Raw genomic sequence first — 72,089 nt, forward strand, 5'->3', positions numbered from 1 at the left:
TTCGTTCTTTCGTTGAGCCTATAATTGGCAGTCGGTAGTCTCAGTGTATTTTCAAAAGCCTTCTTTTTGTTTGTAAGATATTGGTATAAGTATGTTATACACTTTAACTCAATTCTTTTCTCGATTCCAATGAACGATTTGCTAATGCGAAGAAGGGAAGAAGATTTAAAATTCGATCTGAAATATGTTCTTTTTAGCGCCCAGTTCAACTGTTTCTCCAGAGATAGCATCAAAGTAGCATTAATTTGTTGTAAAAAAATTGCTGAATAATCTAAATGTGATAAAACAAGACAATGAAGCAAGGCAACTAATGATAATGTCGGCAGTTGTTGTCCAATTGTATCAATAGTTTTAATCCCTTGGGCCATTTTTTGGAGAATTGTTTTGATTTGAGCATGAAAAGATAAACTTGAATCAAGAATTATGCCTAAATATTTGCATTCTGATTTTTTGGCTACATAATGCCCACTAATTACTAGTTTATCAGTATCCACATTTTTGCTATCATTTTTTTGACAAAATGTTATAAATTCCGATTTAGATGCATTCAGATTCAATTGGTTCTCTGCAAAAAATTCCGTTAGATTATTGAGTGATTTTTGCAATCGATTCAAAGCATCCTTAGAAATTATAGAAGAGGAAAAAACCATACAGTCGTCAGCATATTGAACTAAAGTACAACCCTCATATAATCGCTCTTGTATGTCATTAACATAAATATTGAACAACAACGGACCAAGTACCGTTCCTTGTGGGACACCTCGTTTTATTTCAATCCAGTCTGAAAAAATTCCATTGACGTTTACTCTTTGAATACGTTTGTTTAGGAAGCTAGCAATTAAAGCATTTGCTCCATTTGAAAAACCGAGAGAAAGCATTTTTTCAATTAAAACTTCATGCGAAATAGAATCAAAAGCCTTGGACAGATCTAATAAAGCTGCATGTACGATTTTTTTTGAATCTATTTGATTTCGAATACTTTCTGTCACATAAACAAGAGCATCTTGTGTTGAAATGTTTTTGCGAAATCCGAATTGAAATGGTGTCATTATTTGAAATTTGTCAAGATGTTCTGTTATTTGGGCATGTAAAATTTTTTCAAAAATTTTAGAAAAAGCACAAGTTATTGATATTGGCCGATAATTTTTTGCATCCATTGGGTCATCTTTTTTGAACAAAGGGGTTACGTTTGCTTTTTTCAGTTCGATCGGGAAAATGTTCTCATCTAAGCAAGTATTTATGACAAAAGTTAAATGTGGAACTATAACTGATTGACCGTCAATGATTGCCCAAGCAGGTACGGTACAAGGTCCAAGAGGTTTTCCAACATTGATTTTTCGAACTATATCAAAGCATTGCTTCACTGTAATGTGTTGAAAATGAAAAGATGCAGATTCAGAGGCAGATTTGTTGTAATTCGGAGGCTTTTTAGCGCCGAAAAATTCGCCTAAGTTTGAAAAAATATAATTTAAATGATTGGCAATTTTTTTGTCTTGGGTTATCATTTCACTGAAGGAATTTCGTAGAACTGTAATTCGATGGTTGCCAGAACATGTACCTCTAACTTGGTTAATATATTTCCATTTTTGTTGGATAGTGCTGAGAAGTGAAAAACAATTTTTTGAATGATCGAATTGTTTACTTCTAATCAATTTGCTCATTTGATTACGTAAAAACTGGTACTTTGACCAATTATCGCTTGTGCTTTGACTGCGATATGATCTGAGTGAATTCTGTTTCTTAGTCAACAATTGCTGACATTCTGAATCGAACCATTCCGTTTTCAACACGTTTTTTGGTTTAAAATTACGAACAAACTTTTTTTCGATAGGAGCATGTTGCTGTAGAGCACAAGAAATTAAATAAATCATCGTCGAGAACATGTTTTGTGCGTCTGTACATTGATATAAGAGATACCAAGGAAGAGCGGAGAGTGAATTGCAAAATTCATTTTTCTGATAATTTTTCTTATTGAAAGTCGTAATTATCCTCGGTAAAATTTTGCCGCATTTTATATCCGTCAAAATAAATGAAGCAAAATGGTCGGTTTTATAAGGTGTATCAAAACAAAACTCAATGCCGTTTGTTTCATAGTCACTGATTATGTAGTCGATATGAGTTTTTGTTGAGGAACTAATTCTGGTCTCATCGTTTGGACAAAAAACCTTCAATCCATATGGAATAATTATAGAATCTAAATTTTCTTTTTCTTTGCTATCCAGATAATTTATGTTATAATCACCCAAAAGCGTAATTTTATTAGAAACTGAAAAAGCATTATCTATGTTAAGCGTTAATTGTTCCAAAAAATCAATAAAGTTTGATCTGCTTGGGTTATAACACAAATTAACTAACATTTTTTCTTTACTCGAAATGTTAAATGTAGATTTGCACTCAACCCACACTGACTCATATTTTTCTTTATCAAATAAATTTAGATCAGGCCTCAATTTCGGAGCCAATTTGACTGGTATATATAACAAAACGCCACCGCCTTTCTTTTTTACCGCTGATTGCCTATCATATCTGAACATCGCATGCGTTCTAGGTTGGAAATTCCATAAATTGTCACTATCTTCTTTTTTAAGCCACGTTTCGGAAATTCCTATAATTGTGTTTTCGCCCATATCATCAAGAAATTTTTTCAATTGCATCCGTTTTCTAATAATACTTTGAAAATTCAAATGAACAAATTTAAGATTTGCACAATTTTTTGAGCAGATACCGTAGACTGTTTCAATGGTTTCGATAGGACCAGGGTTTTTTTCAACATCCCCACTTTGGGTCAGTAACAACGCGAAAAGGAAAAGATGAGTCAGTGTTAGCTCTCCGCTCATTTATCCCACATTTCGTTGATAATATCTTTTGCTGGCAGCTTAGATAGCCCCAGTAAACAATAGTTTTTTCTTTAGTTTCCATCTGAGCCTTGGAAATTAGAAAAATTGCACAAAACAACCAGAATTTAATATTCAGCATAATAGGTTAAATAAATTAAATAATCGCCAAAGTTTGCACCAAGAAAAAATGCGAAACTAGTATTTCCTAAAAAATTTTGCACCGTTTTGGAAAAATTGTAACATTTCTGCCGTTTTTGGATCTAAATTTGATGATTGTTGGGTTTGCTTCATTCTGGGGCGGGTTGTAATCTCACATGTGTTTGCATTAATATCAGAACCCCTAAAAGAATCTCTAAAACTTTGCACCAAAATTTCAACACCCCCATCAGAAGGATGCAAACCATCCGAGCTAAGAGCATCTGTATTTTGACTAAAAATTTTGTTTATGTCTAAAATATCCAATTTTACTTCGCCCAAGTCTTTTACATTCCGTACTAAATGCGTCATAATTGGCTTGCGTCATTTAGCATTTATGTAGACTCATAATTGGCGTGCGTATCTTCAGAAATTTTGTAGACTCAAAGTTTTATCATTCAGTTTTTCCCTGTTATCGAACATATTTTTGCTTGAGTATGCAAAGTGCAACTTCGCCTGTGTTTATTTTTGTCTTCTTTTTAAGTTGAGTATATTTCTGTTTTAAAAAGAAGGCAAACTCCACTATCGCTCACAGAAATTCAAAAAGTCTCGAAAAACGCGATCGACTTCGTTTCAAAAATGCAATTTCATTTTCAGATTTTCCAGCGAAATAAACAATTTACCTAATGATCTCAAACTGGGTCTGTTTTATCGAAAAAGGGGCAAATCAAAAATTGTTCTAAAAATTCTAGGAGTTTTAAGAGCATCTACTTTTTTGAATATTCGAAAAATGATATTCGAAAAGTAATGTTTTTATTCTGTTTAAATGCGTTCATTGTCTCTTTTCCAACTGTCTGTTGGCTATGTTCATATTATAGCTTTCAAGTAAAGCATGAATATACTAAAACGCATAACACCTCACTGTGTCGGAAGGGGGTTTAGTTTCGTTTTAAAGCTTATCACTTTAATTAGCGATCCAACATCTTATCCTGAATTGTTCCATTTGAATCGACATAAACGTTTTTTTTTTACTTGGGCTTTACTCATTGTGGCCGTTATGAGCAAAATGTGCAAGCTTATCATGCTTTCGATGAGCGACCGAGTGGTTAAAGCCGTGGAGCGTGGGTTTGATTTCCCCTTCAGTACCGGTCGGAGCTGCAATCAGTGGCTAGCTGATGGGCAGCCATGCCTTCTGCTAACGAACGGGTCGGAGGCTTCTGAGTGTCACCTGTCTCCTCAAGTTAGGAACACCGTCGCCGAAAATTTGGCAACCTCCCCTCCGGGGCAAATAAAAAACATGGTTCATTTAAGACAGCGTTGTCTAATCGAACTAAATTTTGCCTGTTTACCCTTGCGATGAGCACGGGTATTGCAACCGGGTTCTAGACTTTTTCCCCCGTTAACATTTTTATCCACAGAATTCGCACATGTATTACTGCAGACGTAAATTTACTATGTGCATGTTAAGTGTGGGCCTTGTATGTCTGCTATGAGTTCCTGCAAAAGTTTTTGTATGTCAAAAGTTTTGGTATTTTTTTGGCACTTGCGTGTCGGCTATAATTCCGTCGGCTCATTTTCCGAATGATTTTTTTAAAATTACTTTTTGTTGGTTTTTTATAAGATTGGTAGAAGGCTCGCAAAATGATTTGGACAAATTGAAATCACTTTCCCAGAAAATAAATTAAAAATGATCGATTTTTTTTTGAATTTTTTTTGTGTTTGTTTTTAGTTTGAACAATAACTTTGGTTTTACACTTTAATGCCTTTGTTTCTTCAATCAGCTGTTTTTAACGTATTTTTTGGTGTAGGTATTTGAGTTTATGTGCTTTGGCAATTTTTTGTTCAATTTTCTGTTAAGTTTTTCAACAACAATTCGAAATGTGCTATCTTTGTTTTTTTTAACCCATATTGTTTTGAAATAAGCTGTTTCAATTGAAAAACGAGAATCAAGCAAGTCTGAATTGCCGTCAAATCAGAATTAATTAAATTCAAAATTAATGATAATCTATTATCTATTATGTATTTAAACGCGGGCTTCACTATCTCGCCATGGTTAAGCTTTTTCAACGTATTATTTTTGCATGTTTAAGCTATATCGTATATTGCAATGGTTAAGATTTTTTTTCGGTTTTCCAGTTTAAATTCAAAGTTTATTTTACCAAGTTTAAAATTTGCCATCCGATATTGGGATGCTGTCAGGGCTTACCCAGGTGTTGCGATTTTGGCCTCCATATATGAGTTACCAAATCTTTTTAGATTACGAGATACGGCAATTTTCGAGATTTTTGAAAAGTTTCCAAAAAAATCTATTATGTATTTAAACGCGGGCTTCACTTTCTCGCCATGGTTAAGCTTTTTCAACGTATTATTTTTGCATGTTTAAGCTATATCGTATATAGCAATGGTTAAGATTTTTTTTCGGTTTTCCAGTTTAAATTCAAAGTTTATTTTACCAAGTTTAAAATTTGCCATCCGATATTGGGATGCTGTCAGGGCTTACCCAGGTGTTGCGATTTTGGCCTCCATATATGAGTTACCAAATCTTTTTAGATTACGAGATACGGCAATTTTCGAGATTTTTGAAAAGTTTCCAAAAAAATCTATTATGTATTTAAACGCGGGCTTCACTTTCTCGCCATGGTTAAGCTTTTTCAACGTATTATTTTTGCATGTTTAAGCTATATCGTATATTGCAATGGTTAAGATTTTTTTTCGGTTTTCCAGTTTAAATTCAAAGTTTATTTTACCAAGTTTAAAATTTGCCATCCGATATTGGGATGCTGTCAGGGCTTACCCAGGTGTTGCGATTTTGGCCTCCATATATGAGTTACCAAATCTTTTTAGATTACGAGATACGGCAATTTTCGAGATTTTTGAAAAGTTTCCAAAAAAATTAACTTGAAAAAACTTCACAAACTATGAAATTCTCAACCCTGTAGTTGGTGCTGTCAGGGTACTCTCAGGGGTTGCGAATCTTGACTCTGAAACTCACTTCTCAAATCCTTGTAGTTTTCGAGATATGACGTTTTTTTATGATTTTTCGAAAATTTTTTGAAGTGTTCAACCCTGTTTTTGGAAACTGTGAGGGTACTCTCAGGGCTCGCGACTCTTGCGTCTGAATATGACTGCTCAAATCTTTGTAGTTTTGGAGATATGACGGTTTTCAAGATTTTTCTAAGTTTTACCAAGAACTTAGATGTAGAAAAATTCACAAAATTTGAAGTTCTCATCTCTACAGTGAGACTCTGTCACGGTACTACCAGGAGTTGAGATTTCCTCCAATTGTGACTGCTCAAATCCTTGTACTTATCGAGATATGACGTTTTTTGTGAGTTTTTCAAAAAATTTTCAGAACACTTGAAATTTAGTTTTTTTTTCCAAAATTTGATATTCCCATTTCTGTAATGGGGGCTGTCAGAGTACTCTCAGGGGTTGCGAATCGTGCACCCAAATATGAGTGCTCAATTTTTTGTAGTTTTCGGGATATGGCAATTTCCGTGGATTTTTCAAAAATAAAATTAGAAAACTTCAATTTGAATTTTCTCAAAGTTTGAAGTTCCCCCGACCCTGGGTTTTGTCAGAGTACACTCAAAGGATGCAAATTTGATTTCCAATGGATGCCGTTTTTATGAGTTGTCATAAATTCGAAGCACCGGAGGTGCGTTACCTGCTAGTTTAAATTAAAATTGATAGTCGAGTTCATCGTTTTTCGAAGCCATTCTGAGCTGCTGTCTGCTGATTTTTGTTCCTCCAGTTTCGCGTAGTTTCATTGTTTTAGGACTGTAAAAACTGAAACCAAGCAAGCTTGAAGTGCTATCAAAACAGAAAGTATTAGAATCACAAGTTTCAATAAATTTGTTCAGAATTGCCAGACGAATTTATCGTTTCTTTTTTCGTTCGCTAGTTAAGAAAATTTTTCAATTTTTTTTCTCACGTTTAGATCATTTCGATCTATTTTCGGGTTGCGTTTTTCTATAGAAAGTTCAATGAAATATCTTTTAGTCAAATATATTTAGTCAAAATTTCTGATTGATTTTTCGATAAACCATTTTTTCTGTCAATTTGTTCTTACCTGATTGGTTTTTTTAATTGAAAATTGGCGTTTTTAGTTTCCTAGCTTTTCAAAAGCAATTGATTTTTCGTAAACAGTGTCTCGTTCAATTTCCTATTTTTTTTTGTTTCATTCATTCATTTCATCAGTTTTTTGCTGAACTCTAGTTGAACTCGAGTTTTGGAATGCTTTTCAAAAGTTTTTGCACATTTTTTTATTGTCACTAGTGTTTTTTTAAAGTCGTTTTCAGTTTTTTCAGATCACATTTGTTGTGTTTCTAATCTGTCTAGTTTGTTTAGGCTTCTGAAAAGTTGAATACTATTGTTCAGTATGTATATGTCTTTCATTTACATATTTAAAAAGTAAACCCGAGTTTGTGGATTTTGGTTCTTTCATCAATGCAGTTTACTAATAGTTCGATTGCGTGTCTTCCAGGCAGATTTAAAAATTAATTTGGAGATTGGCTGATTTTGTTGCTTGTATAATTTAAAAAAAATGTTTAGCAACAATTTTGCAATCTGATTTATGACTTTTTTCTTGACTTACAGCTTGTGCATCACAAGTGGTGCGAAGCTCTGCTTCGCCTCTGTGTAAGAATTTTGCGTGTGCGATGGCAAGGTTCTGATTTGTCATGGGTGTAAAGTTAAGGTGTCTAATTGTGCAGATAAGGGTGTTTGAATAGTTTTCTGTTTTAAAACAGTTTTCTTCTATCATGTTTGGTCATTTTTTGTCGCCGTGTTTCCTCGCAAAATTAGCTAGCACAAAAATTTGTTAGACAGTTGAGTGATATTTCATATTAAAGCCCATTCAAATGTAATTTGAACAACCTTGAAAAATTTCGCTGTGCAGAAAAACCGGTTTGAAGTTTTCGTCTTTATTTGAGCGAATAAAGCGAGCGGGCAGGCTTAATAGCTCGTTTTAAGTTTTTTGGACACTTTATTTTCTTTTTAAGCTCAATTGAGTTCCCTTTTTGAATAATTTCAACCTTCTGTTTGGTTTTTTATGGATCAGCCATGTCAATTAGAAAAATTTTTTGAGGTGATATATTCCAATACGTGGCAGTTTACTTCCTGATCTATACGAAACAAAAACGTGTCTAGCGGAAATCGAACTGTAGCTTGTATCTTGGGCCGATTTGTTTGCCAGTGGAACGCCCGTCTGCGTCATGCGAAAAAAGCAAGAATATATATAATAAAGAAGGATAGCCGGTTACTGGGCAAGTAGCACAGAAGGTTCCGACCATAGTCTTAAAAGAAAACATAAAAGTTTCAAATTAATGTTGTTTTTTGACGTGTTGTGATAAAAGCGTCTGAATGAAAAAGTAGAGATTAGGCATATTCGGCAGTCATAGTAAACTAAGCAAATTGGAAAACAATGTTCGAAGAAAAATTTTTGGAAAAACAAAAAAAGTTTTTTCAAAATTTTTGGCTGTTTTTTTAATTATTGAAGCTGCTGATTCCAAGCAAGCGCTAAAATACTCAGAGAACTAACTTTACTCGAGTAAATCTAAGTTTTTGCCTTTTAAATTAGGCTATTTTGAGCTTTTAAGCCATTAAAATAAGCGAGTGTACGCCTGCTCGCTCCTTTAATTCCTCGAATTAAGAGGAAAAGTCAAAAGTTTGAAACCGGTTTTCTCGGGCTTGATTATGATATATCCGTCAACTCTCTCTGATGACTATTTGCGGTAGCTGATTTTGCGTGAAAAACAAGAAAAAATCTAAACCTTAGAAAACTCTTTTTTTTTAAATGTGTTTGCAAACAGAATCGATGTGTTCATTGAAATATAACGTTATATCAAATTTTATGCCAAGATACTAATAATTAGCAACTATGTTATCTGTTACTTGAAGCGTGTTTTCATTTGCCCGAAGTTAAATTTCTACACTTTGAACCGTGTTGTGTTAGTTCCTTTGATAAAAAACCATTTTAAAAATTTCTTTTTCCAAAATTCGCTGAATTTTACTTTTTGCTCAATTTCACGATTTATTTTCAAAATATTATGAAGACTAAAAAAAATTGGCTCTAATGTTTTTATCTGTCCAGCTCTAATTTTATATTATTATCACAACTGTAGAGCATATTCCGTATGATAGAAGTTGTTGTCTATCCGCTCAACCGATGTTTTGCCGCTGAAATTCATAAAACATCTAATTGGATGAGGCAAAACAGTCTGACAGTAAATTCCGATAAATGTTTATTTATGAACTTTGGTAAGACCTCAACATCAAGGTTGCATATTTCATCTTTCAGGGCAAGTGCTAAAAACTGTTGATCGTTCCAAATATTTAGAAATTGAAATTGACAAGAAAATTTGGCTACAAATGTCATATTGAAAAAATAACCAAAAAACTTTCGCAGGTCTGTGGGGTCGTTTATAAATCTAGAAAATTTATATTATGGAATTCAAAATCCAGTCAAAATTAAGTTATGGAATTTTATTGTACGGAGGTACGTATAAAACGTATTTAAATGAAGTTTTGGATGTTCAAAAACGAATCATTAGAGCAATTTTTTTAAACCACTTTCTGAGTCACTCGTCGACATTATGGAGAACCACGAGTTCTTCACTGTTTTCGATATTTTTCTCTGTGAATTATTCAAACTGCTTTTCCATGAGCTTCGTGGCCGCTCTCAACATAAGTTTCCTAATCTAGAACAACTTCACAGTAGACGACAAACAAGAAATACTACAAAATACATATTATCTTCTGAATACTGTAGAACCTTTGAAAAACGGAAATCAATTGAACATCAGCTGTTTTCAGCTTATAATTGACTGACCAAAAATAATTTATGACCTAAAGACTTGTTAGAAATGAGTGATAATCATTTCTCAATTTTTTTCAAACGTTTTTCAAGGTTGTACCTACGTAATAATTTGCAACTTTTTTCAACTTTCTTTAATTACTAAGTTCATGTCCCTCACAACTGCTCTCTCAGCATTACCCAGGGTCATTGCTCGTTGAGTTGAAATACTCTTCAATGCCCCTCCAGGCAATTAATAGTTATTAAGATTATATAACTTTTCACTGCAGCTGGTAAATGAATTTAAAAAAACCGTCATCGTGCTGAGGTTCATACCTTTTCCCAGAGCTGACTTTTGTATAGGTTTACTCTGTGCTTAAAGACTAGAAGTTTTTTACCTATAGAGTTAAACAGAAATTCAGCGCAATAGGTGATTAATTTTGTGACTGCTTTTCTTAGCGCATCTAAATGTGAGTGGTTAATGTTTTTAGCCATTAATAATTACTTAAGGATGTTCGAATTTCGTGCTCCTATCCCTCAAACGACAAAAATTTGTTTTTAAATTAGCAACTTTGGACGGAACAGCTTCGTCAATTTTTCAGCATGCGGCTCTTCTTAATGTTTTCGTTTTGAGAATCAGATGAATATCCAATTCATTTTTCCAAAAACATTTTTATCAATTTTTGTTCAAATTTGCCTCAAATCAGCTCAGCTGTGACCCTTTAATTCGAAAGTAGATGTAAAATAACACCAGATGCGGACAAGTGAGATTATATGTGAGGTTATTTGAGAACGTCTAGGGAAAATAGACCTTTTATATCTGGTGGTAAAGTGATGCTTATTATAGTGATGCGATCCTTCTCATATCTTAGAAGTTTCGCGTCATTTCAGCTAAATATAGATATGGTGCCGAGGTTGGCTTAGTTTCACGAGAATTTAATGCTCCGTCTTTCATAACTCTTATGTAAATAGTAAGTAGCTCAGAGTCGAACATAGTTTGATCCCATCGTCGTCATATTCTAGTTGATGTTAAAGTTATAACTATATGTGCATAGTTGGTTATAGTTAGTTGCAGCAAGCGGTGTGTTTTATAAAAGACTCTGTAATAGGCTCTGTTAGTTCATACACATTATCGGCATTATCTAGTCTCGTTTTTCACTCTCTGAAATCTTTTATTTGAGGCTTTGATATTTGAAGTTCCATTCAAACCATAATTGTTCCGCCTGTACTCCGACGGCGACGCAGTTTCAAACAAAATCTGAGAACTTCATTACCAGATAAAAAGAGTCTTTCACCTTTTTAATTTCCGTCACAATAATTTTTGAGTTGAGCTCTTGTTAAGTTAGAAGCAAATATTTCACGCTTTTTATAGTGCTTCAAAATTGCGTGTTACTCTCAAAGCATTTCATATACCATATTGTGCTTGAATTTTGAACAAGAATTTCATCAATTTTAAGTTCATTTAAGATATTTCTCTTAGCATTTTAGTTAAATTGTTGCTTTTGATTGGACTCCTTGTTTTTATTTCGGCGCATTATCTACTAATTGTGTTTACAAACACGTGGTGGAATTAGTTTGCGAACACTATTATCGTGCCATCTTTTGTCGGGATTAACATCTAACAATCTAATTTTTAACGAGAAAAATCTGATTTGCAGTTTATATTATGCCAGTTGGATCTGGATACAGCAAGCACAGCAGTTCCTATGTAGGCCCGAAGAGAGATTGCCACTCGTTAACTGACTCCTTTTCCGCCAGCAGCAAAGCTGTCGGCAGCGGCGGACCCAATGGTGCTAACTCTTCATCTTCAAGCAGCTCATCTGGAAGACAGGTGTTCTCTCTGATCGCCAATCAAGACACACCCAGCATCAGCAACACTACACTAAATTCGCAGCAGGGCCAAATCTCTTCACAGCAGAAAAAAGCGACAAAAACGGTGCTTGTAGTGAAATGTACAGACTCGTCAATCAACGCTTTCAACCAGGTCATCGCCAACCAACGACAGAAAGGAGTGCCAGTGCCTTCAGTCTCCTTCAAGAAGGGAGGAGGAAGTCTGAATCTTCCGCTTCAGAATGCCGATGGCGGCTTCTCAATGAGGGGTCTCAACTTCAAGTTGAGCAAGTTGGACCAGGCAGCCGGACTCGAGTGTCTGCTCCAAAGATCTACACCTGGGAAAAACCAATGCAGTAACAGGTAAACTTTCAGTTTTTGATATACTTTTTTTTATTGACTGCCCTTATAAACCTCAAATCCATCTTATTGAAGTTCTCTGTAGTACTTTTGCAAAAAGCAAGGATGTTTCAACTGGGTACTAGATTTTTTCACGTAAAATACTTCTTTCACAGGATAACTGAAATTGGAGGTCTTCTCGGAATCTGTACTTCGTCAACTAACAAAAAATTTTGAGAAGGTCATGTTAAATGCCATTTCTATTTGAGAGGTTGGTTGGAAATTTGTAAGTCGGATTTCTGTATATCTGTTTTTTTTTTTTTTCGAATTTAATTTTTATTCGTTTCAACATGTGCCTGCTCAAAAATTGTCATCTTTGTTACCGCTTTGTAAGTTTCGTTTAGATGCTAATTTTAACGTTCAGTCTTACTTGGCATGTATTCGTTTGATAAAAACTTGATTCATGACAAAGTTAAGAACGAGTTTCGGTAGATCAACTTTCTCAAAATAATTTCCGAACATTTTTTGTGGCTTTCATCTTATAACTGTCGGTTAGTTTGTCATGCTATGTTTATCTTGTATCGAAAGTGGTGGTCTGAATTTTTATCGATTGATTTTGTTATAAGGGTACTGCTATATTTGAATTGAGCTTCCGAATAATTAATATGGTTACTGTTAATCCTAGTCTCAACATGTTTTAAAATGAGTGTTCGTGCTTTTTTCAGGATTCGAGGTGAAGTGAAAGACAAGCAGCTGACAAGCATAGGAGATATTACACAGACTGCACGCATAGAGGGCACAGACGAGATATTCCAGCAGACGAAGCAGAGGATGAGTCAAGTCGAACAGGACTACAAGAAAATTAGGTTAGAGAGGCATCCAATCATAAGCATAACAAAGTATCATCCTTATCTGTCTGAAAAAATTCAATGCGGACCTTTCAATTGGAGTAGCAGGGAGCACAAGCATGGAGTTTCTTTATCATTGTTTTACATAAGATAATAATTTTTATGATCTATTGGATCGTTTGTCATTAGCTGTAAGTTAGAATATATATTTTATAAACTATAGGAAGCAAATGAAGTCAATTGAACCGTCGTTTTTTAGTACAAAGACAATCGACAACTTTGGGAAGAACAAGCTAAGTGGAGTTACCAAGAAGAAATCTGCTCTGGATCTAAAACCCAATAGAATGCTGGTTGAAGCAGCGAGCTTGGCCAGTCGACCTTCAATGGCACCTAAACACACCATATCTAATTCTCACGATAGCAACAAGTTCGGACCAAGAAGCGAGGATTCGCTCCTATCAGTGCGGAACAAGAGCAGTTTTTCACACCAATCAACCGGATCCCGAAATAGTTCCGCAAATAGCAGTCCACAGAACCCTAGTTTTGCAAGCAGTACTTTCCAACCACCCGGACGTCAATCAATGATGCCGGAGTCCAGCAGCATTTTGAGCGAGGGAAGCGTGCCTGCAAAGGGACCAAATAATAGCTTGAATAATCATAGAATAATTAGTGGCAATACGAATACAAGGGACCTTAGTCTAGACCGGTCGCGTCATTCGATCTCGCCTCCAATTCCTAAGTTGGGAAGTGAGAGAGTGGCAGATGAGCCAAGGAGAACACTCTCGGAAGCTTCTCGGGTGTCGACAAATAGCAACAGCAACAGCAACAGTCCCAAGTCAGCAACCAGCGAAACCTCATCGCAATATTCGCTCAAGTATGTTTGTCCAGCGCAATCATTAGAGTTTTTAGCGAAGAATGATTATTACTGCGTTTTACCTTGAAACAATTTCCTGGTTCAATTACGAGGCAAATTTTCATTTATGTTTAATCAAGGCGCTTTAAAAAAATGTCACTGAAAAAAAATACAAAAAGAACATTTGGAAAAGATTAAAACAGTATATTATAATCAAGCGAAAGCTAATATTTGCATTAACCAAAACACCGTCAAATTGAGAAGTCATTCAGGCTTAACTAACAATAAATTCAGCGCTGTTTGCCTTTGAGCTCTTCAGAATACGAAATTAAACAACACGCCATAAAGATAAGTTTCAAGGGGGTGGTTTTAAAAAGCAAATCAATCTCGATAGCTTCGAAAATCGATAAAAGAATAAGCCGTGTTATATGTGGAAACGGTTTGACATCTTTTTTTTTACCACTGACTTTGGAGATTATTAGTTAAGTTCAAAACTTTAACTGTTTCAATTTGGTGTGTTTTATTTTTTCACTTGCTGTGTTGCCCATTGGAGTGTGTTAACGTCGTAAAATTTGTAATTGAATTGAATGGCTAATGTAATTTTGTCGGGGGGGGGGGAGAAGATGAGAATATTAGGATGATGATGAGTGTAGAATGTAATGAAGGTATTTGAAATGTTGTAGGGACCACATTCTGCACCTGTTGGCGGTGGAAGATGGCATCACAGTTAGTAGTGTAGTGTTCCGTCTCAAGTCCCAATGCAAACTGAAGGGGGTGCAGCACAGCCACGTGCTCTCCCTCCTCAACCAGGTGGCCACAAATGAGAACAGGGCAGCCAATGTCTACAGTCTCAGAGGCAGTCCTGACTTGGTCCAGTTGGTAGCCTCCGAACAGATCAAGCCGCAGCAGTATCCCTTCTACACACAATCACAGCGCCACATACTAGCCAAGTGAGTCACAAGTCATAACTCATTTATATGTTATGTTCTCTCTGAAAAAGGCCAAAATGTTTCCTAAAGGTGAACAGCAACATATTTTATGCTTAGTGGTTCCTGTTTTGGCGGTGGTTAGATTAGAGCACAAACCAAATTTTGATGACACGTTTTTCGCCGACCACCAACCCATATATATTTTGATTCGAATTGATTTAGCAATGCACAACAACTATTCGTGTGCCTTCCGAATTTTTTTCTCGTTAGGTGACAATAAGTTGTTTAGCGACAGTTATTTACAGGCGACAATTGGGGAGTAAAAAAACCAGCCTATGCATAAACCAACCGAAAATGCGCGGAGTATATGAGCCAGCCGAAAAGTTACATCATATGAATGAATTTGCACAGGGGCGGATCTAGGATTTTCTCGAGGGGGGGGGGGGGCGAGTTTTCAAAAAAAGTTCGAAAATTTTGACGACTTTTTTTTTAGGTCGACCACCAAATTGATTTTTCGAGCTCTTCCAAAGCACTGCTTTGCCCCTATTTTGGCTAAATTAAAAAAAAAACAGTCAAAAAAGCCGTTTTTTTGGCACTTTTTGAAAAATGTTGACAAAAGAATCGCGTTTTTTTTGGCGCGCGCTCCCCCTCAAAGTTAGTATATATTGGCGCCCAAGGCGCCTTTAGAAAAATTTTAGGGTCGGTCGGCCAAAAATGGATTTCTGAAAAAGTATCAGTGGGGGGACCCTTTGGGTCGTCAAGGGGTCGAATCCCTGAGGGGGGGGGGGGGGGGGTGGGCGTCCCCCCCCCCTTAAATCCGCCCCTGAATTTGCATAACTTTTGTAACTTTTACAGAATTGTTACATAACTATTTTGTAACACTTACGTATTTTCGGCTTGTTGATATTTCGACTGGTTTATACTTCGGTTGGCTCATATACCACCGACAATTGATAGCATTACAAAAAACTACAATTCTTAACGCAGGAGTTTGTCCTATTAAACAGAAAGCTGACTGGAAATCAAAATTTGATTAGCAATACACGGCACATAACCAAGTGACCATGCCTCAGTGGGTCTGTGAGACGACATGGAATGTTTCAAGGAACTACTAAGCAGTAAATCCGATTTGATTTTCGAACGACATTGCGATTTGATCTCGGTGTCTCTAATTGCGACGAGTTGTCGCCAGACCCGCTTTTTCTAACTGTGGTGACACTCACTGGCGACAAATCGTCGTCATTTGGGAACGGTTTGCATCGTATTTTAACAAACAGACGTGATTGCCCGAGCATAAGTAAATTCAACTCATTGAGTTTTTCAAGTTTTCTCATGCCAGAAATCAATACTTCGATCAATTTCTTGTAGATGTCGGGTTTTAATTTTGCAAAAGGCTTTGTAATTTTTACGATAGCGTAGTATACATACTTGAGTTTTTTTCTGTATGTAAAAGAAAATTAATTTTCATCTTTTAGTGGCCAATTCCTTTTCAGTATTTGATGCATTTTACAATCTTGTTTCGTATGAATGTTTGACTGATCACTTTTCAGCAGAGCCGCTCTATTTATTTTATACGCCTACTTGCTCTAATTTTTACAGTATTTTTAAACCGCATGAAAAATCCAGGTCCTTTTTTTTACAATAATATAATAGTGACTAAAAGCTTTGTATATTGGGATGAATTTTTAATGCCCTCAACTAATAAGCGTTCAACTGAAAATAAAAACATGGGATAACTCATCCTTTTAAATTATTCAGACAGCAATAATTTTTCTTTTCTTTTTGAGAAATCATGCGTTGAAGAATAATAGTTTGATAATGAAAAACACTGGCTTTTTTGTTTATAAGTGACCGCTTGAAAAACTAATATATTTCCAATTTAACACTAAATTTTAAATGGAAAACAGAACCAGATAAAAACATTCATGGGCGGCTTATACTGGCTATCTCATTGGAGCTACTGTATAATTTTATAATCCATCCCTTGCCTTTCTAAAAATTGAGATGCAGGCTCTCGGCAGGTTATAGGTGCCTAACCAAAGGAAGAGGTTAAATAGTCGTTACCCCTGTAAAAAAAAATTGTACAGTAGTTGTAGTACCATGAGATTGGTACCATAACGTGGAATATTAAGCTGATCAATTTAATTTTGAAATGTGAGACAAAAGATGGTGATTTTTGCCAGTTTGCTTGCGCCACATGTGTACTAATTCAATTTTTTGAGCTGACAATTCAAACCAATTTGTAGACAGGATTACCATCTGTTTCTATACGGGAGCAAAGCATCCTCTGTTTGTTAGATCTTTTCTCTCGCAAACAACATATGTGTGCTAACTAAACCAACTCTGAGAATGGATCGAGGATATAAAAGGAAACCATTTATATCTGTGTTTTTATCTCATGTCAATACAAAACGGAGTACTTGGGAACAGAAACATAGCAAATGAATGCAGAGACGCTATAATTCTGAATCGGTCGATGTTGAACAAGTTTTTTAAGAGTCTGATGCGGTAATGCTTTTGCGCTAATGCCATTTGAACACTCAAAATAATGAAACCAAAATCTAGGTCAAATTGTGAAACTTGACGATAAGTGCATGGTAATTGCTCCAATTTTGCTAATGTGTTAAATAGGGCATCGTTCCTTATTTGGTAAGGGACATACTGAAAATAACTACGCTTAGCTAAATTAGTTTTTCAAGCCGTTTAAATCTTTTTCTAAATCTTGAGTTCAGATTTTCACTAAAAGGAACTACATGCATGCCGTACGAGTTAACTTATTGGAGCTCCTGCTCTGTAAGTGTTTTTAGGCTGTTAAAATGTAAGATCCTTTTATATGGAATTTTAAAAGTCTCCTGGGTTAGCATGTCAAGAAGTTGAAGAACTACTGACTCAATATGGATGAAAATCTGTTTGTCATTTCAGGAAATTGGACCGCCTTAATAATCTGGCCAGTCAGGACAATCATGTTCCGACGACCAGGTTCTCTTCGCCTTACGAGCCAGCAGACGACATCTCAGTCTCACCCGTCGCGCTCTCGGCTCCATCGACCTCGCCCTTCAACCCCTCCCACTCCAGAACCCAATCTCACTCGGAAGAACATCCGAACCCTAAACATAATCATCAACATCATCAACCACAGTCACTGTCGGCTTCGAGTCAGAGGTCGTCGGATACACTGTCTTCGTCCTCGGGGAATCTAAGACGCGAAGCCAAGCAGGAACATCAGAGGAGTTCTAAAAGTGAAGTTCCTGACTGTTTTAGGAACCTCATCGAAAATACTTCTACTCAAGTTAGTTTAAGGATTTAATTAGGGTTGCCAAAATTTAATGTGAAATTGCTTAAGCTAATTCTCCTACCAAATTAAAGAGATACTCAAACTTATAAATTTCTTCTGCGTTAACCTGGTTTTGGATGCCTGTAATTATTTAGCCTTTGAAATTGAGGCGACCATCTCGAAGATCTTAGTATTTTCAAGAATTTATGTTTGTTTGGTTTTGAATAGTTGCATTTGAGTTTGAACTTTACAAGTTATGTCGTTATTGATGTTATTTGAGCAGATTGATCTTTTATTGGGACAGTTATTGTTCCGACCATCGAAAATGGAGAGGAACTTTGTCTTTGTGTGCATTTTAGTCTTTGTTTTCCACGCAAAATCAGGTACCGCAAATAATAATCAGAGTGGGTCAAGTGATATTCAGTCTTAATAGGAACAACATTAAAAAAATTCAAAATCCTCCCAGAGCCGAGAAGGCTTATAATAGGATAAGGTTTTATTTAAACCTTGAAAACTAAGTTTCACTCCAGTCAAATTAGTTTTCGGAAGTTCTTTTAGCGCCTTCTTAGGAATAAATTTTAAAAAATAATTCTTCAAAAATTTTGATTTGTTTTATTTCTTATCTTTTTTTTTCAAACATCAAAAAAAAGTCTGGAAAATAAAATTTTTCTTAGTTTTTTTTTATTGATCGAGGAAAACTTGTCTAATATGCATCAATAGCTGTTTTTATTGAGCTTTTGATCAGATCCTCTCATCACATCAAGAGTAAAAAAAAATTAAACATTTTCAAGAATAAAAACTGTTGTACTTGAAATATTTTGATTTTTTTAGTCATTTTTCGAAGAAAAATGTTTCCCAATATGACTTTTTTAAATTATGATTATCGGAAATTACTGAATTTTAGTATATCGCTCAGATCCTTATATCGCACAATATGGTTGGAACATTCTGTGCTACCTGAACAGCAACCGGCTATCCTAGTTTTATTTTGTTTCTGTTTTAGAGAAAGAGACAGATAGAGTCAAGCGATTCCTCGAATGCAAAGGAGCATATAAAAGAAGAGCATATTAAGAGCAGGAGTTTGTCCGCTCATAGTTCCAACTCCGACCAGAAACGATTCAGACCATCATTGGAATCCAATTCTAATCACAGGTAAAAAGAATTCATTCCGACCTACGCTCTGACAAATATGACCTGAATTTGTTCACAAAATGTCATTCAAGAGCGTATCAACTAATTGCATTATCATGCAAGTTTATTAGGTTAAATATTACGAGCTCAAGGAGTTTTATCTATAATCTTAACCAAATTTATCACTCGAAGTCTAAAGCTGTCAAAACAAATCCTAGTTTATTTGTTAATCGCGGTTGGGCTTCGATTAGTGTACTCAAATTTGGTTCTGTTTCAGTCAAAGTCACCAACAAAATGCAACGACAAATGAGTCCACCAGAAAAGAGACTGAAAAGATTCACTTGAATGCACCGCATGCTCTACATGCAACGCAGCAAAATGCAGCAGGATTTAATAAACAAGCCAATCAGGGTAACTCGAAGCAGCTCGAAGATGTTGTAACTGTTGAACCTAATTTGATGACTGTGACGGGACAAAATGGACTCGAGTTTGAAAGTGTCAAGAGTGGAAAGCAACTTGTCTTTTCACATTGTACGCAATAGTTCTTCATCTTTCATTTTTTTAAAATCAAAGTTAATTGTAGTATGAAAAGGATGCATTGCTCTAATTTTTGTTGAGTGACAATGAAATTATCATTGATCAATATTTGAAATTCGTTAACCATGTGACGTAACTCAAAACCCTAATTAATGCCCCTTACCAATATTGACAAAGGCAACTAAGGTTGACTCATTATCTGAGCTTGAAAGTCTTCTCCTTGAGTTCAGATTTCAAGACAAGCAATAGAGGACAAACTGAAATATTGGCTTCATACATTACATATTTTGGCTCAATAACTTCGATTTATAATAATACAAGTTAACTTCTGCTTTTCGGTTCAATGAATTGTGAGGCTTGCATGTGAAGTTGAAAGTGGTGTGACTGAATAACCAAATTTTCATTGGTGGCTTTTAAATTATTGAGTATCAGCGTTTATTAAGTACCATAGCCAGGTTTGAAATTTGTATGGATGGTGTGTTTCAATGAATGGTCCTTGATGCCATTTGTTGCTACAAAACGACAGTACCGCTGGCGCCGTAGGACAAATTTTCGCGCAACAGCCGGCAGACAGTATTCCTGAGAGATCATCTCTGGAAATTTAATGCCTAAAGTTTACCGTGGATGTAAATTTAGTCTTAATGTTCTTAACCACGGCTGAAAGACCTGATTATAAATATATATTGATCAAAAATTTAGCTAATATTGAAAAAAAAAGAGTTCGATTGACGTAGCAAATAATTAATTATGCCTGCGCATGCAAACCTGATCTTTGATCCTTTTTGTTATGTTGATAATATATCTTTCAAAGGAAGATTCTTAAACGTTTTTTGAAAGTGACCACCAAAGAGCCGTATAAGAAGTTGCGTTCTGAAGATCTGGACTTAGACGTTTTTTCATTCAAGCGGAATGCAGTGTTTTCGAGGCTTCATTATATGATAATTGCTATAGATTATAATTGTATTGAACTGCTGTAATGATGAGTTTGGTTTGATTTCAGGTCTGGCCAACTGCAAATACTGCATCGAAGATCCGCTGAAGGACTTTGCCGAACTGAAGAGGTGAGCTTTTAACTGTCGCTCAAGTCAAGTGTGGGACGATAGCGTAAAATGAGCTCAAATCAAAATGCACAATAAATTGGAAAAATGGTTGTTTCTGGTGATCAGCAAATTGCTTGAACAGGCCAAAGAATCACATTTGTGAGGTTTCACTTAATGAAATACTTTAAATTTCTAATTTTCAAGTGAGATAAGCGCAGTGACGAGCAGAGACGAGTACTTTGTGATGCACGAGAAGTTCAAACAGGACTACTCGGTGGAGTTCCAGCCACTGAGACGGAAGGTGACAGAGACGAAGAAACTGTTCAAGCAGCTCAAGGACGACTTCGAGGCTGCTAAGGTGCAGTACTCTAAGCTGGCAGATGACGAAGCCAACAAGGCCCAGCTGGAACAGATGGCGAACAACGTCATCAAAGAACACGAGAGGCTCTTCTGTGTAAGTAATTGCAGCATTGAGGGTTTTTGAGACCTGAAAATAGAGTTAACAATAAATCACCTAAACCCAATCATAATTAAAATAGCTTTGAAGATCCATTCTAATTGTTTGCAAAGGAGAAGAGACGACTTTTGAAAATGTTTGAAACAACTGGGTTTATTTCGAAATCAATTATACATTAATATCAGCGTCATAAAAATTTAAACATTTTTTTGTTTGCAGCAAGAGGATTTTTTGAAGACAAACCACCGGTGCTGCCAACTGCACAACCAGCTGTCAGTAGTGCTATCTCGTCTGCAGGAATTCCGAAATCACGAGATTCACCGAATTACTCAGAAACATGTGGGTATGAAAGCCGCCGCCACGCACAAAATCACCGCTACAAACCCCAACGGGCAGTCGCCGAAACCACCTCCAACTTCAGGAGCCTCAGCTAACTTCTCAAACAGAGCTAACTTCGTGTTCAACAACGCTACTGCAGCAAACAATGCAAGCAACCCACGCGCCAAACAAACCATCAAAACATAGCCACCGTGTGCCTGGACCACAGCGCAAATAAGAAATAACGGACGCAATGGAATCACGATCTCACATGCAATTTCAGTCAATTTGAACAAAAATCATTTCACTGATAAATGATTCAATCTTTTCATGCGTTGACCTTGTACGCCTTCACCATTCTGAGATACGGTGCCTCTTCATATTGCCCGAAGATAGGAACTGATTATACTTAAATACACACTTGGGATACTTAATCAACTTGGGAAACTTCCCAGAAAAACTTTACAGAAAAGTAGACGAATCGCATCAAGAAAGGTGATTGCTCTCAATATCATCAACGGAAATCAATCAGGTGTTTCTGGTAATTGTGAGACCGCAAAGACTGCATGATGGACTTCCTTGACCTTTCAGAAAGAGGAGGTCAAGAACAAGGACTAGTGTTTTATTTTCTGGGTTGTTTGCTGATGCATTGCCTTGCTTCCTTTTTTCTCCCCGTGCTCCCATCAACTGTGCAATTCGCCAAATTCCTCCAAGCTTAATTCATTCCACAAGCTGAAGCAGAATCAATTCCCTAGAATGCAAATTAGTTCCTGACTTTGAAATATTTTGACTTACTTAACTTACTTTTAACCGAAAACTCGACTTCTTAGTGACGATTTAGTTTAATTCAATTATTATTAAAGCTCCATGTTTTATAACAACTCAAATTCTTTCCTATGCTCAACTCCAAAATCATCAAAATGAAAACGCTAAAAACGTAGAAACTGCAAAAAAAATAAGTGCTATTATTTACATAATAGATATTTATGGTCTTGAAGCAAATGCTCTCTTTAGTTATAAGTATTCAGTCATTGACTTGGGTGTGGGCTTATTCGGCAAAACTAGTTTTTGTTTAACGGTGCTATGTTAATTTCTTCTCTCCTCAGCGAGAAAAAAACGCTAAAAACAAAGAAAAATGCTATTGTGTTAGTGGCCTTGTTGCTAATGAATCAACAATGAATGATCAAATTATAACTGGTGTTGGGAAATCGCTTAAATATTTTGCATACGTTTGAGATCCTTTATATCGAATAGTGGTGTTGTTTAAAATTTGAATGCAATTTTAATTTTTGAAGTTTAACAATTTACCATCATGGTTCGACATGGTCTTTGAAGTAGAATGTTATTAGTTCCTGAATGTCGTGCGAAGAAAGTTATCGAAATGCCTGCCCTATAAATCAAACTATTTGAGATCATTCGTTTAATTTCAGACCGACCTTAACACCAACAATCTTGTGGAGATTCATCCAAAAGCGACGTCCAAAGTTCGCTGTGCCCTAGAATTTAAAGTGCGCAGCTTGCCATCATCAGGCTAAATGATTATAAACAGGAATGAAATAGTTGCAGTTATGTCAAATTATACATGTGAGCTTAGGCATGCGGTCTAACATGTGGTTTGGCGTTTGAAAAACACTATCACTAAGTACCTATTGCCGTCCATTATTTTCTCCCCCTCCCCCTTAACACCCAGTGCCGTCGTAAAATGTTAAATTAAACAAGTCTGCCTGCGTGGTTAAAGCTTTGCTAAATTTATTCAAATCATGCTCTCAAATGGCCTTTCAAAATCCATGCCTCCTTAATATGGATGTATGTACGCTAGCTAAATATTCAGCATTTGTTAAATTCGTGATACTTTTCGTTATTTACGTTTTCGTTCAAGTTAAGTTGCAAATATTATCGGATAAATTTCTCAACTATACTATGGTGCTACATACAACTCAATTAAAACATAAAGAAACTTAATTATTCTAACCCGTGCCGTTCAGAATACGATGGAAAATGATGTAAAAACGAGGGTACTACTAATACATGGTGATACTTGTGTGTAACTTAAACTCAGTTCATCATCGAGCGGTCATCATTATTAGCGGACCACAGATCGTCAAGTTAGCTGTGCTTAGTTGAAAAAAGGGGACGTTTTGATCTAAATTAATTTTGGATATTTTTGGTGTATCGAAATATGCTAGCTTTTTGGAGTGAAGTGTTTCCAGAATGAATTACGTCATTTTTCACAAAATTCTTTTCCCCAAGGATCTGAGGCTTGACACAGGAAACAAACAGAAATATTTAATGAGGCACTGAGAAAAGTTAGTGCTTAAGAAAAATTTCGCAATATTTTCGTTACTCTGATGGTGCGGTGTCATAAGAGGAGACCGAAATACGACGAAAGTAAAGCATGTTTTCTAGTAGGGCGAAAACAATTGAGTTAAAATAGTGAAATCAGACGAAAAGTGTTATACAAGCGTCGTTATACTTCGAATCTATTTTTTTAAACCCAAAATAGAATTCTTTTGCTGCATAGGTGTAGATTAGAGGGCGTTGCATTAATCTCTAGGTCGGTAGTTTGGTTGCGGGTAGAAGTTTTTTTTTCAAATCTTGTATTTATTTTTTTCGTCTTGAAAATTTTTTTGTTGCCTTTTTGTTGCTATTTTTTTGCCGTTTTCTCACTCGTTTTCACGAAGTGTCATGAAAGAAGTACTATTATTTAGGAGTATTGAAAATTTTTGATGCTCAAATTTGTAATTTGACGGGTTGACATTCGATTTTTTCCGATCACTGAAAATTGGGTGGATCTTTGTCTTCGTGTGTTTTTTTTTTAGTTTTTGAAATTTTTTCCACGCAACAGTCAGTGGCATAGTTGATTATATTGGGTCGAGCGATCTTTTAAATTAGACCGCTTCAGTCATAATTCGAGTTTCAAATTTTTCGGTGTCAAAAGAAAAATAGATTTGAAGTTTTTGATAGGTCTGATTTCGAGCGACTGAGCAACCATCTTACAATAGGACAATAAGCTCTACTTTAAGCCGTGAAAATTTAGCTTTAGTCCAATAAAACTAATTTTCGATGTTTCTTTTAGCGATTTTTTTGGAAATTTAAAATTTCAGTTTGTCGAAAGTCAGTTCGTCGAAAGTTCGTATCAGTAACTTCTAAACATGTCCAGATCTAGTTGTCCTTCCAGTTATACCGCGTCCCTTTCTGATTTCCTGGTGATGCTCTGGTACGGGGGGACGTAAACGCTCATTCTTCCCTCTGGATTTCTAATATCGAAGAAGATCAACGTGTATCCAAGAAGATCATCCAATGAAAATAATGAATCCGCTTTTGCGCCATTAAATGACGACACCCGAACAATGTTACCTTTTAATTCTGATGCACAACATTGCTTATCTGACATTTCCCTTGCATCGCAGTTCTTTTTACTTTCTGCATCCTGAACCCCCAATCGAATCCTTGGGCTACGATCACCTCCCCATACTTATCAAATTATCTCTCGATAACGACATACATTTTTCTCCGAATAAGACGTACATAAATTTCCTCAGGCCTGATTGGCGGCAATTTACTGAGGAGATTGAGGCGGATTTCCTCGTTTCCGGGAGTCCCTCTTCAATTCGCCCGGGGAGAATTTCATCATGGATCTGGTGCTCAGGGTAGCACGTCGCTACATCTCCGCGGAGCGTCACGGCCATTACACCACGTATATTTCTCCGTAGCCATATTCTCTTGTTGTTTAAAGAGACCGCGGCCGCCACAACAATCAGCCCATGAAAACACACAACACTCGTTACATATCTTCGTAACTTGACTCTTGACTCCCAATTCATGAATCAGACTGCGAAAGACAAGACAAGTAAATGGCGTGTATTCTTCGAGTTCTCTGATTACTGCACTGGTGTCAAAGTTCTGGAAAGTGGTACGCTCCCTAAACGGAATAAGGCCTATGGTAGGTTTGCACACCATTACAGTTGGCCTCAAAACTATAGCCTCAAATACTGATAAAGCAAAAAAATTAAATAAGCGTTTTACAAATGCTGGAAACCATGCCTCCGACAAATGATTCAGGAGAAGTAAACGAAAAATTGCCAAACTTTCTCTCTAATAGTCCAACTTTCTCCCCTCAACAAACTAAACAAGTCATTGCGGATAGCAAACCTTTACGAGGTCTCGGCCCAGATGGCCTTTGTAATGTTCACCTCTATCACCTCGGACATCTTGCATTTGATTCTGTAACTTAACTTTTTAACCTTTCGCTGTCTGATAATATTATCCGCCAAATGTGGAAAAACTCCAAGGTTATTTCTCTGCTCAAACCCGAAAAAGACCATAAAATTTCCATATCGTTCAGACTTTTAACACTATTCTGCTCGCTGTCAAAATTTTAGAGAGTATCATCCATCCCTTTTTAAGAAAGCATCTCCCAAATGCCACACACCAAGAGTTCCCACCATTTCACTCCACCCTCGATTTTTTTTTATCGCTGATGGCTTTAACCAGAATCGCCCTCCCTTAATTACTGTACATGCCACACGACCTATCAAATGCATTTGATATGGTGTGTCATAGAAAATTTTTGGAACCCATTCATGACGCACCGATGCCAAGAGGTATAGTTTGCTGGCTGAGCAACTACATACTTTTAATAGCCAAGTATTCCCGCTCAGAATTGTTCACTGTAGTGTTCTCCAGGGCTCTGTTTTTATCACCGACTCTTTTTATTTTTAACGTCCATTACGCCCTTCCCACCCGGCCGAAAAATTTCGCCCCACCGCATACGCTTATGATTTCCACCCCTTCGCCCAAAGCCCCGACGTTGAGGCAGCATCGTGCTCACCAAATGGTTATCTGCACCGCTTTTCAAATTTTTCCACCCCTGTAAGCTAGCATTCCTGTCCTCTACAGGGTCAGTTACCTTGATTTCGTTCCATAAGCTGGCATTTCTGTCCTCTAAAGGATCAGTTACCTTGATTTTGTCACCGACTCTTTTCAATTTGTACGTCCATGACACCCCTTCGCTCACCTCCCCCCCGAAAACGTTCGTTTCACCGCAAACGCTTATGATTTCCACCCTTTTGCTCAAAGCCCCGATGTTAAGGCAGCATTGTACTCGCTAAATGGTTATCTGCACCGTCTCTTCAATTTTTCACCTCCTGTAAGCTAGCCTGCCCGTCATCTAAAGGATCAGTTATCTTGCTTTCGTCATACAACAAAGATTTTAACAAAACTCCAACTCTATTTTTAAACAACGAGCCTTGACCCAACCCTATGCTGTACAGCTCACTGAAAGATATCTGCTGACAAGTCTAGTCGTAGGATAGAAGTCCTGGAGTCATTTTTCGCTGGGGGTCAGTTTAAAGAAACCCTGCTTTTAAGTTATAAAGCCTCAATTCGTCCTTTTTAAGATAATGCCTGGATGCACGCCGCCAGCAAGACTTCTTTTAACACCTGCAGGCCATCAAAGTCAAGCCCTCACTTTTATGAGCTCCTCTGCCCACCTCAGTGGAATCGAAATCCTGAACGCTCCAAATCTCCACATACCGTTCACATCACCCAAATCATTTTCTCACCCTCATTCCCACCCTCACGTCAAATTCGACTATCCATTTTACATGCTTTCAAAGACGACACAGACTCCCTTATAACCGAACAAAGACCGTCACTAAATTTTAACTACTAAGAAGACGTTTCGACTTCCGTTTTTAACTAACACAAGGCCCTTTTTAAACAAAACCCTACAAACATCGGAACCAACTTCTTGGCAGAATCACCTTTTAAAGTCATTTGTATTCCTCCTCCAAGCATCGCCCCTCTGAACAGTCCCAAAATGACCCGCTGTAAGCTTTCCCAATTCCGGTATGGTTACAGTCGGTTTTTAAACACTTAACTCGCCCACTTAGATAACTAAGTTTCCTCACTTTGCCCTAACTGTCAATTGTCACTCCGCACTAGTTGCCATTTATGTAGCTGTCCCAGAACTATTCGTCTTTTTCTTCCGCAGACCTGTGGTTAGGGTAAGTAGAAGTAGTGAAGTTCCTTAGCCTGGAGACAGACGAGCAAACCCGCCCAACATGGGCTAAAGAAAGAAAGAAACGGCTTCGTGCCCTGACTAAGTCGTTTAGAAAATTGGTTCTAGGTCGGGAGGCTTGAGTTCGAAACTTTTAGCACCCGTATTTTCATCTCAAGTTGGTGTTGCAAGATTTTTTCGTCCTTTGTTTTTGTTGTTTTAGAGCTCCTTTTTGCTCTCCTTTGCTTTTGTTTTAAAAAAGAAAGATTTAAAAACTGAACAGAGAACTATTATTGCTAGTTTTTCCATAGGTATCATGTTTTTCGTAGCTTTTGCGAATCTTATTTTGAATGTTAATTGCTGTGATATTGGGATGATATAATTGCAGTTTCGTTTTTTTAAGCTTGTTTTGTTATCTTATAACATTTGTTGTCTAATTTTTTAACCTCCGTTTTGTTAAATTTAGAAAATCAAAACAAAAAGCATTGTTTCTCACGATTTCTGTCTGTTTTTAAAAAGTTGAAGGTCAAGTCAATGTATTTTTCTTCGACCAGCTCTTAAAGGAATTGTAGAACTTTTTTCACGCAAAATCAGAAAGCCGAATATCCCTGTAGTTTTCCTTTTTAAAAAAAATCATTGTGGAAGAAACACTATTTTTGGGCTTTAAGGCCGTTAATATCAGCTATTATTTTCTGAATAGAAGATTTTTGAGTGTATTTTTTGAATCTGTTTCAAGAGAAAATTGGTCAAAGAGTCAAAACAGGCTAAAATTTTGATAGAAAATTTACAAAACCAAAATAATTTTTGAACGTTTTTTTTTGTGTTGGACCTAGTTTTCTGATATTTTTATGAATTATCGGATTTTGTAAAATAAAAAGCTGTTTTCGTTGCTGAAAGAGCTATTGATGCAATTTTTTTTCTCTTTTTTTCATGCTCTACAATAAAACGTCAGGTTTACATGTAATAGTGAATACTCGTTATAGGTCTTGGTGATTTTTGTTCCGATCATACTTTTTTCCACGCAAAATCAGTTACCACACATAATCATTGGAATGGGTCGAGTGATATATCTTATTAAAGCCTTTTCAGTCGTGATTTTAACGACATTAAAAAATTTTGAACAAATTATCTCTGTGTCGAGAAAAAACCAGTCTAATATTTTTGATTGTTGGTTTAATTGCAAGCTAATAAAGTGGGTGTGCAGTTTTTCAATAGCTGATTTATGCTTAATTAAAGCCGTGAAAAGCTAGTTTTTTTCGAGTAAAGTTAGTTTTTCAGTGACAATTTTTTTGAAAAAAATTACAATTTTTTTTTTTCGTTTTTCTCTATAAAAACTGTATTCCACTCGGCCTATTTTACTATGACTGTCAAATATGTCTATGTTTAATTTTTTCGTCCAGACCTTTTGATCACACTATGCAAAAAATACGAAACTAATTTGATGAAGTTTTGCACAGTAACAGGCTATCCTTGTTTTTTTCAGGAAAAAAAAATTTATTTTCTGTTGGCTATGCTTGATAACTTCCCTTATGCATAACATCCACTTCCCAACACCTAAATTAGTCTGAGAAGTTGCTGATCAGTTGTTTGTTCTACTGGAAGCCTTTCGTCTAAATATCTAATCGAAATCGTAATATGGACTAAAAGGCCCTAAATATGATTACGCGTGGACTCCGTAAGAGCCTTTTTTTGAAGTGCCCAAATTATCCCTTGAGAAAATCACTGATTAAAGAACATACTTCAAACCATGTGTTGTCAGGGCTCCTAAACAGTTTGCCCACATCCGTATCCCTTCGTAAACCTGAGTCTTAAATTGTCCTATACGTTGATGATACGGCTATTTGCTTTTCAAAAAGTGGTTGAAATTGTTCGCTTCTTGACACTGACAAGTTCAGGGATTATTTTAAAAAGAAAATGTGATATAGATATGCAGATAGGAAGTCGTAGCTCAGTAGAAGTCAATGAGGGGTCTGTAACAAAGCCGTTGTCGGAATATAAATGGAACACAAATGAAGTACTTCATCTCTGCACTTTTTCCTCAATCTGAGGAATATAATAACGGCTAAAAATAAATGTTTTTAGGTGGAAAATGAGCACTGCCATTGAAATGAACAACCACGAATTGGAGGATAGCTCTAACAATTGGAGCAAAAAATCAGCTGCCGTGAATCTTCAAGACGCCCGAATATCCAAACTGGTCCGACATATTCAGTCGTTGTTCGTAGAAAAAGACATTTTAAGTACCGACCAACGGGTATCAAGTTTAAACGAAATCAAAACATACTTGAATAATGTTTCCTCTAATTCGCTCTCAGTGGGAGCTCCAGTAATTACAAACTTCCTCAAAAATTGGATCAAACACTTTCATAAAGTTGATCGAAATCCTAATTTACGAGGAAAACGAGGTGAGTTGGAAATCTTGGTGCTTATCATTCAAAACTTTCCGTCTTTTATTCCCTCACATAGGAATAATTTATTGAAAATATTTCTATGCGAGTTGTCTTTCCTGTCTGATTTAAAACTGGCCAATTACCGAAGCTTCTTAATTGAGTTATTTGCCCAAACTGCAGTGGCCGGAAAATGGTCCTCGCAAGCCAGCGATACGTTCAAATTGCACTATCAGTGTACAATTGAAATGCTGATTAACTCAATTTATTTCTTGGCCTATAAGTACGAGTTTTACAATAAATCAGAAGAATTTGCCGAAAGTTTGAGCGCAAACGGAGAGCCAAAGTTTATTGAAACGAAACAACAGCTTTTGAAATTGAGTGAATGTTGTCCAAAAAGTTTTGTTTTGGTTCTGATGCGGATATTGAAACGTTTAATCTCCATTGAGATAGTCCACGTAGCAAATTTTCCAGTCAAGTCTTTCGTTAACCTGTGTGTAAAAATCTTACAAGACGTAAAATCGAATGTGTTTGAAGCTGAGAAATTATCCGAGTTTCTGCTAAGTTTGAAAATTGAGTGCATGGATTTGATCAAGTTGGTGTGCTGCAGATTTGGGTCTGTTTGTGTTGTTTTTATCCATCCAATCATGAGCTGTTTGATGTGCTATTTGAAGAAGAGTGCTGGAGTACTGAGTCGAATGGACGAAAACTGTTTGGCAGAAAATTCAGCCAAATGCTACTCGAAGGTTTTCGAACTGGCTGAATGTGTCATTACGTAAGTGTCTTAAAAATGTACTAATTTTTTTCTGCTGTGTCTATACCATTAGCTTTTAATAAAGCTAATCTATTGGTTTTATTTGACGTTAATCGCAAACAGAGCAGCATATGTCTAAATGAATTGACAATATGGAGTTGATTCTCCTCCAACGTGAAGAAAAACTTGCGATTAATTGAATTTCACCATTTTTTGTGTTTCATTTTTCATGCTGCTTCTGAAAACGCTGCTACACAACCAAGAAAGTGAGTCCCTTGATGATCTTTGCTTGAAAGAAGCTCGAAACTACAATGTCATGATTTCAAAAATGCATGGAGTTAAGAAAATCAGTGTGGCGAATTTTTATCCTGGGATTCAGAAAAAATGTAGGTTTTATTGCGAAGTTGGTTTGTTTCAGTAACATGACTAAGTATGGATTTGACTGCGACGAACTCGGAAAAGTGTTGGTTTCAATTACATCATCATTGCACAGATTTGCAACTCACGAGAAGCAAACAAGTTCGGCTCTGGAAGACCCTGTGAAGGAAAGTGCAACGCAGAGCTCGGCAAAGAAAACCAGTCGAAAGAGAAAACGTGATAGACATGTGAAAAGTGAGCAAACTGGAAAAGATTGTCCCGAGTCAAAAATAAATACTACCAACAAAACGCTAGAAATTAAGTTCATAATTTCGGTCTGTGAATTCTCGGCGTGCTTGTTCAAAAATTGTTCGCATTTGTTTTCAAGCGAAGTTATTCATAAGTCTATGTTGAATATTGTTTCCCTTTCGATCACAATTTTTTCCTCTTTCGGCAACGAGTTTACGGTTTCAACTGCAGAATACCCGAATGTTAAGTTGTTCAAAAAGGAGGATGTATCACTTGCTATGTTGACAGTCATTGAAGGTTTGATCTGTCGGCCGAATCCGAAGTGTTCTCCACCTGTAGCGATTCTGGCAGAGGTCGTTAAATTGGCAGCAAACAATGAACGAAAAACATTATCTTGTAAAGCGAAAAATATTCAAGTTCTGATTGAAATCGTGACCAAACCTAATTTGACGCAAGTGTTTTCTTCTATTGAAATGCAGTACGAGCCCAAAACAGAATTTGAAAACCAATTGGTTCAAACAGAAAATCAAGTTAAATTGGTCAGTGTGTATGTGCAAACGAATCAACTAGCCGAAAATGCAACAGGTGAATTCAAAGCCGAAAAGTACAATCCACCAGTGAAGAGGAAAAGTAGAAACTGTTTTGTCCAAACTGACGAGAAAATGTTTGCGAAACTTAAAAAAGTTGGAAATAAATCTGACGTTGTGAAGCGCAAAACTGGAGCATCGGTTAAATTACAAGGCGAAGATGAGAATAACTTTGTTGAAATTTGCGAGCAGTTTGTTCCTGATATAATATGAAATATAAATATCAGATAATCTCTGTTTTTAAGAAGGTAAAAACGTCGGACACGATTTGGATGGTAAATATCATTTTGCGAATTCAATTCAAATAAAAATTTGGGGATTGGAAGGTTTACGGAATACCGTTCACCTTTCCCACCCCATCAGCCATTCCAGTCGATTCTTATCAAATCGAAATTAAAGTCATAATTTGCACATGTGGCGCAGAGGTAACGCACATGCATGCACGACAAAGAACCATGGTTTGAACCATCGTGATTTATTTTTTTTCGAACTTTTTTCTGCTCATTTGCCACAGCAAACAATTTGCCTATGATTTAAAAGTTTTGCTTTAATATTGAAAATCCTGACAGTGTTTTCCGCTTATGTGCAACTTATTGCATTCCCAAAAATTTTTGCTGAAATGTTTTATTTTGCCTTCGCATTATTTTTTTTAATTCAGAGCCATGCAAAAAATAGCTTTAAAATTTTTTCGAACTATCATAATATATATGCCAACACTACTGCGGAAAAAGTTTTCCGATATTCCTCCTCATTCACAAATGTTTGTTCACCTGGTTTGATTTTGTTAAGTGAGCTTCTATGAAGTACAAGGATAGAAATTGGCTAGGTCTTGCCTTTTTTGTAATACTTAAATCTATCTATCTATCTATTATTTAATTGGCGTTTCACGTGACACATGTTTAAGAAGTCCCTATGTTGATGTGTTTAAGGAGTCCCTATTTTTGCATGTTTAAGTTTTTTCAACGTATTATTTTTTGCATATTTAACGAAAATATTTTTGCACGTTTAAGCTATACCGTAGGTTAAAATGTTTAAGAAATTTCATTTGGCTCATGTTTAAGTCTGTTGGTCTGTTTAAAAGCCGAAAAATTGCAAGATTTGAAAATTTTATATATACATACGTTCTATACATTTCTATATAGTGTGGTGCTGTTAAGTACCTTCAGGGGTTGCAAATCTGGCGTCCAAGTATGACTGCTCAAATCCTTTTATTTTTCGAGATATGGCGTTTTTATGTTTGTTTTAGTTTTTTTTTCAAAAAACTTATATTAAAAAACTAACCGAACTTCCTTTTCTCAACCCTATAGTGAGGTGCTGTCAGGGTTCATTCGGGAGTTGCAAATCTGGCGTCCAAGTATGACTGCTAAAATCTTTTTAGTTTTCGAGAAATTGCGTTTTTTATGATTTTTTCTTTTTTCAAAAAACTTAGATATAAAAAAAATAAAGCGAACATCAACTTCTCAACCCTATAGTGGGGTCCTATCATGGTACATTCAGAGGTTGCAAATCTGGAGTCCAACTATGACTGTTCAAATCCTTTTGTTGTTCGAGATATGGCGTTTTTTATGATTTTTTCATATTTTTTTTCAAAAAAATTTAGATTTAAAAAAAATTAGATACAAATTAACCGAGCTTGAATTTCTCAACCCTATAGTGGGGTGCTGTCAGGGTATATTCAGGAGATGCAAATCTGGCGTTCAAGTGTGACTGCTCAAATTCTTTTGGTTTTCTGCGTTTTTTGTGATTTTTAAAATTTTTTTTTCAAAAATCTTAGATATAAAAAAAATTTAGCGAACATCAATTTGTCAACCCTATAGTGGGGTGCTGTCAGAGTAAAATCAGAGGTTGCAAATCTGGAATCCAATTATGACTGCTCAAATCCTTTTGCTTTTCGAGATATGGCGTTTTTTATATTTTTTCATAATTTTAAGAAAAAAAAATTTAGATATTAAAAAAAACTTGGATAGAAAAAACTAGAACTTCAATTTCTCAACCCTATAGTAGGGTGCTGTCAGGGTATATTCAGTACTTCCAAATCTGGCGTTCATTTGTGACTGCTCAAATTCTTTTGGTTTTCAAGAAATTGCGTTTTTTGTGATTTTTTAGTTTTTTTTTCCAAAAAACTTAGATGTTAAAAAACTAACCGAACTTGATTTTCTCAACCCTATAGAAGGGTGCTATCAGGATACATTCAGGGTCTGCAAATCTGGCGTCCAAGTATCACTGCTCAAATCCATTTGGTTTTGAGAAATTGCGTTTTTTATGATTTTTTTATTTGTTTTTTCAAAAAAAAATTAGATGTAGAAAAAATTAACTGAACTTCAATTTCTCAACCCCATAGTGGGGTGTTTTCTGGGTACCTTTGGGGGTTGCAAATCTGGAGTCCAAGTATGACTGCTCAAATTCTTTTGGTTTTCGAGAAATGGCGTTTTTTATGATTTTTTCTTGTTTTTTTTTTCAAAAGAATTTAGATATAAAAACTGACCGAACTTGATTTTCTCAATCTTATAGTGGGTTGCTGCCAGGGTACATTCAGGAGTTGCAAATCTGGAGTCCAAGTATGACTGCTCAAATCTTTTTGGTTTTCGAGATATGGCGTTTTTTATGATTTTTTAATGTTTTTTTTTGCAAAAAAATTAAGATATAAAAACTGACCGAACTTGATTTTCTCAACCTTATAGTGGGTTGCTGCCAGGGTACATTCAGGCGTTGCAATTTTGGAGTCCAAGTATGACTGCTCAAATCTTTTTGGTTTTCGAGATATGGCGTTTTTTATGATTTTTTTCTTTTTTTTTTCAAAAAAACTTAGATATATAAAATCAGCCATTCCAGTCGGTTCTTATCAAATCGAAATTAAAGTCATAATTTGCACATGTGGCGCAGAGGTAACGCACATGCATGCACGACAAAGAACCATGGTTTGAACCATCGTGATTTAATTTTTTTTTCGAACTTTTTTCCTGCTTATTTGCCATAGCAAACAATTTGCCTATGGTTTAAAAGTTTTGCTTTAATATTGAAAATCCTGACAATTTTTTCCGCTTCTGTGCAACTTATTGCATTCCCAAAAAATTTTGCTGAAATGTTTTATTTTGCCTTTGCTTTATTTTTTAATTCAGAGCCATGCAAAAAATAGCTTTAAAATTTTTTCTAACTATCGTAATATATATGCCAACACTACTGCGGAAAAAGTTTTCCGATATTCCTCCTCATTCACAAATGTTTGTTCACCTGGTTTGATTTTGTTAAGTGAGCTTCTATGAAGTACAAGGATAGAAATTGGCTAGGTCTTGCCTTTTTTGTAATACTTAAATCTATCTATCTATCTATCTATCTATTATTTAATTGGCGTTTCACGTGACACATGTTTAAGAAGTCCCTATGTTGACGTGTTTAAGGAGTGCCTATTTTTGCATGTTTAGGTTTTTTCATTGTATTGTTTTTTGCATATTTAACGAAAATATTTTTGCACGTTTAAGCTATACCGTAGGTTAAAATGTTGAAGAAATTTCATTTGGCTCATGTTTAAGTCTGTTGGTCTGTTAAAAAGCCGAAAAATTGCAAGATTTGAAAATTTTATATATACATACGTTCTATACATTTCTATATAGTGTGGTGCTGTTAAGTACTTTTAGGGGTTGCAAATCTGGCGTTCAAGTATGACAGCTCAAATTCTTTTGGTTTTCGAGAAATGGCGTTTTTTATGATTTTTTCTTGTTTTTTTTTTTCAAAAAAATTTAGATATAAAAACTGACCGAACTTGATTTTCTCAATCTTATAGTGGGTTGCTGCCAGGGTACATTCAGGGGTTGCAAATCTGGCGTCCAAGTATGACTGCTAAAATCTTTTTAGTTTTCGAGCAATTGCGTTTTTTATGATTTTTTCTTTTTTCAAAAAACTTAGATATAAAAAAAATTAAGCGAACATCAATTTCTCAACCCTATAGTGGGGTCCTCTCATAGTACATTCAGAGGTTGCAAATCTGGAGTCCAACTATGACTGCTCAAATCCTTTTGTTTTTCGAGATATGGCGTTTTTATGATTTTTTCATGTTTTTTTTTTTTCAAAAAAATTTAGATTTAAAAAATTTAGATACAAATTAACCGAGCTTGAATTTCTCAACCCTATAGTGGGGTGCTGTCAGGGTATATTCAGGAGATGCAAATCTGGCGTTCAAGTGTGACTGCTCAAATTCTTTTGGTTTTCGAGAAATTGCGTTTTTTGTGTTTTTTTAAATTTTTTTTTCAAAAATCTTACATATAAACAAAATTAAGCGAACATCAATTTCTCAACCCTATAGTGGGGTGCTGTCAGAGTGAAATCAGAGGTTGCAAATCTGGAGTCCAATTAAACTGCTCAAATCTTTTTGCTTTTCGAGATTTTAATATTTTTTCATAATTTTAAGAAAAAAAAATTTAGATGTAAAAAAAACTTGGATACAAAAAACTAGAACTTCAATTTCTCAACCCTATAGTGGGGTGCTGTCAGGGTACATTCAGTTTTTGCAAATTTGGCGTTCAATTGTGATTGCTCAAAATCTTTTGGTTTTCGAGAAATTGCGTTTTTTGTGATTTTTTAGTTTTTTTTTCCAAAAAACTTAGATAGTAAAAAACTAACCGAACTTGATTTTCCCAACCCTATAGAAGGGTGCTATCAGGATACATTCAGGGTCTGCAAATCTGGCGTCCAAGTATCACTGCTCAAATCCATTTGGTTTTGAGAAATTGCGTTTTTTATGATTTTTTTATTTGTTTTTTCAAAAAAAAATTAGATGTAGAAAAAATTAACTGAACTTCAATTTCTCAACCCCATAGTGGGGTGTTTTCTGGGTACCTTTGGGGGTTGCAAATCTGGCGTCCAAGTATTATTGCTCAAATCTATTTGGTTTTTGAGAAATTGCGTTTTTTATGATTTTTTCATTTGTTTTTTCAAAAAAAATTAGATGTAAAAAAAATTAACTGAACTTCAATTTCTCAAACCCATAATGGGGTGTTTTCAGGGTACCTTTGGGGGTTGCAAATCTGGAGTCCAAGTATGACTGCTCAATTTCTTTTTGGTTTTCGAGAAATGGCGTTTTTTATGATTTTTTTCATGTTTTTTCTTCAAAAAAACAGATATTAAAAAACTAAACGAACTTGAATTTCTCAACCTTGTAGTGGGTTGCTGTCAGGGTGCAGTCACGGGTTGCAAATCTGGAGTCCAAGTATGACTGCTCAAATTCTTTTGGTTTTCGAGAAAGGGCGTTTTAATAATTTTTTCTTGTTTTTTTTTTCAAAAAATCTAGATATAAAAACTGACCGATTTTGATTTTCTCAATCTTATAGTGGGTTGCTACCAGGGTACATTCAGGGGTTGCAAATCTGGAGTCCAAGTATGACTGCTCAAATCTTTTTGTTTTTCGAGATATGGCGTTTTTTATGATTTTTTTGTGTTTTTTTTTCAAAAAAGTTAAGATATAAAAACTGACCGAACTTTATTTTCTCAACCTTATAGTGGGTTGCTGCCAAGGTACATTCAGGCGTTGCAAATCTGGAGTCCAAGTATCACTGCTCAAATCCATTTGGTTTTTGAGAAATTGCGTTTTTTATGATTTTTTCATTTGTTTTTTCAAAAAAAATTAGATGTAAAAAAAATTAACTGAACTTCAATTTCTCAAACCCATAAAGGGGTGTTTTCAGGGTACCTTTGAGGGTTGCAAATCTGGAGTCCAAGTATGACTGCTCAATTTCTTTTTGGTTTTCGAGAAATGGCGTTTTTTATGGTTTTTTTCATGTTTTTTTTCTTCAAAAAAACAGATATTAAAAAACTAAACGAACTTGAATTTCTCAACCTTGTAGTGGGTTGCTGTCAGGGTACAGTCACGGGTTGCAAATCTGGAGTCCAATCATTACTGCTCAAATTCTTTTGGTTTTCGAGAAAGGTCGTTTTAATAATTTTTTCTTGTTTTTTTTTTCAAAAAAATCTAGATATAAAAACTGACGGATTTTGATTTTCTCAATCTTATAGTGGGTTACTGCCAGGGTACATTCAGGGGTTGCAAATCTGGAGTCCAAGTATGACTGCTCAAATCTTTTTTGTTTTTCGAGATATGGCGTTTTTTATGATTTTTTTGTTTTTTATCAAAAAAAGTTAAGATATAAAAACTGACCGAACTTTATTTTCTCAACCTTATAGTGGGTTGCTGCCAGGGTACATTCAGGCGTGGCAAATCTGGAGTCCAAGTATGACTGCTCAAATCTTGTTGGTTTTCGAGATATGGCGTTTTTTATGATTTTTTTCTTTTTTTTTCAAAAAAACTTAGATATATAAAATCAGCCATTCCAGTCGGTTCTTATCAAATCGAAATTAAAGTCATAATTTGCACATGTGGCGCAGAGGTAACGCACATGCATGCACGACAAAGAACCATGGTTTGAACCATCGTGATTTATTTTTCGAACTTTTTTTCTGCTTATTTGCCACAGCAAACAATTTGCCTATGGTTTAAAAGTTTTGCTTCAAAATTGAAAATCCTGACAATGTTTTCCGCTTATGTGCAACTTAATGCATTCCCAAAAAATTTTGCTGAAATGTTTTATTTTGCCTTCGCTTTATTTTTTAATTCAGAGCCATGCAAAAAATAGCTTTAAAATTTTTTCTAACTATCGTAATATATATGCCAAAACTACTGCGGAAAAGTTTTCCGATATTCCTCCTCATTCACAAATGTTTGTTCACCTGGTTTGATTTTGTTAAGAGAGCTTCTATGGAGTACAAGGATAGAAATTGGCTAGGTCTTGCCTTTTTTGTAATACTTAAATCTATCTATCTATTATTTAATTGGCGTTTCACGTGACACATGTTTAAGAAGTGCCGATGTTGACGTGTTTAAGGAGTGCCTATTTTTGCATGTTTAGGTTTTTTCAACGTATTGTTTTTTGCATGTTTAACGAAAATATTTTTGCACGTTAAAGCTATACCGTAGGTTAAAATGTTGAAGAAATTTCATTTGGCTCATGTTTAAGTCTGTTGGTCTGTTAAAAAGCCGAAAAATTGCAAGATTTGAAAATTTTATATATACATACGTTCTATACATTTCTATATAGTGTGGTGCTGTTAAGTACTTTTAGGGGTTGCAAATCTGGTGTTTAAGTATGACAGCTCAAATTCTTTTGGTTTTCGAGAAATGGCGTTTTTTATGATTTTTTCTTGTTTTTTTTTCAAAAAAATTTAGATATAAAAACTGACCGAACTTGATTTTCTCAATCTTATAGTGGGTTGCTGCCAGGGTACATTCAGGGGTTGCAAATCTGGCGTCAAAGTATGACTGCTAAAATCTTTTTAGTTTTCGAGCAATTGCGTTTTTTATGATTTTTTCTTTTTTCAAAAAACTTAGATATAAAAAAATTTAAGCGAACATCAATTTCTCAACCCTATAGTGGGGTCCTCTCATAGTACATTCAGAGGTTGCAAATCTGGAGTCCAACTATGACTGCTCAAATCCTTTTGTTTTTCGAGATATGGCGTTTTTATGATTTTTTCATGTTTTTTTTTTCAAAAAAATTTAGATTTAAAAAATTTAGATACAAATTAACCGAGCTTGAATTTCTCAACCCTATAGTGGGGTGCTGTCAGGGTATATTCAGTACTTGCAAATCTGGCGTTCAATTGTGATTGCTCAAATTCTTTTGGTTTTCGAGAAATTGCGTTCAATTGTGATTGCTCAAATTCTTTTGGTTTTCGAGAAATTGCGTGATTTTTTAGTTTTTTTTTCCAAAAAACTTAGATATTAAAAAACTAACCGAACTTGATTTTCCCAACCCTATAGAAGGGTGCTATCAGGATACATTCAGGGTCTGCAAATCTGGCGTCCAAGTATTACTGCTCAAATCCATTTGGTTTTTGAGAAATTGCGTTTTTTATGATTTTTTCATTTGTTTTTTCAAAAAAATTTAGATGTAAAAAAAATTAACTGAACTTCAATTTCTCAAACCCATAGTGGGGTGTTTTCAGGGTACCTTTGGGGGTTGAAAATCTGGAGTCCAAGTATGACTGCTCAATTTCTTTTTGGTTTTCGAGAAATGGCGTTTTTTATGATTTTTTTCATGTGTCAACAGATATTAAAAAACTAAACGAACTTGAATTTCTCAACCTTGTAGTGGGTTGCTGTCAGGGTACAGTCACGGGTTGCAAATCTGGAGTCCAAGTATGACTGCTCAAATTCTTTTGGTTTTCGAGAAAGGGCGTTTTAATAATTTTTTCTTGTTTTTTTTTTCAAAAAAATCTAGATATAAAAACTGACCGATTTTGATTTTCTCAATCTTATAGTGGGTTGCTACCAGAGTACATTCAGGGGTTGCAAATCTGGAGTCCAAGTATGACTGCTCAAATCTTTTTGTTTTTCGAGATATGGCGTTTTTTATGATTTTTTTGTGTTTTTTTTTCAAAAAAGTTAAGATATAAAAACTGACCGAACTTTATTTTCTCAACCTTATAGTGGGTTGCTGCCAAGGTACATTCAGGCGTTGCAAATCTGGAGTCCAAGTATCACTGCTCAAATCCATTTGGTTTTTGAGAAATTGCGTTTTTTATGATTTTTTCATTTGTTTTTTCAAAAAAAATTAGATGTAAAAAAAATTAACTGAACTTCAATTTCTCAAACCCATAAAGGGGTGTTTTCAGGGTACCTTTGAGGGTTGCAAATCTGGAGTCCAAGTATGACTGCTCAATTTCTTTTTGGTTTTCGAGAAATGGCGTTTTTTATGGTTTTTTTCATGTTTTTTTTCTTCAAAAAAACAGATATTAAAAAACTAAACGAACTTGAATTTCTCAACCTTGTAGTGGGTTGCTGTCAGGGTACAGTCACGGGTTGCAAATCTGGAGTCCAAGTATTACTGCTCAAATTCTTTTGGTTTTCGAGAAAGGTCGTTTTACTAATTTTTTCTTGTTTTTTTTTTCAAAAAAATCTAGATATAAAAACTGACGGATTTTGATTTTCTCAATCTTATAGTGGGTTACTGCCAGGGTACATTCAGGGGTTGCAAATCTGGAGTCCAAGTATGACTGCTCAAATCTTTTTTGTTTTTCGAGATATGGCGTTTTTTATGATTTTTTTGTTTTTTTTTCAAAAAAACTTAGATATATAAAATCAGCCATTCCAGTCGGTTCTTATCAAATCGAAATTAAAGTCATAATTTGCACATGTGGCGCAGAGGTAACGCACATGCATGCACGACAAAGAACCATGGTTTGAACCATCGTGATTTATTTTTCGAACTTTTTTTCTGCTTATTTGCCACAGCAAACAATTTGCCTATGGTTTAAAAGTTTTGCTTCAAAATTGAAAATCCTGACAATGTTTTCCGCTTATGTGCAACTTAATGCATTCCCAAAAAATTTTGCTGAAATGTTTTATTTTGCCTTCGCTTTATTTTTTAATTCAGAGCCATGCAAAAAATAGCTTTAAAATTTTTTCTAACTATCGTAATATATATGCCAAAACTACTGCGGAAAAGTTTTCCGATATTCCTCCTCATTCACAAATGTTTGTTCACCTGGTTTGATTTTGTTAAGAGAGCTTCTATGGAGTACAAGGATAGAAATTGGCTAGGTCTTGCCTTTTTTGTAATACTTAAATCTATCTATCTATTATTTAATTGGCGTTTCACGTGACACATGTTTAAGAAGTGCCGATGTTGACGTGTTTAAGGAGTGCCTATTTTTGCATGTTTAGGTTTTTTCAACGTATTGTTTTTTGCATGTTTAACGAAAATATTTTTGCACGTTAAAGCTATACCGTAGGTTAAAATGTTGAAGAAATTTCATTTGGCTCATGTTTAAGTCTGTTGGTCTGTTAAAAAGCCGAAAAATTGCAAGATTTGAAAATTTTATATATACATACGCTCTGTACATTTCGATATAGTGTGGTGCTGTTAAGTACTTTTAGGGGTTGCAAATCTGGCGTTTAAGTATGACAGCTCAAATTCTTTTGGTTTTCGAGAAATGGCGTTTTTTATGATTTTTTCTTGTTTTTTTTTCAAAAAAATTTAGATATAAAAACTGACCGAACTTGATTTTCTCAATCTTATAGTGGGTTGCTGCCAGGGTACATTCAGGGGTTGCAAATCTGGCGTCAAAGTATGACTGCTAAAATCTTTTTAGTTTTCGAGCAATTGCGTTTTTTATGATTTTTTCTTTTTTCAAAAAACTTAGATATAAAAAAATTTAAGCGAACATCAATTTCTCAACCCTATAGTGGGGTCCTCTCATAGTACATTCAGAGGTTGCAAATCTGGAGTCCAACTATGACTGCTCAAATCCTTTTGTTTTTCGAGATATGGCGTTTTTATGATTTTTTCATGTTTTTTTTTTCAAAAAAATTTAGATTTAAAAAATTTAGATACAAATTAACCGAGCTTGAATTTCTCAACCCTATAGTGGGGTGCTGTCAGGGTATATTCAGTACTTGCAAATCTGGCGTTCAATTGTGATTGCTCAAATTCTTTTGGTTTTCGAGAAATTGCGTTTTTTGTGATTTTTTAGTTTTTTTTTCCAAAAAAATTAGATATTAAAAAACTAACCGAACTTGATTTTCCCAACCCTATAGAAGGGTGCTATCAGGATACATTCAGGGTCTGCAAATCTGGCGTCCAAGTATTACTGCTCAAATCCATTTGGTTTTTGAGAAATTGCGTTTTTTATGATTTTTTCATTTGTTTTTTCAAAAAAATTTAGATGTAAAAAAAATTAACTGAACTTCAATTTCTCAAACCCATAGTGGGGTGTTTTCAGGGTACCTTTGGGGGTTGAAAATCTGGAGTCCAAGTATGACTGCTCAATTTCTTTTTGGTTTTCGAGAAATGGCGTTTTTTATGATTTTTTTCATGTGTCAACAGATATTAAAAAACTAAACGAACTTGAATTTCTCAACCTTGTAGTGGGTTGCTGTCAGGGTACAGTCACGGGTTGCAAATCTGGAGTCCAAGTATGACTGCTCAAATTCTTTTGGTTTTCGAGAAAGGGCGTTTTAATAATTTTTTCTTGTTTTTTTTTCAAAAAAATCTAGATATAAAAACTGACCGATTTTGATTTTCTCAATCTTATAGTGGGTTGCTACCAGAGTACATTCAGGGGTTGCAAATCTGGAGTCCAAGTATGACTGCTCAAATCTTTTTGTTTTTCGAGATATGGCGTTTTTTATGATTTTTTTGTGTTTTTTTTCAAAAAAGTTAAGATATAAAAACTGACCGAACTTTATTTTCTCAACCTTATAGTGGGTTGCTGCCAGGGTACATTCAGGCGTTGCAAATCTGGAGTCCAAGTATCACTGCTCAAATCCATTTGGTTTTTGAGAAATTGCTTTTTTTATGATTTTTTCATTTGTTTTTTCAAAAAAAATTAGATGTAAAAAAAATTAACTGAACTTCAATTTCTCAAACCCATAAAGGGCTGTTTTCAGGGTACCTTTGGGGGTTGCAAATCTGGAGTTCAAGTATGACTGCTCAATTTCTTTTTGGTTTTCGAGAAATGGCGTTTTTTATGATTTTTTTCAGGTTTTTTTTTCTTCAAAAAAACAGATATTAAAAAACTAAACGAACTTGAATTTCTCAACCTTGTAGTGGGTTGCTGTCAGGGTACAGTCACGGGTTGCAAATCTGGAGTCCAAGTATGACTGCTCAAATTCTTTTGGTTTTCGAGAAAGGGCGTTTTAATAATTTTTTCTTGTTTTTTTTTCAAAAAAATCTAGATATAAAAACTGACGGATTTTGATTTTCTCAATCTTATAGTGGGTTACTGCCAGGGTACATTCAGGGGTTGCAAATCTGGAGTCCAAGTATGACTGCTCAAATCTTTTTGTTTTTCGAGATATGGCGTTTTTTATGATTTTTTTCTTTTTTTTTCAAAAAAACTTAGATATATAAAATCAGCCATTCCAGTCGGTTCTTATCAAATCGAAATTAAAGTCATAATTTGCACATGTGGCACAGAGGTAACGCACATGCATGCACGACAAAGAACCATGGTTTGAACCATCGTGATTTATTTTTCGAACTTTTTTTCTGCTTATTTGCCACAGCAAACAATTTGCCTATGGTTTAAAAGTTTTGCTTCAATATTGAAAATCCTGACAATGTTTTCCGCTTATGTGCAACTTATTGCATTCCCAAAAAATTTTGCTGAAATGTTTTATTTTGCCTTCGCTTTATTTTTTAATTCAGAGTCATGCAAAAAATAGCTTTAAAATTTTTTCTAACTATCGTAATATATATGCCAAAACTACTGCGGAAAAGTTTTCCGATATTCCTCCTCATTCACAAATGTTTGTTCACCTGGTTTGTTTTTGTTAAGAGAGCTTCTATGGAGTACAAGGATAGAAATTGGCTAGGTCTTGCCTTTTTTGTAATACTTAAATCTATCTATCTATCTATCTATTATTTAATTGGCGTTTCACGTGACACATGTTTAAGAAGTCCCGATGTTGACGTGTTTAAGGAGTGCCTATTTTTGCATGTTTAGGTTTTTTCAACGTATTGTTTTTTGCATATTTAACGAAAATATTTTTGCACGTTAAAGCTATACCGTAGGTTAAAATGTTGAAGAAATTTCATTTGGCTCATGTTTAAGTCTGTTGGTCTGTTAAAAAGCCGAAAAATTGCAAGATTTGAAAATTTTATATATACATACGTTCTGTACATTTCGATATAGTGTGGTGCTGTTAAGTACTTTTAGGGGTTGCAAATATGGCGTTCAAGTATGACAGCTCAAATTCTTTTGAGAAGAAATGGCGTTTTTTATGATTTTTTCTTGTTTTTTTTTCAAAAAAAATTAGATATAAAAACTGACCGAACTTGATTTTCTCAATCTTATAGTGGGTTGCTGCCAGGGTACATTCAGGGGTTGCAAATCTGGCGTCAAAGTATGACTGCTAAAATCTTTTTAGTTTTCGAGCAATTGCGTTTTTTATGATTTTTTCTTTTTTCAAAAAACTTAGATATAAAAAAAATTAAGCGAACATCAATTTCTCAACCCTATAGTGGGGTCCTCTCATAGTACATTCAGAGGTTGCAAATCTGGAGTCCAACTATGACTGCTCAAATCCTTTTGTTTTTCGAGATATGGCGTTTTTATGATTTTTTCATGTTTTTTTTTCAAAAAAATTTAGATTTAAAAAATTTAGATACAAATTAACCGAACTTGAATTTCTCAACCCTATAGTGGGGTGCTGTCAGGGTATATTCAGGAGATGCAAATCTGGCGTTCAAGTGTCATTGCTCAAATTCTTTCGGTTTTCGAGAAATTGCGTTTTTTATATTTTTTCATAATTTTAAGAAAAAAAAAATTTAGATGTAAAAAAAACTTGGATTCAAAAAACTAGAACTTCAATTTCTCAACCCTATAGTGGGGTGCTGTCAGGGTACATTCAGTACTTGCAAATCTGGCGTTCAATTGTGATTGCTCAAATTCTTTTGGTTTTCGAGAAATTGCGTTTTGTGTGATTTTTTCATTTGTTTTTTCAAAAAAAATTAACTGAACTTCAATTTCTCATATTCATAAAGGGGTGTTTTCAGGGTACCTTTGGGGGTTGCAAATCTGGAGTCCAAGTATGACTGCTCAATTTCTTTTTGGTTTCCGAGAAATGGCGTTTTTTATGATTTTTTCATGTTTTTTTTTCTTCAAAAAAACAGATATTAAAAAACTAAACGAACTTGAATTTCTCAACCTTGTAGTGGGTTGCTGTCAGGGTACAGTAACGGGTTGCAAATCTGGAGTCCAAGTATGACTGCTCAAGTTCTTTTGGTTTTCGAGGTATGGCGTTTTTATGATTTTTTCATGTTTTTTTTTCAAAAAAATTTAGATTTAAAAAATTTAGATACAAATTAACCGAGCTTGAATTTCTCAACCCTATAGTGGAGTCCTCTCATAGTAGTACATTCAGAGGTTGCAAATCTGGAGTCCAACTATGACTGCTCAAATCCTTTTGTTTTTCGAGATATGGCGTTTTTATGATTTTTTCATGTTTTTTTTTCAAAAAAATTTAGATTTAAAAAATTTAGATACAAATTAACCGAGCTTGACTTTCTAAACCCTATATTGGGGTGCTGTCAGGGTATTTTCAGGAGATGCAAATCTGGCGTTCAAGTGTGACTGCTCAAATTCTTTTGGTTTTCGAGAAATTGCGTTTTTTGTGATTTTTTTAATTTTTTTTTCAAAAATCTTAGATATAAAAAAAATTAAGCGAACATCAATTTCTCAACCCTATAGTGGGGTGCTGTCAGAGTGAAATCAGAGGTTGCAAATCTGGAGTCCAATTAAACTGCTCAATTTTTTTTGCTTTTCGAGATATGGCGTTTTTTATATTTTTTCATAATTTTAAGAAAAAAAATTTAGATGTAAAAAAAACTTGGATACAAAAAACTAGAACTTCAATTTCTCAACCCTATAGTGGGGTGCTGTCAGGGTACATTCAGTACTTGCAAATCTGGCGTTCAATTGTGATTGCTCAAATTCTTTTGGTTTTCGAGAAATTGCGTTTTTTGTGATTTTTTAGTTTTTTTTTCCATAAAACTTAGATATTAAAAAACTAACCGAACTTGATTTTCCCAACCCTATAGAAGGGTGCTATCAGGATACATTCAGGGTCTGCAAATATGGCGTCCAAGTATCACTGCTCAAATCCATTTGGTTTTTGAGAAATTGCGTTTTTTATGATTTTTTCATTTGTTTTTTCCAAAAAAATTAACTGAACTTCAATTTCTCAAACCCATAAAGGGGTGTTTTCAGGGTACCTTTGGGGGTTGCAAATCTGGAGTCCAAGTATGACTGCTCAATTTCTTTTTGATTTTCGAGAAATGGCGTTTTTTATGATTTTTTTCATCTTTTTTTTCAAAAAAACAGATATTAAAAAACTAAACGAACTTGAATTTCTCAACCTTGTAGTGGGTTGCTGTCAGGGTACAGTCACGGGTTGCAAATCTGGAGTCCAAGTATGACTGCTCAAGTTCTTTTGGTTTTCGAGAAAGGGTGTTTTAATAATTTTTTGTTTTTTTTTTTCAAAAAATTCTAGATGGTCGCGTGTAGCACAAAAAGCCATTAGGAAGGGGTAGGGGCCCCTTCCGTGCAAAAAAAAATCTAAATTTTAACCTATTCCTTTTTCCAGAAATAAGTTACGTTCTCAAAATTGTCGGGTCAGATTGTTCTAATTTTTTGCATGCGACCCTGAATTGACAAAATAATGTCAGTTTGTTAATGCCACTTTTCCATGGTTTTATTTTTAAGACCATTTTTCCCACTTTTTCCACTTTTTCGCGTTAACCAAAAAGGTGTTTTTTCGACTTTTCTCAAAATGGGTAAGTTTTACGACTTTGTTCATGGAAACCATTCTAAACAGGTTCATGATGTGTGGCCAAGTAAAAGAATTAGATTGGAACAACTTTTTGTGAGTTTTTGAAAAAAATTGATTTTTCACGTTTCTGACTCAACATTTTTTTATCAAAAAAATGAAAATGTTAAAAAGTGAGAAAAAGTCAGTTTTGATGGTTTATTTGAGCTTGCCATAGTCGATTTAGTAGGTATAGAGTATCAAATTGTCAAAATTGGACAAAAATTATGGTTTTTACAAGTTTTTTTACTGTGGTCACTTACTACTATATTACTATAAATACTAATAGCCAAATTCCAAAAAATAAGTCTCGTTCTCAAAATTGTCAGGTTAGGTTGTTCTAATTTTTTGCATGCGGCCATGAATTGATAAAATAATGTCAGTTTGTTAATGTCACTTTTTGAGGGTTTCTTTTTGAAGACCACTTTCCCACTTTTTCCCTTTTTTGAGTTAACCAATAAGGTGTTTTTTCAGTTTTTCTGAAAATGTGTCAATTTTACGGTTTTAGTTATGAAGACCATTCTAAACAGGTTCATAAATAGTGGCCAAGTGAAAGATTTAGATTGGAACAACTTTTTTTGGCTTTAAGAAAAAAAATGATTTTTCATGTTTCTGACTCAACATTTTTCATCAAAAAAAAAAACGTTCAAAAGTGAGAAAAAGTGAGTTTTGACGGCATATTTGAGCTTGCCATAGTCGATTTAGTGGGTATAGAGTATTTAATTGTCAAAATTGGATAAAAATTGCGGTTTTTACAATTTTTCTTTTCTGGTCACTTACTACTATAGTACAACAAATACTACTAGCCAAATTCCGAAAAACAAATCTCGTTCTCAGAAATGGCCCGTATGATATCTGTAAATTTTTGCATGCGACCCCGATTTGACACGGCAGTTATAACCAATGAAGGTCACTTTTCGGTCCTATAGGTATGAAGACCAATTTACCCGATTCGTACACTTTTCTCAATTGAACAAAAAGGTGTTTTTTTGAATTTTCTCAAACTGAGTAAATTTGACGGCTTCGGTAAAGAATACCAGCCTCAACAGGTTCACAGATTATGGCTTATTGAAATAATTTAATTGGAACAAATGTTTATCACTTTTTCAAAAAAAGTTATTTTTCATAAATTTTCTGACTCAACTTTTTTTTTATCAAAAAAATTTAAATTTTCAAAAGTGAAAAAAATGATTTTTGATGGTGTATTTGAGCTTGCCATTGTCGATTTAGTGGATACAGAGTATTTTAATTTCAAAAACAATTAATAGTTGTTGATTTTTTGGTTTTTCAGTTTGGATCTTATAAAGCTACTACAAATAATGAGAATTAAAAAAAAAATTAGTAATTTCATAAATCCGATGCGTGAGAATGTTCTTATTTTTTGCATGCGGTCCTGAAAAGCTCTTGGAATCATTTTAAAAAATACAGATTGTTCAACCGCAAGAGTGACCCAAATTCACGGGTAAATAAGTGTTGAACTTTTGCTGTAATCCTTTTGGGATGCTCCCTGGGACCCCTGTGGTCCCATGTGGGGAGCATCCGTTACGACAATCAAAAATAAAAAAAAACTAAAGTTGTTCAATTTCCTAATCTAATTTGGACAGCGCTGATGTGTTGGCAATCTCTTTTGTTCGTAAAAGTTACGATTATAGAAAAAATGTCGGGGAAGAACATTAACTAAACAACGTCGTGGCCAGAGACAGATCGAAAATGTGGTCAGCAAATACAAGAAAAGCCGGGTAAAGTTATTCTTTTTGATGGGGTTTTTGGGCAAAGACGCATCAAAAATCAAACCCATATTAACCCCAAAAGGATAGTTGGCTAAGTAAAAACCTGCTCCTTCCTTTTTAAGGTGATGGAGAATCACAAACCGCTTCCCGTTACTCGATCAAATCGAAAAAAGGTAGTCGTGGCCTGACTGATCAGGTGGGTGGGTAAATGATATTGGTCGGGTGGGTGGGGATGGTCACTGACCCCTCTAGGTGGTCGTCGCGGTCCGGCTTTGTGAATCCTTTAGGCAAGGGTAGGGTTTCCTTGCCGGTCAACTAGAAAAAATACCTAATTAGGAAAATAAAAAAATTATTCAAGTTCTCGAAAACGGCAGTATAGAATTTCTTCAAACTTTGCATGTAGGTAGAGGACAAAATTCTAAGATATAACTTGGGAAGGCGTTTTTCCGAAATAATGTTATGAGTTGCACTTTTTGGGGAAAAAGGGGCGTTTTTTTTGGTCGAAATCACGATTTTTTTCAAAAATGCCCCAATAACTCAATTTTGGTTGAGAAAATGCGAAAAAGTGATGTTTTTTTTGGACACTAGCACAGTTGAGGGAGTCGAATGGTGTATTTTTTGGCAAAATTTTTTCTGCAATTTTTTCGAGATTTTTGATGTTTTTGGCGAACTTTTTTGTCAATTTTCAGAAAAGTCAATGTTCCGGTCATTTCTCGACATTTTTACTGATGACAAAAAATGATTGTCGTGGCCGAATTAGTTCATTGAAGTAAAGAGCGAGAAAACTTGACTTTTGATTTTTTGAGAATTTTCCCGCCAAAAACTGATTTTTTCACGTTTTTTTCTATTTTTTTCAAAAAATCACAGTTCTTCCAAACTTTTTTATTATAAACAATTAGCTATTTTGTATACACTAACGAGCCAAACTTATGGCCTCAAAACAAATTTTTTGCAGGTCCATCATGGAAGGCACTTTTTGAACGCCAAATCTAAAAAAAATTGTTTTTTCAAATTTTTTAAGTTTTTTCAAAAATTAGCCAAAATAAAATATTTAACTGGGTACATTTATTATATACCTCAAAAACCCTTGACAAATTAGTTCTGATGCAAAAATTTTCATCTATTTTACTCAAGTGGTTCAAGAGTAATGAAATTTTGATTGTGGTAGAAAAAAACCGTGTTTGTAAAACAAACATCAAAGTTAATCGATCATTGTGGGTTGCGAACTCAAAACGTGCGTAAACTCTAATAACGCTTCAAAACGGACCTCTTAAGTATCATATTTTTGAAACTGAGGTTTTCAAGACTAATCAAAAAAGAATTTATCGAATTTTTTGCATATTTTTTTGATAAACTTTCATTTCTTTCTCGATTATTTGTTTTGTTTTATTTTTTTATTAACTTAGTTTTTATATAGTTGTTATGTGTTTGAACAGTTGATAATTACAAAGACATGGGCTGGGATCCGTTAGTTTAACCAACGCATTTGACTTCATTTTGTTTTCATTTGGGATCAAAATTAAAAATTTTGACTGTTTCCGAAAACTTGTTTTCGTTGAAACAGTCCATTTCGTAAATCAAAATGTATTTGGTAGTTAACTGATCGAACCACAGAGTCACTTATAAAAATGGCCAGCCAGAAATACGATTTGAGGTATCATTGGAGTTTAACTAAGAACAACCAGTAAAAAAAATTAAAATTAGGATAAAATTTGTAAAATAAAAGATTTAAATCGACTTACAGTTTTCGAGCAAAAAGAGCACCCGCAGGGTGCTCTTTCTGCGAGTGCGTTGAGCGCTGTTCGTATTCGCCCCCAAGCGATGCAAATAATCTGAAACTAGAATAGACCACAAAACCCTGCCCCCTAGGTGGTCGTCGCGGTCCGGCTTTGTGAATCCTTTAGGCAAGGGTAGGGTTTCCTTGCCGGTCAACTAGAAAAAATACCTAATTAGGAAAATAAAAAAATTATTCAAGTTCTCGAAAACGGCAGTATAGAATTTCTTCAAACTTTGCATGTAGGTAGAGAACAAAATTCTAAGATATAACTTGGGAAGGCGTTTTTCCGAAATAATGTTATGAGTTGCACTTTTTGGGGAAAAAGGGGCGTTTTTTTTGGTCAAAATCACGATTTTTTTCAAAAATGCCCCAATAACTCAATTTTGGTTGAGAAAATGCGAAAAAGTGATGTTTTTTTTGGACACAAGCACAGTTAAGGGAATCGAATGGTGTATTGTTTGCCAAAATTTTTTCAGCAATTTTTTCGAGATTTTTGATGTTTTTTTGCGGTTTTTTTGAAGTTTTTTGTCAAATTTCAAAAAAGTCAATGTTCCGGTCGTTTTTCGACATTTTTACTGATCACAAAAAATGATTGTCGTGGCCGAATTAATTTATTGGAGTAAAGAGAGAGAAAACTTGATTTTTGATTTTTTGAGAATTTTCCCGCCAAAAACTGATTTTTTTACGTTTTTTTCTTTTTTTTTCAAAAAATCACTGTTCTTCTAAACTTTTTTATTATAAACATTTTGCCAGTTTGTATACCCTAATGAGCCAAACTTATGACCTGAAAACAAATTTTTTGCTGGTCCATCATAGAAGGCACTTTTTGATCGCCAAATCTGAAAAAAAAAATTTTTTTTTGTCAAATTTTTTAATTTTTTTTCAAAAATTAGCCAAAAAATCATTATTTAACTGGAGACAATTTTAATATACCTCAAAAACCCTTGACAAGTTAGTTTTGATGCAAAAATTTTCATCAATTTGTTCAAGAGGTTTAGAAGTAATGAAATTTTGATTGTGGTATAAAAAAGCGTGTTTGTAAAACAAACGTAAAAGTTAATCGATCATTGTGAGTTGCGAAGTCAAAACGTGCCTAAACTGTAGTAACGCGTCAAAACGGGCCTCTCAGGTATCATCTTTTTCAAACTGAGGTTTTTGTGATACTTAAAAAAAGAAATAAGTGATTTTTTTTGCATATTTTTTTGATAAACTTAAATTTCTTTCTCGATTATTTGTTTTGTTTTTATTTTAATAATATTGTTTTTAACATAGTTGTTATGTGTTTGAACAGTCAATAAACACAAAGACATGGGCTGGGTTCTGTAAGTTTAACCAACGCATTAGATTTCTCTTTGTTTGTATTTGGGATCATAATTTAAAATTAGGACTGTTTCCGAAAACTTGTTTTCGTTGAAACAGTCCATTTCGTAAATCAAAACGTATTTGGTAGTTAATTGATCGAGCCACAGAGTGACTTATAAAATTGTCCTTCCAGGAATACAATTTGAGGTATCATGGGAGTTTAACTGAGAACAACTAGAAAAAAAGTTAAATTTCGGACGAAATATGTAAGATTTAAATCGACTTACAGTTCTCGAGCAAAAAGAGCACCCGCAGGGTGCTCTTTCTGCGAGTGCGTTGAGCGCTGTTCGTATTCTTCCCCACGCGATGCAAATAACTAAAGTAGAGAATATACCACACAACCCTGCCCCCTAGGTGGTCGTCGCGCTTCGGCGTCAGAGATACGGCGAGGCAAGGGTAGGGTCCCTGCCGGTTCTCGTTTCTTATAACCTTATACCCCTGTCGGCGGAATCGGGGCTGATCTCGAAAACGTTTCGTCAGAATTTCTTTAAAATTGGCATGCGGCTACAAAATGCAATTCTAAGGATACGATTGGACGCCGTTTGGCCACAAAAACTCTATATGTTGACTTATGGCGGGAAATGGGGGGCAAAAACGGAAAAACGAAACACGATTTTTGGTTAAAATGACTCAATAACTCAATTTGGGTCCAAAAAATGGGATAGATTGTTTAGTATTGGATGAAAGAAGACTGTTTAGGGAGTCTAACTGTGTAGAAATTAGAGTTACTTTGTTTTTAAAATTTTTTTTTTTTCAGGACCGTCTCCTAATTTTTTGGTCATTTTTTTGGAAAAATTAACCAAAAAGGTGTTTTTTTCGTCTTTTCTCTAAATATGGAAATTTTATGGCTTTGATCATGCTAACACTTCTAAACAAGCCCACAAAGCGTGGCCTATTGAAACAATTTGATTGGAACAACTTTTTTTGACTTTTTGAGAAAAATTGGTTTTTCATGTTTCTGACTCAACATTTTATATCAAAAAAACAAAAATTTTAAAAAGTGAGAAAAAATGAGTTTTGATAGCATATTCGAGCTTGCCATAGTCATTTTAGTAGGTTTAGAGTATTTAATTGTCAAAATTGGATGAAAATTTTGGTTTTTACAACTTTTTTTTCTCGGGTAGCTTTTTACTACTTTACTACAAATAAAACTGGCTAAATTTCGAAAAAAAAGACTTGTTTTCGGAAGTGGCTACCACAATTGTTGTAATTTTTTGCAAGCGGCCTTACAAGGACACTACATGTATGCCCTAATTAAATCATTTTTTGATCCTTTATGTTTAAAGACGACTTTACCCGATTTATCTACCTTTATGAGTTAACCAAAAACGTGTTTTTTTTTTACTTTTCTCCAAATATGGAAATTTTACGGCTTTGGTCTTGAAAACCATTCTGAACAGGTTCATACATTGTAGCCTAGTGATTCAATTCAATTGGAACTATTTTTGATGACTTTTGAAAAAAAGAGATTTTTCACGTTTCTATTTCAACTATATTTATCAAATAAAAAAAAATGTTTTTTTTTTTCTATTGCTTCTAATCATTTCGAGACAAAATTAACTTTTAGGACCTAATTCAGGTCCAATAGCCTACTGAAAACAACTAAAAGTCGATAAATTTAAAAACGAGATCAAAAATAAGTTAACAGGACTGTTTCCGAAAACTTGTTTTCGTCGAAACAGTCTTCTTCAAGAATCACAATGTTTTGCATTGTTAACTGATCAAGGCGCAGAGTGACTTGTCATTATAATCAGCCAGCAATGCAAGTTAGCGATCATGGTTAATAGTCTCAGTGAGTAATGAAGAAGGAAAAGTCAAAAAATGTTTGACAAAATGTGAAGGTTAAGAAAAAATTAATTGACCTAGAGTTTTCGAGCAGAAAAGAGCACCCTTCGGGTGCTCTTTTTCTGCGAGTGCCACATGCCTTGAAGCCAATGGCCCCCAGGCCACACTTCAAAACTTACACCCGCAAACACCGATGCACCGCAGGTAAAAGATTGACCTAGGTGGTCGTCGCGGTCCGGCTTTGTGAATCCTTTAGGCAAGGGTAGGGTTTCCTTGCCGGTCAACTAGAAAAAATACCTAATTAGGAAAATAAAAAAATTATTCAAGTTCTCGAAAACGGCAGTATAGAATTTCTTCAAACTTTGCATGTAGGTAGAGGACAAAATTCTAAGATATAACTTGGGAAGGCGTTTTTCCGAAATAATGTTATGAGTTGCACTTTTTGGGGAAAAAGGGGCGTTTTTTTTGGTCAAAATCACGATTTTTTTCAAAAATGCCCCAATAAATCAATTTTGGTTGAGAAAATGCGAAAAAGTGATGTTTTTTTTGGACACTAGTACAGTTAAGGGAATCGAATGGTGTATTGTTTGCCAAAATTTTTTCAGCAATTTTTTCGAGATTTTTGATGTTTTTTTGCGGTTTTTTTGAAGTTTTTTGTCAAATTTCAAAAAAGTCAATGTTCCGGTCGTTTTTCGACAATTTTACTGATCACAAAAAATGATTGTCGTGGCCGAATTAGTTTATTGGAGTAAAGAGAGAGAAAACTTGATTTTTGATTTTTTGAGAATTTTCCCGCCAAAAACTGATTTTTTTACGTTTTTTTCTTTTTTTTTCAAAAAATCACTGTTCTTCTAAACTTTTTTATTATAAACATTTTGCCAGTTTGTATACCCTAGTGAGCCAAACTTATGACCTAAAAACAAATTTTTTGCTGGTCCATCATAGAAGGCACTTTTTGATCGCCAAATCTGAAAAAAAAAATTTTTTGTCAAATTTTTTAATTTTTTTTCAAAAATTAGCCAAAAAATCATTATTTAAATGGAGACAATTTTTATATACCTCAAAAACCCTTGACAAGTTAGTTTTGATGCAAAAATTTTCATCAATTTGTTCAAGAGGTTTAGAAGTAATGAAATTTTGATTGTGGTAAAAAAAAGCGTGTTTGTAAAACAAACGTAAAAGTTAATCGATCATTGTGAGTTGCGAAGTCAAAACGTGCCTAAACTGTAGTAACGCGTCAAAACGGGCCTCTCAGGTATCATCTTTTTTAAACTGAGGTTTTTGTGATATTTAAAAAAAGAAATAAGTGATTTTTTTTGCATATTTTTTTGATAAACTTAAATTTCTTTCTCGATTTTTTGTTTTGTTTTTATTTTAATAGTATTGTTTTTAACATAGTTGTTATGTGTTTGAACAGTCAATAAACACAAAGACATGGGCTGGGCTCTGTAAGTTTAACCAACGCATTAGATTTCTCTTTGTTTGTAATTGGGATCATAATTTAAAATTTGGACTGTTTCCGAAAACTTGTTTTCGTTGAAACAGTCCATTTCGTAAATCAAAACGTATTTGGTAGTTAATTGATCGAGCCACAGAGTGACTTATAAAAATGCCCTTCCAGGAATACAATTTAAGGTATCATGGGAGTTTACCTGAGAACAACTAGAAAAAAAGTTAAATTTCGGACGAAATATGTAAGATTTAAATCGACTTACAGTTCTCGAGCAAAAAGAGCACCCGCAGGGTGCTCTTTCTGCGAGTGCGTTGAGCGCTGTTCGTATTCTTCCCCACGCGATGCAAATAACTAAAGTAGAGAATATACCACACAACCCTGCCCCCTAGATGGTCGCGTGTAGCACAAAAAGCCATTAGGAAGGGGTAGGGGCCCCTTCCGTGCAAAAAAAAATCTAAATTTTAACCTATTCCTTTTTCCAGAAATAAGTTACGTTCTCAAAATTGTCGGGTCAGATTGTTCTAATTTTTTGCATGCGACCCTGAATTGACAAAATAATGTCAGTTTCTTAATGCCACTTTTCCATGGTTTTATTTTTAAGACCATTTTTCCCACTTTTTCTACTTTTTCGCGTTAACCAAAAAGGTGTTTTTTCGACTTTTCTCAAAATGGGTAAGTTTTACGACTTTGTTCATGGAAACCATTCTAAACAGGTTCATAATGTGTGGCCAAGTAAAAGAATTAGATTGGAACAACTTTTTGTGAGTTTTTGAAAAAAATTGATTTTTCACGTTTCTGACTCAACATTTTTTATCAAAAAAATGAAAATGTTAAAAAGTGAGAAAAAGTCAGTTTTGATGGTTTATTTGAGCTTGCCATAGTCGATTTAGTAGGTATAGAGTATCAAATTGTCAAAATTGGACAAAAATTATGGTTTTTACAAGTTTTTTTACTGTGGTCACTTACTACTATATTACTATAAATACTAATAGCCAAATTCCAAAAAATAAGTCTCGTTCTCAAAATTGTCAGGTTAGGTTGTTCTAATTTTTTGCATGCGGCCATGAATTGATAAAATAATGTCAGTTTGTTAATGTCACTTTTTGAGGGTTTCTTTTTGAAGACCACTTTCCCACTTTTTCCCTTTTTTTAGTTAACCAATAAGGTGTTTTTTCAGTTTTTCTGAAAATGTGTCAATTTTACGGTTTTAGTTATGAAGACCATTCTAAACAGGTTCATAAATATTGGCCAAGTGAAAGATTTAGATTGGAACAACTTTTTTTGGCTTTAAGAAAAAAAATGATTTTTCATGTTTCTGACTCAACATTTTTCATCAAAAAAAAAAAAACGTTCAAAAGTGAGAAAAAGTGAGTTTTGACGGCATATTTGAGCTTGCCATAGTCGATTTAGTGGGTATAGAGTATTTAATTGTCAAAATTGGATAAAAATTGCGGTTTTTACAATTTTTCTTTTCTGGTCACTTACTACTATAGTACAACAAATACTACTAGCCAAATTCCGAAAAACAAATCTCGTTCTCAGAAATGGCCCGTATGATATCTGTAAATTTTTGCATGCGACCCCGATTTGACACGGCAGTTATAACCAATGAAGGTCACTTTTCGGTCCTATAGGTATGAAGACCAATTTACCCGATTCGTACACTTTTCTCAATTGAACAAAAAGGTGTTTTTTTGAATTTTCTCAAACTGAGTAAATTTGACGGCTTCGGTAAAGAATACCAGTCTCAACAGGTTCACAGATTATGGCTTATTGAAATAATTTAATTGGAACAAATGTTTATCACTTTTTCAAAAAAAGTTATTTTTCATAAATTTTCTGACTCAACTTTTTTTTTATCAAAAAAATTTAAATTTTCAAAAGTGAAAAAAATGATTTTTGATGGTGTATTTGAGCTTGCCATTGTCGATTTAGTGGATACAGAGTATTTTAATTTCAAAAACAATTAATAGTTGTTGATTTTTTAGTTTTTCAGTTTGGATCTTATACAGCTACTACAAATAATGAGAATTAAAAAAAAAATTAGTAATTTCATAAATCCGATGCGTGAGAATGTTCTTATTTTTTGCATGCGGTCCTGAAAAGCTCTTGGAATCATTTTAAAAAATACAGATTGTTCAACCGCAAGAGTGACCCAAATTCACGGGTAAATAAGTGTTGAACTTTTGCTGTAATCCTTTTGGGATGCTCCCTGGGACCCCTGTGGTCCCATGTGGGGAGCATCCGTTACGACAATCAAAAATAAAAAAAAACTAAAGTTGTTCAATTTCCTAATCTAATTTGGACAGCGCTGATGTGTTGGCAATCTCTTTTGTTCGTAAAAGTTACGATTATAGAAAAAATGTCGGGGAAGAACCTTAACTAAACAACGTCGTGGCCAGAGACAGATCGAAAATGTGGTCAGCAAATACAAGAAAAGCCGGGTAAAGTTATTCTTTTTGATGGGGTTTTTGGGCAAAGACGCATCAAAAATCAAACCCATATTAACCCCAAAAGGATAGTTGGCTAAGTAAAAACCTGCTCCTTCCTTTTTAAGGTGATGGAGAATCACAAACCGCTTCCCGTTACTCGATCAAATCGAAAAAAGGTAGTCGTGGCCTGACTGATCAGGTGGGTGGGTAAATGATATTGGTCGGGTGGGTGGGGATGGTCACTGACCCCTCTAGGTGGCCGCGTTCCAGCATTACAAAATTTTTTGAGGTGGGGTAGGGGCCCCCACCGGTACAAGTAATATCCCTCAAATGGACTATAGAGAAATTTTGCAAAAAAGTCGATTCTCCAAATTGTCAGGTTAGAATGGTCTAATTTTTTGCATGCGGCCCTAAAATGTCAAATGAATAGGGGTTTCCTTTTGTGATTTTTCGACCCAACAATTTTTAACAGGTGTTTGGGCTAATTTGGGCTTTTTGCCCAATTTGGGAAAAGTTTTTTTTTTTGCTTAATTCTCAAAAATAAGTAAAAATTTTGATATGCTTATGAAAATACGTCTAAATTGATTTCAGCAGTCCTATCTAGCGAACTAATCATCATGGTGGTGGAGGTTTTTGAATCTGAGAAAATTGATTTTTTTGACTTTTTTTTACCCATTTTTGAATACTTTTTCAAAATAAAAGCCTTTAACGAAAAAACTTGAAAATAATTTGCTTAATTTATTTATTTGAGCTTAAAGGGCCTTGCTCTGGCTTTTTTAGCTAAAATGAAAAGTTTCAGCTGAAAATTGGCACTTTTTCGAAACAATCATTTTTTTCAAAAAATTTTTAAGTTTTTGATTTTTTTACAATTTTTTGTTCAGAAATAAAGTTAAAAAACGATTTTTGAGTCAGAGTCAATTTTTTGTTTCCAACCTAATGTACTTTATGTGGGAGTACTGTTTGTACTAATTTTAGGCCCTCATTTTTGTTTTTAGCCAAGATATTGCTTTCGGAATTCTGTCAAAAAAATCGAAAAAACATGTTTTTTTGACCTTTCTCAAATTTTTATAATAAGTGATCCTTTTGTTGTTAGCCGCCAGATAAGATCTCCCAAAACCTCGAAGACTCCAATAAACAGACTGATGAGATTTTTTTACAAATTTTTTCAAAATTTGAATTTTTTGATTTTTTTTGAACTTTTCAGCTGAAAAATTATTCTAAGTATCGCCATTTGAAGAAGAAAAAAGGTTAAAGTTCAAAATTCCCTTTATTTTCTGCAGTTTTTTTTCTTCCAGGGGTGTTATCACGCTGAAAATGGCTCATTCAGACTATCTGTATAGCTTGTTTAGGTTCCAGTTTCTCAAGTTGGCTCAAAGGTGCCTTAAGTGGAGGCGAAAAGGAAAAATAGCCAAAATGAAAACTTCATAAAATCTACAATTTTTAACATTTTTTGGTAATTTAAAATGCTAGACCCACTAAGTTGGGTACGCTGAATCGTAATATGCAATTAATTTTCACTTTTTTTCAATTTTGAAAATTACAAATTTTTTGATTTTTAAAAAAAAAACATAATTTTTGAATTTTTCTCTTTTTTAAAACATTTTACATCATATTGATGTTTTTTCTGCCAAAGTGTTATAAACGGCTAGAGAAGGAATCTTCATTACTTAAGAACAGTGGGTGGTGCGAGCAAAACTTGAAAAAAAAATGATTCATTTCTAACGATTTACAAAAGAAACAAAGGAAAAAAACCGTTTTTCATTTCATTTGAAAACTTACAATTTTTCTCATCATTATCCCTTACTAGTTTTCAACAACCGCATTTGTAACCACCTAACATCAGTTGTTCTTGGAAGCATTGATTAATAAAATCAGTTTTTTTAAAATTAATACAGCTTCTCATGAGGAATTGAAAACAAGCATTAGTGTAAAAAAATTTTGTGAAAAATTAAGAACAACTATCCGTTAACCTGGATCGAGGTAGGATGCTCACTCGGTCCCTCTGGGACCTGTAGAGGGAGCAGCCGTAACCGTAAATTCTACGCTTAAAATCTGAAATCAGCCTGATCTGAATTATGATTTGAGCGGAGATCAAATAAGTTTTTGATGTTGCGTTCTTATTTTCAACAATTTTTTTCTTTCCATTTTCTTCATTTTCTATTTTACTTTTGCCAACATCAGTCTCATTGCCAGCCCGGTATTGGCCAAAATTTGATAGTTTTACACCTTGAAGTCTTTGCGTTTTTTGGTGGTAGTTGAAAATAAAGTTTAGGAGAACTTTTTAATTAATATATTTTTTCACCTGGCAAAATTAATTGAGCATTGGCATTTGCGCCCGAAGGGCGCATTGCGAATGGGAATGCGTAGAAGTCCACATATTTGCTTGAGCACATTATGTCGATGCATGACCACGCTCTCTTTTGGTTTGACTAAATACGAAAAACAAACATCCACCACTAGTACCTGATTGTGCTAGGTGGCCGCGTTCCAGCATTACAAAATTTTTTGAGGTGGGGTAGGGGCCCCCACCGGTACAAGTAATATCCCTCAAATGGACTATAGAGAAATTTTGCAAAAAAGTCGATTCTCGAAATTGTCAGGTTAGATTGGTCTAATTTTTTGCATGCGGCCCTAAAATGTCAAACGAATAGGGGTTTCCTTTTGTGATTTTTTGACCCAACAATTTTTAACAGGTGTTTGGGCTAATTTGGGCTTTTTACCCAATTTGGGAAAAGTTTTTATTCTGCTTAATTCTCAAAAATAAATAAAAATTTTGATATACTTATGAAAATACGTCTAAATTGATCTCAGTAGTCCTATCGAACGAACTAATCATCATGGCAGTGGAGGTTTTTCAATCTGAGAAAATTAATTTTTTTGACTTTTTTTTACCCATTTTTGAATACTTTTTCAAAATAAAAGACTTTAACGAAAAAACTTGAAAATAATTTGCTTAATTAAATTATTTGAGCTTAAAGAACATTGCTCTGGCTTTCTTAGCTAAAATGAAAAGTTTCAGCTAAAATTTGGCACTTTTTCAAAACAATCGTTTTTTTCAAAAAATTTTTTAATTTTTGATTTTTTTACAATTTTTTGTTCAGAAATAAAGTTAAAAAACGATTTTTGAGTCAGAGTCAATTTTTTGTTTCCAACCTAATGTACTTTATGTGGGAGTACTGTTTGTACTAATTTTAGGCCCTCATTTTTGTTTTTAGCCAAGATATTGCTTTCGGAATTCTGTCAAAAAAATCGAAAAAACATGTTTTTTTGACCTTTCTCAAATTTTTATAATAAGTGATCCTTTTGTTGTTAGCCGCCAGATAAGATCTCCCAAAACCTCGAAGACTCCAATAAACAAACTGATGAGATTTTTTTAAATTTTTTTCAAAATTTGAATTTTTTGATTTTTTTTGAACTTTTCAGCTGAAAAATTATTCTAAGTTTCGCCATTTGAAGAAGAAAAAAGGTTAAAGTTCAAAATTTTCTTTCTTTTCTGGAGTTTTTTTTCTTCCAGGCGTATTATCACGCTGAAAATGGCTCATTCAGACTATCTGTATAGCTTGTTTGAGTTCCAGTTTCTCAAGTTGGCTCAAAGGTGCCTTAAGTGGAGGCGACAAGGAAACATAGCCAGAATGAAAACTTCATAAAATCTACAATTTTCAACATTTTTTGGTAATTTAAAATGCTAGACCCATTAAGTTGGGTACGCTGAATCGTAATATGCAATTATTTTTCATTTTTTTTCAATTTTGAAAATTACAAATTTTTGACTTTTTTAAAAAAAAAACATAATTTTTAATTTTTTCTCTTTTTTAAAACATTTTACATCATATTGATGTTGTTTCTGCCAAAGTGTTATAAACGGCTAGAACAGGAATCTTCATTACTTAAGAACAGTGGGTGGTGCGAGGAAAACAAAAAAAAACTGATTCATTTCTCCCGATTTACAAAAGAAAAAAGAAAAAAACTGTTTTTAAATTCATTAGAAAACCTACAATTTTTCTCATCATTATCCCTTACTAGTTTTCACCAACCGCATTTGCAACCCCCTAAAATCAGTTGTTCTTGGAAGCATTGATTAATAAAATCAATTTTTTAAAATTTAAACAGCTTCTCATGAGGAATTGAAAAAAAGCTTTAGTGAAAAAATATTTTGTGAAAAATTAAAAACAACTATCCGTTATCCTGGATCGAGGTAGGATGCTCACTCGGTCCCTCTGGGACCTATAGAGGGAGCAGCCGTAACCGTAAATTGTACGCTTAAAATCTGAAATCAGCCGGATCGGATTTCTGAAATTAGCAGAAATCAAATAAGTTTTTGATGTTGCGTTCTTATTTTGAACAAATTTTTCTTTCCTTTTCCTTCATTTTCCATTTTGTTTTTGCCAAAATTAGTCTCACTGCATGCCCGGTATTAGCAAAAACTTGATTGTTTCACACTTTGAAATGTTTTCGTTTTATGGTGGTAGTTTAAGTTAAAATTTATCAGAATTTTTCTTTAAAAAGTTTTCACCCGGCAAAATTAATTGAGCATTGGCATTTGCGCCCGAAGGGCGCATTACGAATGGGAATGCGTAGAAGTCCACGTATTTGCTTGACCACATGATATCGATGGTTGACGACACTCTCTTTTGGTTCCAGAAAACATTAAAAACCAAAATCAAGCCACTAGTACCTGATTGTGCTAGGTGGCCGCGTTCCAGCATTACAAAATTTTTTGAGGTGGGGTAGGGGCCCCCACCGGTACAAGTAATATCCCTCAATTGGACTATAGAGAAATTTTGCAAAAAAGTCGATTCTCGAAATTGTCAGGTTAGATTGGTCTAATTTTTTGCATGCGGCCCTAAAATGTCAAATGAATAGGGGTTTCTTTTTGTGACTTTTTGACCCAACAATTTTTAACAGGTGTTTGGGCTAATTTGGGCTTTTTGCCCAATTTGGGAAAAGTTTTTATTTTGCTTAATTCTCAAAAATAAGTAAAAATTTTGATATTCTTATGAAAACACGTCTAAATTGATCTCAGCAGTCCTATCTAACGCACTGATCATCATGGTAGTGGATGTTTTTGAATCTGAGAAAATATATTTTTTTGACTTTTTTTTACCCATTTTTCGATACTTTTTCAAAATAAAAGCCTCTAACGAAAAAACTTGAAAATAATTTGCTATATTAATTTATTTGAGCTTAAAGGGCATTGCTCTGGCTTTCTTAGCTAAAATAAAAAGTTTAAGCTAAAAATTGTCACTTTTTCAAAACAATCAATTTTTTCAAAAAAATATTTAATTTTTGATTTTTTTACAATTTTTTGTTCAGAACTAAAGTTAAAAAACGATTTTAGAGTCAGAGCCAATTTTTGGTTTCCAACCTAATGTACCTTATGTGGGAGTACTGTTTGTACTAATTTTAGGCCCTCATTTTTGTTTTTAGCCAAGATATTGCTTTCGGAATTCTGTCAAAAAAGTCGAAAAAACATGTTTTTTTGATCTTTCTCAAAATTTTAAAATAAGTGATCCACTTGTTTTTAGCCGCCAGATAAGGTCTCCAAAAACCTCGAAGACTCCAATAAACAGACTGATGAGATTATTTTAAAATTTTTTCAAAATTTGTTTTTTTTGATTTTTTTTGAACTTTTCAGCTGAAAAATTATTCTAAGTATCGCCATTTGAAGAAGAAAAAAGGTTAAAGTTCAAAATTTTCTTTCTTTCCTGGAGTTTTTTTTTCTTCCAGGCGTCTTATCACGCTGAAAATGGCTCATTCAGACTATCTTTATAGCTTGTTTAGGTTCCAGTTTCTCAAGTTGGCTCAAAGGTGCCTTAAGTGGAGGCGACAAGGAAAAATAGCCAGAATGAAAACTTCATAAAATCTACAATTTTCAACACTTTTTGGTCATTTAAAATGCTAGACCCACTAAGTTGGGTACGCTGAATCGTAATATGCAAATAGTTTTCACTTTTTTTCAATTTTGAAAATTACAAATTTTTGATTTTTTAAAAAAAAGCATAATTTTTAAATTTTTCCTTTTTTTAAAACATTTTACATCATATTGATGTTTTTTCTGCCAAATTGTTATAAACGGCTAGAACAGGAATCTTCATTACTTAAGAACAGTGGGTGGTGCGAGGAAAACTTAAAAAAAACTGATTCATTTCTCTCGATTTACAAAAGGAAAAAAGAAAAAAAACTGTTTTTAAATTCATTTGAAAACTTACAATTTTTCTCATCATTATCCCTTACTAGTTTTCACCAACCGCATTTGTAACCGCCTAACATCAGTTGTTCTTGGAAGCATTGATTAATAAAATCAATTTTTTTTTAAATTTATACAGCTCATGAGGAATTGAAAACAAGCATTAGTGAAAAAAATGTTGGTGAAAAATTAAAAACTATCCGCTATCCTGGATCGAGGAAGGATGCTCACTCGGTCCCTCTGGGACCTGTAGAGGGAGCAGCCGTAACCGTAAATTCTACGCTTGAAATCTTAAATCAGCCTGATCGGAATTCTGACATTAGCGGAGATCAAATAAGTTTATGATGTTGCGTTCCTATTTTGAACAATTTTTTTCTTTCCATTTCCTTCGTTTTCCATTTTATTTTTGCCGAAATCAGTCTCACTGCATGCCCGGTATTAGCAAAAACTTGATTGTTTCACACTTTGAAATCTTTGCGTTTTTTTGGTGATAGTTTCAGTTTAAATTTATCGGAATTTTTCTTTAACAAATGTTTCACCTGGCTAAATTAATTGAGCATTGGCATTTGCGCCCGAAGGGCGCATGGCGAATGGGAATTCGTAGAAGTCCACGTATTTGCTTGAGGCCATGATTTAGACGCATGACAATATTGTTTTGGTTCCAGAAGATACTAACAACTCAAATCAAGCCACTAGTACCTGATTGTGCTAGGTGGCCGCGTTCCAGCATTTCAAAAATTTTTTAGGTGGGGTAGGGCCCCCACCGGTACAAGTAATCTCCCTAAATTGGTCTTTAGAGAATTTTGACAAAAAAGTTGATTCTCGAAATTGTCAGGTTAGATTGGTCTAATTTTTTGCATGCGGCCCTAAAATGTCAAACGAATAGGGGTTTCCTTTTGTGACTTTTTGACCCAACAATTTTTAACAGGTGTTTGGGCTAATTTGGGCTTTTTGCCCAATTTGGGAAAAGTTTTTATTCTGCTTAATTCTCAAAAATAAGTAAAAATTTCGATATACTTATGAAAGAACGTCTAAATTGATCTCAGCAGTCCTATCTAACGCACTAATCATCATGGTAGTGGAGGTTTTTGAATCGGAGAAAACTGATTTTTTTGACTTTTTTTTACCCATTTTTGAATACTTTTTCAAAATAAAAGGCTTTAACGAAAAAACTTGAAAATAATTTGCATAATTAATTTATTTGAGCTTAAAGGGCATTGCTCTGGCTTTATTAGCTAAAATGAAAGGTTTCAGCTAAAAATTGGCACTTTTTCAAAACAATCATTTTTTTCAAAAAAATTTTAAGTTTTTGATTTCTTTTCAATTTCTTGTTCAGAAATAAAGTTAAAAAACGATTTTTGAGTCAGAGTAAATTTTTTGTTTCCAACCTAATGTACCTTATGTGGGAGTACTGTTTGTACTAATTTTAGACCCTCATTCTTGTTTTTAGCCAAGATATTGCTTTCGAAATTCTGTCAAAAAAGTCGAAAAAACATGTTTTTTTGACCTTTCTCAAAATTTTAAAATAAGTGATTCACTTGTTGTTAGTCACCAGATAAGGTCTCCCAAAACCTCGAACACTCCAATAAATAGACTGATGAGATTTTTTAAAATTTTCTTCAAAATTTGAAATTTTTGATATTTTTTGAACTTTTCAGCTGAAAAATTATTCTAAGTATCGCCATTTGAAGAAGAAAAAAGGTTAAAGTTCATAATTTTCTTTCTTTTCTGGAGTTTTTTTTCTTCCAGGCGTGTTATCACACTAAAAATGGCTCATTTTGACCATCTGTGCAGCTTGTTTAGGTTCCAGTTTCTCAAGTTGGCTCAAAGGTGCCTTAAGTGGAGGCGACAAGGAAAAATAGCCAAAATGAAAACTTCATAAAATCTACAGTTTTTAATATTTTTTGGTAATTTAAATTGCTACACCCACTAAGTTGCGTACGCTGAATCGTAATATGCAATTAATTTTCACTTTTTTTCAATTTTGAAAATTACAAGTTTTTGATTTTTTTTTTAAAACATAATTTTTAAATTTTTCTTTTTTTTTAAAACATTTTACATCATTCTGATTTTTTCTCTGCCAAAGTGTTATAAACGGCTAGTACAGGAATCTTCATTACTTAAGAACAGTGGGTGGTGCGAGGAAAACTTAAAAAAAAAGTGATTCATTTCTCCCGATTTACAGAAGAAAAAAGAAAAAAAACTGTTTTTAAAATCATTTGAAAACTTACAACTTTTCTCATCATTCTCCCTTACTAGTTTTCACCAACCGCATTTGTAACCGCCTAACATCAGTTGTTCTTGGAAGCATTGATTAATAAAATTAATTTTTCTTAAAATTTATACAGCTTCTCATGACAAAATGAAAACAAGCCTTAAAGAAAAAAAAATTTTATGAAAAATTAAAAACAACTATCAGGTATCCTGGATCGAGGTAGGATGCTCACTCGGTCCCTCTGGGACCTGTAGAGGGAGCAGCTGTAACCGTAAATTCTATGCATAAAATCTGAAATCAGCCTGATCGGAATTATGACATTAGCGGAAATCAAATAAGTTTTTGATGTTGCGTTCTTATTTTGAACAATTTTTTTCTTTCCTTTTCCTTCATTTTCCAATTTATTTTTGCCGAAATTAGTCTCACTGCATGCCCGGTATTAGCAAAAACTTGATTGTTTCACACTTTGAAATCTTTTCTGTTTATGGTGGTAGTTTAAGTTAAAATTTATCAGAATTTTTCTTTAAAAAGTTTTCACCTGGCAAAATTAATTGAGCATTGGCATTTGCGCCCGAAGGGCGCATTGCGAATGGGAATGCGTAGAAGTCCACGTACTTGCTTGAGCACATGATGTCGATGCATGACCAGGCTCTCTTTTGGTTTCAGAAAAAACCAAAAACAAAAATAAGTCACGTGACCTTGAGGGTGCTAGATGGTCGCGTGTAGCACAAAAAGCCATTAGGAAGGGGTAGGGGCCCCTTCCGTGCAAAAAAAAATCTAAATTTTAACCTATTCCTTTTTCCAGAAATAAGTTACGTTCTCAAAATTGTCGGGTCAGATTGTTCTAATTTTTTGCATGCGACCCTGAATTGACAAAATAATGTCAGTTTGTTAATGCCACTTTTCCATGGTTTTATTTTTAAGACCATTTTTCCCACTTTTTCCACTTTTTCGCGTTAACCAAAAAGGTGTTTTTTCGACTTTTCTCAAAATGGGTAAGTTTTACGACTTTGTTCATGGAAACCATTCTAAACAGGTTCATGATGTGTGGCCAAGTAAAAGAATTAGATGGGAACAATTTTTTGTGAGTTTTTGAAAAAAATTGATTTTTCACGTTTCTGACTCAACATTTTTATCAAAAAAATCAAAATGTTAAAAAGTGAGAAAAAGTCAGTTTTGATAATTTATTTGAGCTTGCCATAGTCGATTTAGTAGGTATAGAGTATCAAATTGTCAAAATTGGACAAAAATTATGGTTTTTACAAGTTTTTTTCTGTGGTCACTTACTACTAAATTACTATAAATACTAATAGCCAAATTCCAAAAAATAAGTCTCGTTCTCAAAATTGTCAGGTTAGGTTGTTCTAATTTTTTGCATGCGGCCATGAATTGATAAAATAATGTCAGTTTGTTAATGTCACTTTTTGAGGGTTTCTTTTTGAAGACCACTTTCCCACTTTTTCCCTTTTTTGAGTTAACCAAAAAGGTGTTTTTTCAGTTTTTCTGAAAATGTGTCAATTTTACGGTTTTAGTTATGAAGACCATTCTAAACAGGTTCATAAATAGTGGCCAAGTGAAAGATTTAGATTGGAACAACTTTTTTTGGCTTTAAGAAAAAAAATGATTTTTCATGTTTCTGACTCAACATTTTTCATCAAAAAAAAAAAACGTTCAAAAGTGAGAAAAAGTGAGTTTTGACGGCATATTTGAGCTTGCCATAGTCGATTTAGTGGGTATAGAGTATTTAATTGTCAAAATTGGATAAAAATTGCGGTTTTTACAATTTTTCTTTTCTGGTCACTTACTACTATAGTACAACAAATACTACTAGCCAAATTCCGAAAAACAAATCTCGTTCTCAGAAATGGCCCGTATGATATCTGTAAATTTTTGCATGCGACCCTGATTTGACACGGCAGTTATAACCAATGAAGGTCACTTTTCGGTCCTATAGGTATGAAGACCAATTTACCCGATTCGTACACTTTTCTCAATTGAACAAAAAGGTGTTTTTTTGAATTTTCTCAAACTGAGTAAATTTGACGGCTTCGGTAAAGAATACCAGTCTCAACAGGTTCACAGATTATGGCTTATTGAAATAATTTAATTGGAACAAATGTTTATCACTTTTTCAAAAAAAGTTATTTTTAAATTTTCTGACTCTACTTTTTTTTATCAAAAAAATTTAAATTTTCAAAAGTGAAAAAAATGATTTTTGATGGTGTATTTGAGCTTGCCATTGTCGATTTAGTGGATACAGAGTATTTTAATTTCAAAAACAATTAATAGTTGTTGATTTTTTAGTTTTTCAGTTTGGATCTTATAAAGCTACTACAAATAATGAGAATTAAAAAAAACAATTAGTAATTTCATAAATCCGATGCGTGAGAATGTTCTTATTTTTTGCATGCGGTCCTGAACTGCTCTTGGAATCATTTTAAAAAAAAACAGATTGTTCAACCGCAAGAGTGACCCAAATTCACGGGTAAATAAGTGTTGAACTTTTGCTTTAATCCTTTTGGGATGCTCCCTGGGACCCCTGTGGTCCCATGTGGGGAGCATCCGTTACGACAATCAAAAATAAAAAAAAACTAAAGTTGTTCAATTTCGTAATCTAATTTGGACAGCGCTGATGTGTTGGCAATCTCTTTTGTTCGTAAAAGTTACGATTATAGAAAAAATGTCGGGGAAGAACATTAACTAAACAACGTCGTGGCCAGAGACAGATCGAAAATGTGGTCAGCAAATACAAGAAAAGCCGGGTAAAGTTATTCTTTTTGATGGGGTTGTTGGGCAAAGACGCATCAAAAATCAAACCCATATTACCCCCAAAAGGATAGTTGGCTAAGTAAAAACCTGCTCCTTCCTTTTTAAGGTGATGGAGAATCACAAACCGCTTCCCGTTACTCGATCAAATCGAAAAAAGGTAGTCGTGGCCTGACTGATCAGGTGGGTGGGTAAATGATATTGGTCGGGTGGGTGGGGATGGTCACTGACCCCTCTAGGTGGCCGCGTTCCAGCATTACAAAATTTTTTGAGGTGGGGTAGGGGCCCCCACCGGTACAAGTAATATCCCTCAAATGGACTATAGAGAAATTTTGCAAAAAAGTCGATTCTCGAAATTGTCAGGTTAGAATGGTCTAATTTTTTGCATGCGGCCCTAAAATGTCAAACGAATAGGGGTTTCCTTTTGTGATTTTTTGACCCAACAATTTTTAACAGGTGTTTGGGCTAATTTGGGCTTTTTGCCCGATTTGGGAAAAGTTTTTCTTTTGCTTAATTCTCAAAAATAAGTAAAAATTTCGATATACTTATGAAAGAACGTCTAAATTGATCTCAGCAGTCCTATCTAACGCACTAATCATCATGGTAGTGGACGTTTTTGAATCGGAGAAAATTGATTTTTTTGACTTTTTTTTACCCATTTTTGAATACTTTTTCAAAATAAAAGGCTTTAACTAAAAAACTTGAAAGAAATTTGCATAATTAATTTATTTGAGCTTAAAGGGCATTGCTCTGGCTTTATTAGCTAAAATGAAAAGTTTCAAGTAAAAATTGGCACTTTTTCAAAACAATCATTTTTTTCAAAAAATTTTTAAGTTTTTGATTTTTTTTCAATTTCTTGTTCAGAAATTAAGTTAAAAAACGATTTTTGAGTCAGAGTAAATTTTTTGTTTCCAACCTAATGTACCTTATGTGGGAGTACTGTTTGTACTAATTTTAGGCCCTCATTCTTGTTTTTAGCCAAGATATTGCTTTCGAAATTCTGTCAAAAAAGTCGAAAAAACATGTTTTTTTGACCTTTCTCAAAATTTTAAAATAAGTGATCCACTTGTTGTTAGTCGCCAGATAAGGTCTCCCAGAACCTCGAAAACTCCAATGAACAGACTGATGAGATTTTTTTAAATTTCTTCAAAATTTGAATTTTTTGATTTTTTTCCAACTTTTCAGCTGAAAAATTATTCTAAGTATCGCCATTTGAAGAAGAAAAAAGGTTAAAGTTCAAAATTTTCTTTCTTTTCTGGATTTTTTTTCTTCCAGGCGTGTTATCAAGCTGAAAATGGCTCATTCAGACTATCTGTATAGCTTGTTTAGGTTCCAGTTTCTCAAGTTGGCTCAAAGGTGCGTTAAGTGGAGGCAACAAGGAAAAATAGCCAAAATGAAAACTTCATAAAATCTACAATTTTCAACATTTTTTGGTAATTTAAAATGCTAGAGCCACTAAGTTGGGTACGCTGAGTTGTAATATGCAATTTATTTTCACTTTTTTTCAATTTTGAAAATTACAAATTTTTTGATTTTTAAAAAAGAAACATAATTTTTAAATTTTTCTCTTTTTTATAACATTTTACATCATATTGATGTTTTTTCTGCCAAAGTGTTTTAAACGGCTAGAAGAGGAATCTTCATTACTTAAGAACAGTGGGTGGTGCGAGGAAAACTTTAAAAACAAATGATTCATTTCTACCGATTTACAAAAGAAAAAAAGAAAAAAACAGTTTTTAAATTCATTTGAAAACTTACAATTTTTCTCATCATTATCCCTTGCTACTTTTCACCAACCGCATTTGTAACCGCCTAACATCAGTTGTTCTTGGAAGCATTGATTAATAAAATCCATTTTAAAAAAAATTTATACAGCTTCTCATGAGGAATTGAAAACAAGCATTAGTGAAAAAAAATTGTGAAAAATTAAAAACAACTATCCGATATCCTGGATCGAGGTAGGATGCTCACTCGGTCCCTCTGGGACCTGTAGAGGGAGCAGCCGTAACCGTAAATTCTACGCTGAAAATCTGAAATCAGCCTGTTTGGAATTATGACCTTAGCGGAGATCAAATAAGTTTTTGATGTTGCGTTCTTATTTTGAACAATTTTTTTCTTTCCATTTCCTTCATTTTTCAATTTAGTTTTGCCGAAATCAGTCTCACTGCATGCCCGGTATTAGCAAAAACTTGATTGTTTCACGCTTTGAAATCGTTGCGTTTTTTGGTGGTACTTTAAGTTAAAATTTATCAGAATTTTTCTTTACAAAATTTTCACCTGGCAAAATTAATTGAGCATTGGCATTTGCGCCCGAAGGGCGCATTGCGAATGGGAATGCGTAGAAGTTCGCGTATTTTCTTGACCACTTGATGTCGATGCAGGACCAACTTCTCTTTTGGTTGGTTTCAGAAAATACCAAAAACAAAAATCCAACACGTGACCTTGAGGGTGCTAGGTGGCCGCGTTCCTGCATTTCAAAAATTTTTTAGGTGGGGTAGGGCCCCCACCGGTACAAGTAATCTCCCTAAATTGGTCTTTAGAGAATTTTGACAAAAAAGTTGATTCTCGAAATTGTCAGGTTAGATTGGTCTAATTTTTTGCATGCGGCCCTAAAATGTCAAACGAATAGGGGTTTCTTTTTGTGATTTTTCGACCCAACAATTTTTAACAGGTGTTTGGGCTAATTTGGGCTTTTTGCCCAATTTGGGAAAAGTTTTTATTTTGCTTAATTCTCAAAAATAAGTAAAAATTTTGATATACTTATGAAAATACGTCTAAATTGGTTTCAGCAGTCCTATCTAGCGAACTAATCATCATGGTGGTGGAGGTTTTTGAATCTGAGAAAATTGATTTTTTTGACTTTTTTTTACCCATTTTTGAATACTTTTTCAAAATAAAAGCCTTTAACGAAAAAACTTGAAAATAATTTGCTTAATTAATTTATTTGAGCTTAAAGGGCCTTGCTCTGGCTTTTTTAGCTAAAATGAAAAGTTTCAGCTGAAAATTGGCACTTTTTCAAAACAATCATTTTTTTCAAAAAATTTTTCAGTTTTTGATTTTTTTACAATTTTTTGTTCAGAAATAAAGTTATAAAACGATTTTTGAATCAGAGTCAATTTCTTCTTTCCAACCTAATGTACTTTATGTGGGAGTACTGTTTGTACTATTTTTAGGCCCTCATTTTTGTTTTTAGCCAAGATATTGCTTTCGGAATTCTGTCTAAAAAATCGTAAAAACAGGTTTTTTTGACCTTTCTCAAAAATTTAAAATAAGTGATCCACTTGTTGTTACCCGCCAGATAAGGTCTCCCAAAACCTCGAAGACTCCAATAAACAGACTGATGAGATTTTTTTAAAATTTTTTCA

The 72,089-nt window shown here is 34.3% G+C and overlaps 2 protein-coding genes across 2 annotated transcripts; both read left to right on the top strand.

Moving 5' to 3' along the window:
- The first annotated feature begins 10,754 nt into the window (after positions 1-10,754).
- On the top strand, positions 10,755-23,540 carry LOC134839098 (uncharacterized). Its single transcript, XM_063854528.1, has 10 exons — positions 10,755-11,961; positions 12,663-12,803; positions 13,045-13,659; positions 14,322-14,588; positions 17,490-17,856; positions 18,845-18,993; positions 19,250-19,503; positions 20,510-20,570; positions 20,754-21,003; positions 21,226-23,540. Exons 1-10 carry the CDS (start codon positions 11,435-11,437, stop codon positions 21,529-21,531), a joined length of 2,937 nt encoding a protein of 978 aa, XP_063710598.1. The 5' UTR covers positions 10,755-11,434; the 3' UTR covers positions 21,532-23,540.
- A 5,870-nt stretch (positions 23,541-29,410) lies between these two features.
- Positions 29,411-31,890, top strand: LOC134840395 (uncharacterized). Its single transcript, XM_063856176.1, has 2 exons — positions 29,411-30,487; positions 30,885-31,890. Exons 1-2 carry the CDS (start codon positions 29,415-29,417, stop codon positions 31,870-31,872), a joined length of 2,061 nt encoding a protein of 686 aa, XP_063712246.1. The 5' UTR covers positions 29,411-29,414; the 3' UTR covers positions 31,873-31,890.
- Positions 31,891-72,089: the final 40,199 nt, after the last annotated feature.

Source organism: Symsagittifera roscoffensis, chromosome 2 (genome assembly GCF_963678635.1).
Source record: "Symsagittifera roscoffensis chromosome 2, txSymRosc1.1, whole genome shotgun sequence".
Taxonomy (NCBI): Eukaryota; Metazoa; Xenacoelomorpha; order Acoela; family Convolutidae; genus Symsagittifera; species Symsagittifera roscoffensis.

Coding starts and splice junctions, on each gene's coding strand:
- LOC134839098 (XM_063854528.1), top strand. CDS start 11,435: ATGCCAGTTGGATCTGGATACAGCAAGCACAGCAGTTCCTATGTAGGC. Junction 11,962..12,662: donor AAAAACCAATGCAGTAACAG/GTAAACTTTCAG, acceptor TGCTTTTTTCAG/GATTCGAGGTGAAGTGAAAG. Junction 17,857..18,844: donor TCGAAAATACTTCTACTCAA/GTTAGTTTAAGG, acceptor TTTCTGTTTTAG/AGAAAGAGACAGATAGAGTC.
- LOC134840395 (XM_063856176.1), top strand. CDS start 29,415: ATGAGCACTGCCATTGAAATGAACAACCACGAATTGGAGGATAGCTCT. Junction 30,488..30,884: donor CTGGCTGAATGTGTCATTAC/GTAAGTGTCTTA, acceptor GGTTTGTTTCAG/TAACATGACTAAGTATGGAT.